The following is a 57,320-nucleotide window of genomic DNA, read 5'->3' as shown; positions in this document are numbered from 1 at the left end:
TTGTTTTCCTGGGTTGTCACCTTGTTACACAGACTGACCCAAAATAGCAGTAAAAACCTTACAGGAGTTCCGAAGTACTATATGCACCGTTATGCACTAATACACTGTTAACCACTTAAGCCCCGGAAGATTTTACCCCCTTCCTGACCAGGGGGTATTTTGCGATTCGGCACTGCGTGACTTTAACTGACAATTGCGCAGTCGTGCGACGTTGTACCCAAATTAAATTGACATCCTTTTGTTCCCCACAAACAGAGCTTTCTTTTGGTGGTATTTGATCACCTGTGTGATTTTTTGATCATGCGCTATAAACAAAAAAAGAGCGACAATTTTGCAAAAATAACAATATTTTTCACATATTTTTTATATGAAATTCCCCCCAAAAAAATGTAAAAATCTAAATTTTTTAACATTTTAGGTCAATTTGTTTTATGCTACATATTTTTGGTAAAAAAAAAAAAAAAAAAAAAAAAGAAAAATCGTAATAAGCGTTTTTTGATTGGTTTGCGCAAAAGTTATTGCGTTTACTAACTAAGGGAAAGATTTTTGTCATTTTTTTTTTTTTATGCGTAATGGCGGCGATCTGCGTTTTTTTTTTTTGCGGTACTGCGACATTGCGGCGGACAGATCGGACCCTTGACTGACATTTTTGACACTTTTGGGGGTACCAGTGACAGTACTGCAGTAATCAGTGCTATACATATGCACTGTTACTGTAAAATGACACTGGTAGTGAAGGGGTTAACTTTATTTGAGAGGGAGGGACTGTGTTTGTCCCTAGGGGGGGTGATTCTAACTGTGATTGGCTGTGGCTTGAGGTGTAGGAACATTGATCAACGGTCCTACATAGTAGAACCGTATGATCACTGTTCTTACACAGGGGAGAATGACAGGCGGCTTTGTTTACATCAGCCAACAAAGGGACTTCCAGCGCTAACTGTGATATCTCTCACTCTCAGGAATGAATAAAGTCAAATTACCGTGTGGTGCTGCTGCTAATTAATGCTGATTCAGCATAAGTCAGTGAATGGGGGGGGAGGGGCAGCAGCGCTATCCCACGGTACATAGTCTACAATGTAACTCAGGCAGGCTTGATGGAAAACCTTGAAAAGTTTATTTATAAAAATTATATATAGTGATGATGATTAAAACATAATAAAATGTATTCCAAACCAGATCTGTGGCGTTGCTGGGGGTCACAGGATGACCGAGCCGCTGGGTGAGCCGGAACTGTGTAGATGATCACAGCAGGGAACCAGGCATAAGGGAGAAGGATCTTATGTGCCAAAAGCAGACCGGACCAGCCGGTAAGGTGGCGTGGCTTCCTCCCACCCGATAGCGTGGCTGCTCGCACTGAAGCAGTGTAGACGTGCCGCGGAGCCGCCAACCAGAGGTATCCACAGCGGACTTTGGACTTTGACAAAGCACAGCAGTGCGAAACATGTCATCACGGCAACTCTGATGCTTTCCAGGCCAGGTCCCGACGCTTGCCGACGCCGCTTACGAGTAGCGGCCTCCGCTGTGGATACCTCTGGTTGGCGGCTCCGCGGCACGTCTACACTGCTTCAGTGCGAGCAGCCACGCTATCGGGTGGGAGGAAGCCACGCCACCTTACCGGCTGGTCCGGTCTGCTTTTGGCACATAAGATCCTTCTCCCTTATGCTTGGTTCCCTGCTGTGATCATCTACACAGATCCGGCTCACCCAGCGGCTCGGTCATCCTGTGACCCCCAGCAACGCCACAGATCTGGTTTGGAATACATTTTATTATGTTTTAATCATCATCACTATATATAATTTTTATAAATAAACTTTTCAAGGTTTTCCATCAAGCCTGCCTGAGTTACATTGTAGACTATGTACCGTGGGATAGCGCTGCTGCCCCTCCCCCCCATTCATTGTTTACATCAGCGGCCTGCCTTTCTCCCGCTGTCACGGACAATCACGAGTGCCATCGGGTCCGCCGGGCACACGCGCGCGCGGGGGGGGTCCGTGACCACGCCTCCGGCGGCGCACGCTAGCTCCCTAGACCCTCACAGGCTAGCGACGTATCCCTACGTCGCTCTGCCTGTGAGGGGCAGGCCGCCTACGTAAATAGTCGTGCGGCGGTCGGCAAGTGGTTAAAATATGAATTACCATGAAAGGTCCATGTCCAGGTACTTCCTGTAGGTGATGATGCTTTCTTCCTGTCTCTTGTTTTCCTGGGTTGTCACCTTGTTACACAGACTGACCCAAAATAGCAGTAAAAACCTTACAGGAGTTCCAAAGTACTATATGCACCGTTATGCACTAATACACTGTTAAGTATACGCACTGTTAGGCCCCTTTCACACAGGCGATCCGATCCGCCTGAAACCTGATCGGATGCTCCATGCATCCCTATGGGGCAGCGGCTGCAATTTGATTCCGATCCTGTCCGTGAAATCCGGACGGATGGAAACCCTATTTGAGGGTGGGGCTGCACATTCTTCCTTTACAACCACTTTCATTTTTTTTCACCACATAGGGGTGTTTTTTTTTTGATGAAAGGTTCTCTTTATTGAGACATCCAGGATCTAATCACACTTCATTACATTCTTTCCCAGCTTTGATGACCAGGGAAATCGCCAATGGGGACCTTAAAGTAACGAAGAAATCGCCAATGGGGACCTGAAAGTGACATGGAAATGGTCAATGGGGACCCGGAAGGGGCGTGGAAATTGTCAATGGGGACCCAGAAGTGACGTGGAAATTGCCAACGGGGACCCGGAAGGGACATGGAAATTGTCAATGGGGACCCAGAAGCGACGTGGAAATTGTCAATGGGGACCCAGAAGTGACGTCACACGTTACTTCCAGGTCAACAACAAGGAGAGGAGAGCAGACATGTGTCCGCTCTCCTACCTCTCCCCTCTTCCCAGCACCCACTCTGCTGGTCCAGAGCCCACAGATGCGGACCCGGAAGCGATGAGGAAATGGTCAATGGGGACCCGGTAGCGACGTGGAAATTTTCAATGGGGACCCGGAAGTGATGTGGAAATTGTCAATGGGGACCCGGAAGTGATGTGGAAATTGTCAATGGGGACCCGGAAGCGACATGCAAATTGTCAATGGGGACCCGGAAGCGACATGCAAATTGTCAATGGGGACCCGGAAGCGACATGCAAATTGTCAATGGGGACCCGGAAGCGACATGCAAATTGTCAATGGGGACCCGGAAGCGACATGCAAATTGTCAATGGGGACCTGGAAGCGACATGCAAATTGTCAATGGGGACCCGGAAGCGACATGCAAATTGTCAATGGGGACCCAGAAAGCGACATGGAAATTGTCAGTGGGGACCTGGAAGTGAGGTGGAAATTGTCAATGGGGACCTGGAAGTGACATGGAAATTGTCAATGGGGACCCAGGAAGCGACATGGAAATTGTCAGTGGGGACCTGGAAGTGAGGTGGAAATTGTCAATGGGGACCTGGAAGTGACATGGAAATTGTCAATGGGGACCCGAAAGGGACGTGGAAATGGTCAATGGGGACCCGGAAGTGACATGGAAATGGTCAATGGGGACCCGGAAGTGACATGGACATGGTCAATGGGGACCCGGAAGTGACATGGACATGGTCAATGGGGACCCGGAAGTGACATGGACATGGTCAATGGGGACCCGGAAGTGACATGAAAATGGTCAATGGGGACCCGGAAGTGACGTGGAAATGGTCAATGGGGAACTGGAAGCAACGTGGAAATGGTCAATGGGGACCCATAAGTGACGTGGCAATTGCCAATGGGGACCCGGAAGCGACGTGGAAATTGTCAATGGGGACCTGGAAGCGATGTGGAAATGGTCAACAGGGACCCGGAAGGGACGTGGAAATGGTCAATGGGGACCTGAAAGTGACGTGGAAATGGTCAATGGAGACCCGGAAGTGACATGGAAATGGTCACTGGGGAACCGGAAGGGACGTGGAAATGGTCAATGGGGACCTGAAAGTGACGTGGAAATGGTCAATGGGGAACTGAAAGCGACGTGGAAATGGTCAATGGAGACCCGGAAGGGAAGTGGCAATTGCCAATGGGGACCTGGAAGCGACGTGGAAATTGTCAATGGGAACCCGGAAGCGACGTGGAAATTGTCAATGGGGACCCGGAAGTGACGTCACACACGTCACTTCCAGGTAAGCAACAAGGAGAGGAGAGAAGACATGTGTCCGCTCTCCTACCTCCCCTCCTCTTCCCAGCACCCACTATTCTGGTCCAGAGCCCACAGATGGGCAAGTGAAGCCCAGGATACATAGCGGGGGCCTGCGTGGGGTGTGTGGAAGCATTCAGACGGCAGCCCAGGTCCTGGGGCGCAATTTCTTGTCAACGTGGCGACCTAGCACCTGGGATTTGTCGAACCCTGGTATACAGGTTAGGATAAAATATAAGGAAATCAGTAATAAATGATATCATTTTATAGGACTTTAGTCCCACTCATTAGCACAGTGAAAAGCCTGAGAGATCTGTCAGTAACTCCTGGAAACACAGCCATAGAAATCACACGAACCAACCGCCACTCACACATCGATCCTGTACAATAAACTCCTGCAGTTTATTGATTATTAAATAACGGACACAAACTTCTGTATTAAAAATATACAAGACAATAATAAACGGAAGTGAAAAAAAAAAAACAAACAAAAATGCTTACTAAAAAAATATATATTTTTTATATTATATTTTGGCAGAGTTTCAACAAAGACCTTAAAGGAAACCTCTAGATACAAATATGGGAGGTGACCCTGCGGACTTATTTTGGACAGTTCATTCCCTAAGCCTAAGGCCATCATGTGATGTAAGGTCAGTCTTGCTGGATCATGTGATGCAGGGTCAGTCTTGCTGTATCACGTGATGGAGGGTCAGTCTTGCTGGATCATGTGATGGAGGGTCAGTCTTGCTGGATCATGTGATGGAGGGTCAGTCTTGCTGGATCATGTGACGGAGGGTCAGTCTTGCTGGATCATGTGATGGAGGGTCAGTCTTGCTGTATCATGTGATGGAGGGTCAGTCTTGCTGTATCATGTGATGGAGGGTCAGTCTTGCTGTATCATGTGATGGAGGGTAAGTCTTGCTGTATCATGTGATGGAGGGTCAGTCTTGCTGTATCATGTGATGGAGGGTCAGTCTTGCTGGATCATGTGATGGAGGGTCAGTCTTGCTGGATCATGTGATGGAGGGTCAGTCTTGCTGTATCATGTGATGGAGGGTCAGTCTTGCTGTATCATGTGACGCAGGGTCAGTCTTGCTGTATCATGTGATGTAAGGTCAGTCTTGCTGTATCATGTGATGGAGGGTCAGTCTTGCTGTATCATGTGACGGAGGGTCAGTCTTGCTGTATCATGTGATGGAGGGTCAGTCTTGCTGTATCATGTGACGGAGGGTCAGTCTTGCTGTATCATGTGATGCAAGGTCAGTCTTGCTGGATCATGTGATGTAAGGTCAGTCTTGCTGGATCATGTGATGTAAGGTCAGTCTTGCTGGATCATGTGATGCAAGGTCAGTCTTGTTGGATCATGTGATGTAAGGTCAGTCTTGCTGGATCATGTGACGGAGGGTCAGTCTTGCTGGATCATGTGATGGAGGGTCAGTCTTGCTGTATCATGTGATGGAGGGTCAGTCTTGCTGGATCATGTGATGGAGGGTCAGTCTTGCTGTATCATGTGATGGAGGGTCAGTCTTGTTGGATCATGTGATGTAGGGTCAGTCTTGCTGTATCATGTGATGGAGGGTCAGTCTTGCTGGATCATGTGATGGAGGGTCAGTCTTGCTGGATCATGTGATGTAGGGTCAGTCTTGCTGGATCATGTGATGTAAAGTCTTGGACCGAAGTATGACCGCCCCCCCCCCCACAGGTGCCTACTCATAAAGGACACCTTTATAAAAGCACCATATCCTGCAGTCACTTAGGAGACAATATTCAATAAAAATGTTTAACTGAAAATTGATTGGTTGCTCCTAAGGCGTAAGAAAAGGCAAGTGAAGTGAATATCTGTCTGGCCGCCGTGTGCAATACCTCGGGTGTCTCTTCTTCTGGTACAAAGTGACGCCATAAAAGATGGATAGGAATTGTATCAAACAAGAGAGAGTTTTTTCATTGTCCTCCACCTGTCTTTGATCATAACACCAGTCCGGTTATGGAAAGGGTATTTTTTCAGTATTTTCGCCCAGTTGCCTTCCCCTAGTTCCTTCACTCCGAGTTTTATCCATTCCGTTTCCTCTACAGTCCATTTCTGAAAGATAACAAAAAGTTTAGAGTACACATGAAGGGTATATTGTAGCATTTTTTGCAATTTGTTTTCACACTATATGTCAGGGCTCGACAAACCCCAGGCACCAGGTCGCCATGGCGACAAGAAATTTCATCCTGGCGCCCGGATTGCCGCCAATGAAGGGCAAAATCCTCGGTCCACTATAAATATACCCCTTCATATGGCCACAGACTGGCACCAGGATCACCCACTGGGACCACAAATAGGAAAATTCCTGCCCATGTCAATAGAGAGGGGATGGGGCAGGGGTGTGAGCTGTTGGCAGACTGCTGGCCTCCCATAGGCCTTTAAAAGGTAAATAGAGGCAAAAGTTGTTTTTTTTTAAGTTTTGGATGGAGTAGAGATGGATTAGACCCCCTGTCAGTTTTTATTGTTGTCTGTGAGCCCATTAAGGAGATTCACTCTCTCTAATTGTCCTGTTTAATATTATCATTGAAAGTGAATGAAAAAAAAAATTTTGGGGTTATCCCCAGAAAAGTAACAGAGGAGAACATTTCTAATAGGGATATAGTTTTCATGACCTGGGGAACCTTTAGTTTGCAGGGATTTCCTCTCACTTCCTGTTTGGCTGTGGGACAGGAAGTGAAGGGAAATCTCTGCAATGGGACACAGATGGCGAAAAAAAAATCTGACTGGGGTTATAACCCTTCCTTAGTCTATCCAAAAAAAAAAAAGTTTTGCCTATAGTTTTAGCCGTTCTTTCTATAAGCCAAGCATGCTGGGCCACTGCTTGCCACTTGGGTGTTGCTTGAAACTTAGTTCAGCTTACCTGTTTTCTCATTCCATTGGTGGTTGTGTTGTTGGCTCTTGCCGCTTTCTGATCTGTAAAATAGGAAAGGAGTTGCAAAGGCAGAAAGTTTTTTTTTTATCTTAACCACTTTAGCCCCGGAATATTTGGCTGCTCAATGACCAGGCTACTTTTTTCAACTTGGCACTGCGTGACTTTAACTGACAATTGCGCGGTCATGCAACGCTGTACCCAAACAAAATTTACGTCCTTTTTTTCCCACAAACAGAGCTTTCTTTTGGTGGTATTTGATCACCTCTGCGATTTTTATTTTTTGCAATATTAATAAAAAAACAGCAAAAAGTTTGCGAAATATTGACATTTTCTACTTTGACAGTTAAAAAATATCCAATATATTACATTTTTGTCATATATTTAGGCCAAAATGTATTTAGCTACATGTCTTTGACAAAAAAATTCTCAATGAGAGTATTTTTAACCGCTTTAGGACCGGAAGGTTTTACCCCCTTCCTGACCAGGCCATATTTTGCGATTCGACACTGCGTTATTTTAATGGACAATTGCGCGGTTGTACGACGCTGTACCCAAACTAAATTTACGTCCTTTTTTTTCCCACAAACAGAGCTTTCTTTTGGTGGTATTTGATCACCTCTGCGCTTTTTATTTTTTGCGATATTAATTAAAAAAAACGCAAAAAGTTTGCAAAAAAATTGACATTTTCTTCACATTTTCTACTTTGACAGTTAAAAAATATCCAATATATTAAATTTTTGATATATATTTAGGCCAAAATGTATTTAGCTACATGTCTTTGACAAAAAAATTCTCAATGAGCGTATTTTTAACCGCTTTAAGACCGGAAGGTTTTACCCCCTTCTTGACCAGGCCATATTTTGCGATTTGACCATGCATTATTTTAATGGACAATTGCGCGGTTGTACGACGCTGTACCCAAACTAAATTTACGTCCTTTCTTCCCCACAAATAGAGCTTTCTTTTGGTGGTATTTGATCACCTGTGCGATTTTTAATTTTTGAAAAAAGAGCGACAATTTTGAAAAAAAAAAAAATATATATTTTTTTTCACATTCTGATATAGAACATTCAGAATATAGGTCTACGTCGCCGGACCCAGGGCTGCCACTGTGCCGCAGTAGCAGCACAGTGAGCAGTCCTAAAGTGATTAATGCATTCTATGCATTAGGATAAAAAGCTTTCTGTGTGCAACAGCCCCCCTAATACTTACCTGATCCCCCCCAAAGGTCAAAGGTCAGGAGGTGTGGGCTCAGAGGTCAAAGGTCATAGCTCCACCTACTGCTGGAAACAGGGAACGGCGTAGGCTGGTGCTTCGCATGCTCCGCCCTAGTGTTGGACACCAGAAGCGGTGTAGGCTGGCGCTTTGCGCCAGCGAGCCTAGTGTTGGACACCGGACGCCGCCGACGGAGGATGGAGACGACTTGGGTGAGCTCACCGCTGGACCGTGGGATAGGTGAGTGGCTGTTTTTTTAAAAGGCAGCAGCTACACTATTTGTAGCTGCTGACATTTTTTTTCTATAGGTGGCTGGAGCTCCTCTTTAACCACTTGCCGACCGCTCACATGGAGCGTACTGCGGCAAAGTGGCTCGTTCCCGTCCAGCGACGTAGACCTACGTCGCTGGACTCCTCCCCCTGTAGGCGGCGCTCGCATGCCGCCGGAGGCGCGCTCCCGCTGTTTTCATTCACAGCGGGAGTCGGTCCAGGGGAGGAGCGAGTGAGGAGATCCGCCCGCCTGTGTAAACAGAGCGGGCGGATCTTCATAGTGACAGGGACTGACAGATCGGAGTGTTCAGTATAGCTGAACATCCGATCTGTCCTTCTGTCACTCCCCCCACACACGTCAGTAAGCACCAGGCATACATTAACCCCTCCCTCTCCAATAAAATTAACCCCTTCCCTGCCAGTGTCATTTTTACAGTAACAGTGCATATTTATAGCACTGATTACTGCAGTAATGTCACTGGTACCCCCAAAAGTGTCAAAAATGTCAGTCAAGGGTCCGATCTGTCCACCGCAATGTCGCAGTCCCGCAAAAAAAAAAAAAATCGCAGATCACCGCCATTACGCGTTAAAAAAAAAAAAAACACCAAAAATGACAGAAATCTTTCCCTTTGTTAGTAAACGCAATAACTTTTGCGCAAACCAATCAAAATACGCTTATTGCGATTTTTTTTACCAAGCATAGGTAGCAGAAAACAAATTGGCCAAAAAATTAAAAAAAATTGATTTTTACATTTTTTTGGGGGGGAATTTCATATAAAAAAATGTTAAAAATATTGTTATTTTTTCAAAATAAACGCTCTTTTTTTGTTTATAGCGCAAAAAGTAAAAATCGCACAGGTGATCAAATACCACCAAAAGAAAGCTCTGTTTGTGGGAAAAAAAGGACGTAAATTTCGTTTGGTTATAGCGTTGCACGACCGCGCAATTGTCAGTTAAATTCGAACAGCGCCGAATCGCAAAAAGTGGCCTGGACGGAAGACAGCAAAATCCTCCGGTGGTCAAGTGGTTAAGTAGGTGGTTGGGAGGGGGTTTGACAGTAAAATCGCGGCTTATCTGCCTGTTTTTACCACTGCCCATGTAAATGAGACCAAAGTGAGGCTCACAATTCAGTATAGGTCAATTATATCCCAATGCTGGTTTGTCCGTTCAAGGAATCCTAAAACATTATTGGGATCTTGTTGTACAGGGACTGAAACGTTGCCCTCCTGCTGTAGACAGCACCAAACAAACTTACTTCTTGACCTGAACAGTTCATCCTCCTCACTCCACGTGTCTTGCTCTTCCTCCGAGTTGCATTTGCTTAAAGCATCACTGTAGAGACAACGGGTTTTACAGTTAGCAGTCAACAAGCACAAGGCAATTTCAGACAACTCAGCAGTGAAATGATAAGTCTTAGGGGTCCATTTAAAATGCAGCAGTATGGCCTCAGCAGATTTATAATGCCAAATGGTGACAACCCTTGCTCACTGTACCTATGGGAGGAGCAGCGTTGTCACCCCTAGGACAGTGTGTTAGGATTACAGAACACCTCTCCCACACCTCATCTCTGTAGCAAAAGTGAGATGTTCTGTAAATCAAACACACAAATTATTGTTTAACCTCTTGGCGCTGGTGGTATGCATATATGTGGCCTCTCGGCAGGTGGGCCTTAAAGTGGTAGTATACTCCGCTTTTTAACTTTTACCTACAGGTTAGCCTATAATGCATGCAGCCGCTGGCACCAACGGCGCAACACACGATGAGCTCCCAGCACAGAGACCGGGGTCTCACCGAGAGCCCCGGGCCCCTTATGAACGTTCAAGACCAGGATTTTCCAGATTGCGGGTCGCCTGATTGGCTAACAAAGTGATCAGTCACTGTGAAGCCCCCCCCCCCCCCCCGTGTTTTTCTCTCTCTGTGAATGGAGAGGAAAGATACAACGCATCTTGAAAAGCTTATCAGATCCTCAAAATGGGGGATTTTTAAGGCAATCCAAAAAAATATGTATAAAAATAGAAATTTTATTAATGAGATATATTTTAGAGAACAGACCGTAATCAGGGAATAAAAGCACACAATATATACTTAAGAGTTATTGACATGTGTAAAAATAATTGTAAATGAACTCAAGTGACAAAAATGAAAACAAGGGGAAAAATTTTTTTGGGGACTTTAATTTTACCTTGATTGTCTACTGTATTGCTGTGTGTTATTGCATATGGATGTTACCATCGATATATGTTTCATACCTTTTACTATTTAACCGCTTGCCGACTGCGCACAGTATATTTACTGCAGCAGTCAGCCCCGGCCAGGCAGAGTGACGTAGATCTACGTCGCTAGCCTGTGACCGGCTTTTGAGCCAATAGCGGGCGAGCGCGCGCCCGCTGAGGCACGCGCCCGCCCCGCCTCGTTCACAGAGGAGTCCGCGCGTGTGACCGGCGGACCCGATGTCCGCCGGTCACACTACGATTGTCGGTAGAGCGGGAGAAAGGCGGGCGGCTTATGTAAACAAGCCGTCTGTCATCCTCCCCTGTGTAAAAATGGAGATCAGACGCTTCTACTATGTAGAACCGTTGATCTCTGTTTTTACAATAGGAGACATGTCCCACTACAGTTAGAAACACGCCCCTAGGACACACTTAACCCCTCCCTCTCCAATACAGGTAACCCCTTCCCTGCCAGTGTCATTTTTACAGTAACAGTGCATATATATAGCACTGATTACTGCAGTAAAAACGCAGATCGCCGCCATTACTCGTTAAAAAAAAAAAAACACCAAAAATCTTTCCCTTTGTTAGTAAACGCGATAACTTTTGCGCAAACCAATCAAAATATGCTTTTTGCGATTTTTTTTACCAAACATATGTAGCAGAAAACAAATTGGCCGAAAATGTTAAAAAATTTTGATTTTTACATTTTTTTGGGGGGGAATTTCATATAAAATAAGTGAAAAATATTGTTATTTTTGCGAAATGTCCGCTCTTTTTTTGCACAGGGGATCAAATACCACCAAAAGAAAGCTCTGTTTGTGGGAAAAAAAGGACATGAAATTAGTTTAGGTACAGCGTCGCACGACCGCGCAATTGTCCGTTAAAGTCACGCAGTAAAAAAAAAAAAAAAAAAAAAAAAAAAAAAAAAAAAAAAAAATCGCAAAAAAACCCCCTGGTCAGGAAGGGGGTAAAATCTTCCGGGGCTTAAGTGGTTAATAAACATACGGTTTTAAACCATGACAAGTTTTTCAGATGCCATCTTGCCTCAATTAAAGTCCCAAAAAAAATGTTTTCCCCTTGTTTTCATATTGATCCAGGGATGGAGACTTCTCTACTATATGTCTCATATAAAGTCCCAAACTTTCCTCCAAGTGACAAAAATGGCATTTCTCGAGCTCAGTTGAAAAACAGCCGGGGCCCCTTACGAACGATCAAGACCAGGATTTCCCAGATTCCGGTTCACCCGATTGGCTAACAAAGTGATCAGTCACTGTGAAGCCCGCCCCTGTGTTTTTCTCTCTCTGTGAATGGAGAGGAGAGATTCAATGTATCTTTCTCTTTCCTTGCAGAGAGGAAAAAAAAAAAGTGTTTGTAAAAAATAATAATAAAAAAAATAAAAAATAACGAAAAAAAAAAGTAACTAGATCAAGGCTTGATCCAGCTCAGTGCCAGGGTTAGTTTGGGTCAAAGGTCATGATCAAAAGGTCAAGGTGGGTATGTTTTGGGTAGGATTTTTTTTTTAAATTAGTATCAGTGTGTTTTAGGTAGGACAAAAAAAAAAAAAAAAAAAAAAAAAAAAAAAAAAAACCTAAAAAACAAACAAAAAAACCCCCAAAATGGGCACTATTGTTTCTGGGCTGTACTACGGGTACAAACAACAACGGACATACACAAGTGTGGTATCGTTGCGATCGCCCGGAGCAGGAGAATTTATTTTAGGTTGTTCTTTGGTGGTAGGGTATGGGAGTAATATGAAATATACAGCTACATTGGAAAAAAATAAAAACATTTTTGTTTTTACTGTTTTATGCCAGTTTTCTTTCGATTAAAAAAAAAAAAATTAGGAGATATTTATTACCATTTACCAACTAACAGAAGACCAATTTGTCCTAAAAAAAAAAAAACCCAGTATTTTTCACCTGGATGCACAAAGCAGTGGTGATAATATGTACAGTTTTACTAACACGTGTCAAAGTTGCAAAATTGTGCTTGGTCGTTAAGATTTGTTTTACCCTAAAACTGGACACACACTATACAACTTTTGTTGTTAGATTTCCTTTAGCTTTAACTTCAATTATGTAGTGCAAGGGCCTGACTGATTGCCTACAAATTGAAAGTGTTTAGATTTGGCCTCATATTATTTGGTTTTGGTAAATCTAAAGGAAAAAATCTAAAGACAATTGTATAGTGTGTATGGTCCATTAGGTGCGAAGGGGTTAAAGTTACTTACTGCTTTCGCTTCTTGTTTGTTGGGGGTGAATTGAACAATTTTCGCACAGTTGAGTTGGCAGGCTGATTTTTTGGGGAAGGAGCTTTGCTTGGTGGTCTCTCCTCTTCGATCTCATTCTCTTGCTGACTGTCAGGCTCCATGACCAGCTGGTGAAGAGTCATTGCAGGACCAGGCTGTTCAGGCTCTTCTGAAGATGTCAGGTCCTCCCTAGGGGTGCAAGCAGGAGGCCTCTTACTGTTGAGTGTTTCAGCAGAGGGAGTTTGGGAGGGGGTGCCGTGTTTAGAAAAAGACGACTCGCAAAGTTCCCTGAATTTAGCATCTGGGTGCGGATCTTCATATAGTGATTTCCATGTGGATTTTACTTCAGAAAGGCTATAAACCGGGCCGCGGTCTATTTCTGACCTAAAGGCAGGAGAAATGGATGATTGTTGGGTTAGTACCCAGAAAAATAGACCAGTGCCTGCTTACAGGGCCGCTGTTAGAAATCATGGGGCCCCCATACAGCCTTCCTGACAGTCCCCACAGGTGATCAGTGCTAAAAAAAAATATACACTGTCACTGTACTAATGACACTGGCAGGGAAGGGGTTAAACATCAGGGGCAAGCAAAGGGTTAACTGCGTACCTAGCCAGTGTTTTACTACTGTAGGGAAGGTGCTTTTACTAGGAAAGAGATGGAAACACACATTGATAGGCAGACAGATTACCGGAGATGTTAACACCTTCCCAAGCCAGTGCCATTGGTACAGTTGGAGTGTATAGTATTTATCAATGATCACTTTATTAGTGACACTGACGATGTCAGTGTCAGTTCGTGCCAGATTGGCCACCGCAATATTACAGTCTGACTATTAATCGCTAATCACTGCCATTACCAGTTTAAAAAAATCAAACAAACATTCCAATATATATATCAATCAGTTCAGATATCGCTGTTTTACTAACCTGACAGCTTATTATTCTAAATAGGAAACCTTCATTTTGTTTGCAAATATTAAAGATTCCAACTACCAGCAGGAATAAGGCCTTACATTTAAAGCGGAGTTCCGGGCTCAAACAACTTTGGCCAATCCGCTTGCTGTGAATGCCCTGAAAAACAAATGGATACTCTCAAATTTTTTTCTCTTTACTTACCTTGTTTTTTAAGAAAATATACTCACCTTCCTTCTACTTCCTCACTCTTTGGCCGCGGCCCGCGCCGTCTCTTCCTGTTTGCGATGACTCCTCGGAGCTGAACGTCATCGCTCCCAGGAGTCAATGCGCCTGCACCGGCCCCGCTCGTCAGTTCCGGTGCAGGCGCATCATTCCCTGCTAAACAGCTTCTGGGCATGCCCAGAAGCTGTGCAGAGATGATGCGCATGCCCCGGAAGTGATGAGTGGGGCCGGTGCAGGGCATTCTGGGACGAAAAGGACACGGAAGAGGACGCAGAAAAGGACGCGCTGGCTTCAGCTGCCCACACCTGAGATGGCAGCGCTGGAGAAGAAATTTTAAAGGTAAGTATTTCTTCTAAAAGGTAAGTGCGACCTGGGACAGTTCAGAGGCTATCCATTATGGAATGTACTAGCCCTGACTGTCCCGGGGGGATTTTTATCAAAATTTCACCCCGAGGCCGGAACTCCGCTTTAAAGAGCACCTGTTATTTCAGGTCCATCATGGCAACGCCTGTTAGCGGGCATCCACTCACCTGCTACCGCCGGGTCCCTCACCTTGTTGTGTCAATGCCACATCACCAGCCATCCCATTAAAGTGAATGGAACTATTGGTGAGTCAACAGCGGGTCAGAAAAGGAGACAGATGACAGTTGCTCTTAAAAAATTATGATTTAAATCAAGCCTTTGTACTAGTGATCTAAAATAGACACAAAGAGTTGGTGCTCATGCCCCCCCCCTCCCCACTCTCTCCTCATTGGCTCACTGACTGTGATTGACAGAGGCTCTAGTACATATAGTTGGACTGAGATGGGCTTAGGTGAGTATTGGGGGTGGGGGGGGGGGGTGTGTGGGGAGTGCTGCATCCAGAAGAATTGAAAATCTTCAGCCTTTAGAACTACTTTAAAGTATTTTTATTTTTTTACATCTTTAACAAAGTCACTTGCTTGGCCCAATATACCCACCTTACTTCAGTTGGTGTCTTAAACTCTTTCTCCTGCTGGGGACTTGTAACATCCATATTGGATGAACTTGGAGCATTACTGGGACGCTCCTCCACCTCTTGCTGAGCTTCTGGATCTGGAACCCGGGGTTCACCAGGCGGTACATACTTAGAATTATCTTTCTGGGCAAGCTTGAAACAAAAATAAAACACATTATTAAACCATTCAAGAATAGAATGAATAATAATAATACCAGCATAGCAGTGTTCTCAGGAAACTCATTTAAGTATAAAACATTTTAAAAACATTTTTGGTCACACCAGGGATTGGTTAAAGCAGAGCTCCAGTTTCAAATATAATACCTCCCTGGACTAACACAGGCTGCAGGGACTCCCATGACCCACCTACTTTGCACAAGAGCTTCATGTTGTGTACTTGGTACTCCTCTAAAGCTGCCTTTCAGGTTTTAAATTGATTGTAAAGTCTCTTTTTAAAAAAAAAAAACGTTATACTTACCTCCTCTGTGCAGTTGGATTTTCAAAGAGCAGCCCAAATCCTCCTCTTCATTAGTCTGTGGACTCTCCCTCCTATCGAGTGCCCCAACAGCAAGCAGCTTGCTATGGTGGCACCCGAACTGACCTGCAGCTCCGTGTATCCATTCGGCCCGCCCCCTCTGTCTTCTTATTAGCTGACAGCCACGGGAGCCAGTAGGGCGGTGGCTGTCCCCCAGCCAATCAGGAGGGAGAGTCCCCAACGGCTGAGGGACTCGTGGACATCGCTGGACAGAAAAGGACCTCAGGTAAATATTAGTTGGTGCTGGGAAGACTGCTACAGACAGAAGGTGTTTTATCTTAATGCAAAGAATGCATCTTCTGCCTTTAACAACTTAAAGCGGAGTTCCGCCTCCCCCTCCCCCTCCAAAAATTAAGTCAGCAGCTACACACACACTATACACACACTATACACATATTGTAGATGCTAACTTTTAATATTAGGACTCTTACCTGTCCTAGAATCCAGCGATGTCGGCACCACAGGTGATGCTTCTATCGGCTGTTGGGTGCTGCCACCATTGCCGTTAAGGGAACCCGGCAGTGAAGCCTTGTGGCTTTACGGGCGGATCCCTACTGTGCATGAGCAAAGCACATTCGGATTGGCTCGGCGGCGGGGGAAGGAGGAGGGGGCCAAACTTCAGAGGGACGGCGCTGTATCCCGGGAGTGGGGGAAGGGTACCTGTCAGGTACCCGTTCCCCCCTCCCCCCTGAAAGGTGCCAAATGCGACACTGGAGGGGGGGGGGGAGCAAATGAGCGGAAGTTCCACTTTTGGCTGAAACTCTGCTTTAAGGAGCATGCCTATTTCTGATATTTGTTGTTTACAAGTTAAAATCTGTATTTTTTGCTAAAAAAAAATTACTTAGAACCCCCACAAATTATATATATTTTTTCCGCAAAGACCCTAGAGAATAAAATGGAGATAATTGTAATATTTTATGTCACACCGTATCTGCGCAGTGGACTTAACGAACGCAATGTTTTAAAAATAAACTTTTTTAAAATTAAAAAAACAAGAAAACTGTAAAGTTATCCCAATTTTTTGTATAATGTGAAAGATGATGTTACGCTCAGTAAATTGATACCTAACATGTCATGCTTCAAAATTGCGCACGCTCATGACAAACATTGGTACTTCAAAATTTCCATAGGCAACACTTCAAAATGTTTTCAGGTTACCAGTTTAGAGTTACAGAGGAGGTCTTTTGCTCTCACTCCAACGATCGCAGCGATACCTCACGTGTGTGGTTTGAACATTGTTTATATATGTGGGTATGACTTATGTATGAGTTCACTTCTGCGCGCGATCTTGGAGGAACGTGGCGCTTTACTTTTTTTTTTTTTTTCCTTATTTATTTTCTTTTAATTTTACACTGTCCCTTTAGAAAAAAAAATGTGATCACTTTTATTTATTACAAGGCATGTAAACATCCCTTGTAATAGAAATAAGCATTACAAGTGATGCTTAAATGTGAGATTTGGGGTCAAAAAGACCTCACGTCTCACATTTACACTTAAAAGCAAAGCAAAAAAAAAAAAAAAAAAAAAGTCAAATCTGCGTCTGTCTACCCTTAGTGTCCCAATAGACAAGAATGTGACTGTTTGCATGCAGACGCACAGAACACCTGTGCGGGAGAAGACGGTCTCCTTTGCTCAGGTGTATGGATAGGTACAGCGATATGAATGATAAATGGTCAGTTACCATGTCAACTGTCATTTTGTTAATAAAAAAAATGTCAGAATACAATACGGCCTGCAGAAAAGAAAATCACTTGATTCCCCTGTCAACACTAACTGCTGGCAGAACACAATTATCACTGCTGGTGACTATAACCACTGGCAGTATTCACATGCAAATCCAACAATCTGATTGTACTGAATGATCAATGGATCGACTTCAGTACAACCAGCCTGCCCATAGATAGATTAAATCTCGGTTGACCCCTGCTGAACCAGCAGAGATTTGCTCCATCTATAGCCGGCTTTAAAAACTTTGTCTAGCTTGTGATTGGACAGCACTGCTCAATGTAACAAACCCGACTGCCTTAACCCTTTGTCGCCCCGGCCTATGGCCTCTCATCCCTCCAGGTAGACGTCACGGGAAACAGCCGATGACTGATCACTATACCAGCCCGCTGCCCAGTGGTGTATTTAGGTTTTGTGCTGCCCTAGGCCTGACTAAACTTGGGCACCCCCTAATTTAAATATGATCCACCCCTTCCTGTAAAGGCCACACCGTTTCCTGTTAATGACCCACCCTGTCATCTGTAAACCACAACCAGACTATCAGTGCCCATCAGTGCAGCCTCATCAGTGCCCATTAGTGCAGCCTCATTACTGCCCATCAGTGCGGCCTCATCAGTGGCCATCAGTACAGCCCCATCAGTGCAGCCTATCAGTGCATTATATCAGTGCCCATCAGCGCAACTTATTAGTGCCGCCTCACCAGTGGCCATCAGTGCAGCCTCATTAGTGACCATCAGTGCAACATATCAGTGCCCATCAGGGCAGCATATCAGTGCAGCCCCATGAGTAAAGCTTATCAGTGCTGCCTCCTGCCCATCAGTGCAGCCTCATCAGTGCCCATCAGTGCAGCCTCATTAATGGCCATCAGTGCAGTTTATCAATACCCACCATTGCCGCCTCATCAGTGCCCATCAGTGCAGCATATCAGTGTCCATCAGTGCAGCATATCAGTGTTGCCTTATTAGTGCAGCTTATCAGTGCCACCTCATCAGTGGCCATCAGAGTAGCCTTATGTCACAGGATTAGTAAGATTACCGTACTCCTATCTTGTAAGATATTTGGACTTGTGTTTGCTGCCACTGATTGTGATCATCGGATTATTTCACTTATTTGTATAATGAATAGGAAGTCCGGAGTCATTATATAAATAAGTGAAATAATCAGTGGCAGCAAACACAAGTCCAAATATCTTATAGGATCGGAGTAATCTTACTAATCCAGTGACATATTGCGATCGCACATATGAGGTGAGCAGCTCCAAAATATTATTGCCATCATATAGAATAAAAGTCTTAATTCTATATGATGCAATTCAATATGCTCACTCAAAGACAAGGATGTTTAAAGAAATGAAATTATGTTGTTGACATGATGCCTGCCATACCTGGGGGCGGAGGAGGGTAGGCGGAGCATTAGGCTGCAGTGCCACACTTATTAGCTTTGGTGGCTGTCGGGCCAGTTGAATTAAGTGTGGTCGGCGGCCTGCGGTCTGTCTGAATGTCCTCACCGGTCGGTATGATTATAAACACAGATAGCAATGTGACCGCTTTATGGGGGTGCCAGACTGATTTGCCTCCTGGACCCTGCCCTCTGGCCCAATTCACCCCATAAGACTGGCACTATACTAAAAGTGTAGTGCAAGTCGGTGGAGACCTTTTTCGTGCAGGAGCTGGGAGAAGGCTGTTTTTTTTTTTTTTTTCTTTTGGGGTGCAGCTTTTTTGCTGCCCCCCTGCAAAGTGCTGCCCTAGGCCTGGGCCTTGTTGGCCTAGGCCAAGATACAGCACTGCCGCTGCCGATGCACTGGGACTGCTTTAACCAATTACATGACAGTTGTAAACAACGGATGGCTCCCCTTCAAGCCATCCATTGTGTACAATTGAGTTGCCAGCTGTGATTGGTCACAGTGATCACATAGTACAGACTGGGCCAATCACAGAATCACAGCCTTTAGTAAATCCACCCCTTTGTATTTATATTCTGACAGGCTCTATGGAAGTCAAAGTCTACAAACCGTCAGCAGGAAGCATGGAATCTGCTTAATCCGTTCTTCAAACATTTCATACGTCTTCTGTTTGATGGAGGTCAAGGAAAAGTTTGCTATCATGGGATGGTTACAGTTCTTCTTAGAGATGATATATTGTAGCTCCGCCCGCAGTTTCTGAAAAGGTCAGCAATTAATAATCTGAAGCTTATTTATAACGGTTATTAACAAAAATGACAGTTTGTGTATATGCAGGAAGATCTCTACACACCTCTTCTGTGCTGCAGGCCCCCCCCCTCAACGCCTTCCCCCCCTTATATTTACCTGAGCCCGATCCAGCAATCTGCACGAGGAGCAACGGGTTTCTGAATTTATTCTCTCTTGAGAAGAGGAGATTAAGGGGAATATGATCTCCATGTATAAATACATAAGGGGGAATATGATCTCCATGTATAAATACATAAGGGGGGATATGATCTCCATGTATAAATACATAAGGGGGAATATGATCTCCATGTATAAATACATAAGGGGGGGATATGATCACCATGTATAAATACATAAGGGGGGATATGATCTCCATGTATAAATACATAAGGGGGGATATGATCTCCATGTATAAATACATAAGGGGGGATATGATCTCCATGTATAAATACATAAGGGGGGATATGATCTCCATGTATAAATACATAAGGGGGGATATGATCTCCATGTATAAATACATAAGGGGGGGATATGATCTCCATGTATAAATACATAAGGGGGGATAAGATCTCCATGTATAAATACATAAGAGGGGGATATGATCTCCATGTATAAATACATAAGGGGGGATAAGATCTCCATGTATAAATACATAAGAGGGGGATATGATCTCCATGTATAAATACATAAGAGGGGGATATGATCTCCATGTATAAATACATAAGGGGGGATATGATCACCGTGTATAAATACATAAGGGGGGATATGATCTCCATGTATAAATACATAAGGGGGGATATGATCTCCATGTATAAATACATAAGAGGGGGATATGATCTCCATGTATAAATACATAAGGGGGGGATATGATCACCGTGTATAAATACATAAGGGGGGATATGATCTCCATGTATAAATACATAAGGGGGGATATGATCTCCGGGTATAAATACATAAGGGGGGATATGATCACCATGTATAAATACATAAGGGGGGATATGATCACCATGTATAAATACATAAGGGGGGATATGATCACCATGTATAAATACATAAGGGGGGATATGATCACCATGTATAAATACATAAGGGGGGATATGATCACCATGTATAAATACATAAGGGGGGATATGATCACCATGTATAAATACATAAGGGGGGATATGATCACCATGTATAAATACATAAGGGGGGGGATATGATCACCATGTATAAATACATAAGGGGGGATATGATCACCATGTATAATACATCAGGGGGGGATATGATCACCATGTATAAATACATAAGGGGGGATATGATCACCATGTATAATACATAAGGGGGGATATGATCACCATGTATAAATACATAAGGGGGGATATGATCTCCATGTATAAATACATAAGGGGGGATATGATCACCATATATAAATACATAGGGGGGATATGATCACCATGTATAAATACATAAGGGGGGATATGATCACCATGTATAAATACATAAGGGGGGATATGATCACCATGTATAATACATAAGGGGGGATATGATCACCATGTATAAATACATAAGGGGGGATATGATCTCCATGTATAAATACATAAGGGGGGATATGATCACCATATATAAATACATAGGGGGGATATGATCACCATGTATAAATACATAAGGGGGGATATGATCTCCATGTATAAATACATAAGGGGGGATATGATCACCATATATAAATACATAGGGGGATATGATCACCATGTATAAATACATAAGGGGGGGATATGATCACCATGTATAAATACATAAGGGGGGGATATGATCACCATGTATAAATACATAAGGGGGGGATATGATCACCATGTATAAATACATAAGGGGGGGATATGATCTCCATGTATAAATACATAAGGGGGGATATGATCTCCATGTATAAATACATAAGGGGGGATATGATCACCATGTATAAATACATAAGGAGGGGATATGATCACCATGTATAAATACATAAGGGGGGGATATGATCACCATGTATAAATACATAAGGGGGGGATATGATCACCATGTATAAATACATAAGGGGGGGATATGATCTCCATGTATAAATACATAAGGTGGAATATAATCTCCATGTATAAATACATAGTGAACTTGGTGTTGATTTATTCACTTTAAAGCGGAGTTCCAGCCATTTGACTCACCTGTCCAACGGTCCAGCGATGCGGCCGCCCGAAGCCTCGATCCTCTCCCTCGGCGCCGGCATCACTGCTGTGGGCACCCGGCTGTGACAGTTTGCGGCTTCACAGCCGGGTACCCACTGCGCATGCGTGAGTTGCGCTGCGCGTCTTGATTGGCCGGCAATCTTCTGGGACCTCTGACATGTCCCAGAAGATTGCAGGGAGGGAGTGGGAGAGGAGAACTTCCGCTCAGGGCGCCGCGGCGCTCCGAGCGGAAGTGGGAGCGGGTAACTGTCAAAACTAGGTACCCGATCCCCCCCCCCCCCCCCCCCCCCAAAAAAAATGACATGCCAAATGTGGCATGTCAGGGGGTTAGAATACCTAAAGCGGAAGTTCCACTTTTGGGTGGAACTCCGCTTTAAGTGGGCATTCTTTAGGTCTAGAGGAAAACAGATTTAGTCTCCAAATACGGAAAGGTTTCTTCACAGTAAGAGCTGTGATAATGTGGAATAGACTCCCTCCAGAGGTGGTTCTGGCTAGCTCAGTAGATTGCTTTAAAAAAGGCCTGGATTCTTTCCTGGGTGTACATAAGATAGCTGGATACTAACATTTATAGGTAAAGTTGATCCAGGGAATATCCGATTGCCTCTCGGGGGATCAGGAAGGAATTTTTCCCCTGCTGTAGTAAATTGGATCATGCTTTGCTGGGGTTTTTTCGCCTTCCTCTGGATCAACTGCGGGTATAGGATTGTGTATATGGGATTGTATGGTTGTGGTGGGTATAGGATTGTGTATATGGGATTGTATGGTTGTGGTGGGTATAGGATTGTGTATATGGGATTGTATGGTTGGGGTGGGTATAGGATTGTGTATATGGGATTGTATGGTTGTGGTGGGTATAGGATTGTGTATATGGGATTGTATGGTTGGGGTGGGTATAGGATTGTGTATATGGGATTGTATGGTTGTGGTGGGTATAGGATTGTGTATATGGGATTGTATGGTTGGGGTGGGTATAGGATTGTGTATATGGGATTGTATGGTTGGGGTGGGTATAGGATTGTGTATATGGGATTGTATGGTTGGGGTGGGTATAGTATTGTGTATATGGGATTGTATGGTTGGGTTTTCTTTACTGTTTTTTATTTTTTATTGGTTAAGCCAGATGGACTTGTGTCTTTTTTCAACCTAACTATGTAGCTCCTGCTACTGTCTATCAAATCCCATGATGAGGGAGAGGGAGGCAGGGAAAAGCATTGCTGTCTGTGTCAGGGACAGCCTGTCTGAGCTCAGGAGCAAACCTGCCGGAGTACCCCCTTAGCACGCAACTTGGACTTGGAAGGGGGGAGGAGTGCAGGTGGGACACCCCAGTAGAGGAGGATTGGGGCTGCTCTGTGCAAAATCATTACACAAAGCAGGAAAGTATAATATGTTCTAAAACAAACAAACACCAATATCACTACGATATTAATATCACTTCATTCACTTAACGATTCCCCCTTCTTTTTCTTCCTCTTTTCCCTTTATGAATGCAGGAGTTTTCTCAGGCTTTATAGCATGTGTTCTGTTCTTGCTGACATCATGAATAATGATTTTACCCCCACCCAGTGGGTGTCCTGACTGCACGGCAGCAGTGATTTAAAGTGATTGCAGCAGTGAGTGGCGCACTACTGCAGCAGTAGTCCACTGACTCCAATCCACTGTCTAGCTTTTTTCTAGCAGCTTTGCACGCCCCTTGGAGGCAGGTGAAACGTGTCAGACTTCCAGCAAACGGCTACCACTAGACGTCACTTCCTGGATTCCGTGGAACGCACGCCAGCTGCGTTCCCGGTAGGAGCCGTGATCCCTTTTTAGTGGATATTGTATCTTTTACATGCCCAATATCTTTTACTGCTTGTGAGTACTTTTAACCATTTGTAATAATAAACCTTTTGCGGGCTTCACTATGTCAGTTTATTCCTTTTTTGAGTGACACCGGAGAGAGTTTCCTGGTTGGAGAACTACAGGTCCATACAATTCTTAGGCTCATTTGACCCACTGGCTCTGGTGAGTGGATTCTCTTAGGGGGACTCGAGGCATCTTCCACTGTGTGGAGCACCATAGCACCTTTGGCATCAGCACCATTGCACTTAATTAAGGGACTACTAATTTGAGCAATTCTTTGAATTGTTACATTGTGGACATTGATACCGTTATTATTTGCACTTGTATTGAGCACCTTATTTTGGCTCATTACCATTGTATTTAAAGAGGAGTTCCACCCTGGGAAAGTTTTTTTTAATAAAAATACCCCCGGGACAGTCAGGACTAGTGCATTCCACAATGGATAGCCTCTGATCTGTCCCAGGTTGCACTTACCTTTTAGAAGAAATACTTTACTTTAAAATGTATTGTCCAGCGCTGCCATCTCAGGTGTGGGCAGCTTGAAGCCAGCGCGATCCTCTTCTGTGTCCTCTTCCGTCTTCTTCGGTCCCACGATGCACTGCACCGGCCCAGCCGTCACTTCCGGGGCTTCAGCGTCATCCCTGCACAGCTTCTGGGCATGCCCAGAAGCTGTTTAGCAAAGTATGACGCGCCTGAATCGGAACTGACGTCGGAGGCGGTGCAGGCGCATTGATTCCTGGGAGCGATGACGTTCAGCTCCCAGGAATCAACGCAAACCGGAAGTGACGAATCGCCGTGGCCGCCGAGGGGAGGAAGAGGAAGTAAGGCGAGTATATTTTCTTCTAAACCAGGTAAGTAAAAAAAAAAAAAATGCTATTATCCATTTGTTTTTCAGGTGACCCGGAGCGAGAAGATGGAGTATAATTTTAGGGTGGAACTCCGCTTTAATATTGTTTGGATTTAGCACAATTGCACTTTATGCACCTACTTATGATCTAATTCAGTACTATTGCACTTTATTGTTTATGTATTTATGATATTTACACCTAAGTATTTATATTTCACTACTTATATTGTTGCAAGCGCTGCTTTTTGGCATATTCACTAATACTATACTACTACACTTTCAATACTCCCAGTAAAGTAGAACAATTCCGATATATTGGGGAAAGTGCATATCGGCACTCAATATATTGGCCTTGCCGATAATCAGTCGATCTCTAATGTATAGCTGATGCAAAGCTGCTCAGCATAACGCGGCTCATTGGAGGAGCCGCACAAAAAATAAAAAAAGAAGAAGGACAGACATACTACTTACCTTGGTTTCATTGCTATTTGAAATGTATTTCTTCAGGATATTGCTGGCTTTACTGAACTGTTTCTTTTTTATACACGCCACCACAGCCTGCAGAGGACAGACACAAGAATGTTAACCACTTCTGGACCAGAAGGTTTTACCCCCTTAACCACTTACAGACCACCCACTGTGTATTTACGTTGGTAGTTTGATGTTAAATACCGGGGTTATGGGAGCAGATGAGACAAACAAAGATAAAAATTGGGCTAACTTTACTGTTTTGCTATTTTATTTTAAAAAAATTATATTTTCCAAAAAAATTGCGTTTGCAAGACCGCTGCGCAAATACGGTGCAATAAAAAATATCGCAACAATCTCCATTTTATTCTGTAGGGTCTCTGCTAAAAAAAAATATATATACATTTATTTATTTATATATAGCGATTTACAAATACCTCAACAGTGATCTCAGCATAGAAAAAAACTATTCAGTCGCAATTAATGCATGAGGACATGAGGCCATACAATGCGATTAGAGGAGAAGCATTTTAACCTCAGGCTACGCAGGGGGTTCTTTACTGTTAGGGCTACAAGATTGTGGAATTCTCTGCCACAAATGATGGTAACTGCGGGAAGTATGGTGGCTTTTAAAAGACTCTTAGGGCTCTTTCACACGGGCAGTCCGATCAGATCCGCCTGTCAGTTTTTTAGGCGGATCTGATCGGATCCTCCATGCAGCTCTATGGGGCAGCGGAGACACCTCCGCTGACACCCGCTGCCATCCGCATCCGATCCTGTGCTGAAATCTGGACGGATGGAAACCCTATTTTTCCATCCGTTTAGTAATCGGAGCGGAGCGGATCTGATGAGAGCGGACAGGCGGTCCGCTCTCATCAGATCCCCCATAGAGAGCAGCGGGTGCTGAGACACCTCCCTCTCCGCTCTGCAAGCGGAGACGGAGCTGTCATCCGCCGGCTCAGCGGGGATCGCGGATCAATCCCCGCTGAGCAACACGGATCTGCCTACGGAGGCGGACCGTGTGAAAGAGCCCTTAGACGTACATCTCAAGGATCAGAACATTCAGGGGTATGAGAGATGATTCACACCTACACAGGTTGAACTGGATGGACTATTGTCTTTATTCAACCTCACCTACTATGTTTTTTTTTAATAATATTTTTTTACTTTTGATCTGCCTGAGTCCCGGTTCACATTTGTGCGATGCGGGAACGCTGCGAACATGCAGCACGATCCCGCATCGCATCCGCACCCCTGGAAGTTCACACTGCCATATGTGATACGCAGGGGGTGTCAATTAAAAGTTAACGACACCCCCAGGTGCAACCGCATATCGCAGTGCGATCTGCAATTTTGCACAGAACCGGATCGCACTAGTATGAACCACTATGCGATCCGATTCTGCTACGGATAAAAAAAGGGTCATGTGCGCGTTTAGTGCGATTGCGGTGCGAATTCAGCCATACAAACTGTATGGCTGAAATTTGCACTGCACAGAGATCGCATGTAATTTAGGAGCAGTGCGCTTCGAATATACATGCGATCTCTGTGATTGCACAAATGTGAAACCGGCACTGAAGTTTAACTTTAGCTTTGCTGGTACATTATGGCAATGTATTTTATGTACTTTGCCAATGTCATAAGCAGCCCAGAATAATTTAAATAGCAATGTATGTGTAGTAAATATAACAATACTCACTGCCTCTTTTACCATTTGCAGATTGCTTTTCATTGCATCTTTATCCAGCGTCATCTCATTGTCCACCAGATTAAGAACCTCAACAGCCGATTCCAGGGGTGTCTCATTACTGTCCTGATCGAAGATGCAGTCTGATGGTACAGGAAGGAAAAACCACAAAAGTCATTCTGAATACAGGAAACTACACAAACCTCCGAGATGTGAAGATACCCTACCGAGGAAGTCAATGCTTAACGCGCTGACGTAACGCGCATAGGGGGTGGAGCCTGCATGTCGGACGTCACATCCCTTCCTAAACACAACGGAATTGTGTTGTATACATGCACTGTTGAGTGCCATCTCTTGTAAGTGTATCTCTGTAAATAAATCTCTTATAAACCATCAAGCGGAGAGCATTAGATCTGTTCGATTTACTTTATATGTGCCCTTCATCGAATGGGACTGGAGCCTGGAGTTTTACTGCACTTCCTTTGGGGACCATCATCCTTTTACCCCAGTGTGGGGACAGCTGTATGAGACCCGGTGTGACTCTAATGGCGCTTTTCCACTCCATGGAACCGAACGGTTCGGCTCGCTTTTGTGCTTTTCCACTGTTGGTACCGCTTGGTACGGTGTTGGAACGGTTCGGTACGGCGGCGCTTTTCCACTACATGGAACCGAACGGTACGGCTCTCTAAAACAGTACCACCTCGATTGTGGTTCCAAGAGGGCCGTTCCGGTACCATATCCCACAATCCTTTGCATGCAGCTGACTGTTTGTCACTACTAGCCACTGATTGGTCAGAGAATCGTTGTTATCCCACCCACTTACTTTAGTACTACTTTTAGTGGAAAAGCAAACCATACCAAACTGTACCGAACCGTTCCAACACCGTACCATGCGGTAACCATAGAGTGGAAAACCAAACCGGGCCAAGTAGAGCCGAGCCGGTACTTGCAGTGGAAAAGTGCCATAAGTAAAAGAGGTGAGAGGCCACTTTAGCTGGTGGTGGGTGTGTCCACACGTTCACGGAGGTGCAAATCACAAGCTTTTCCCATGGGAGTTTTATGATGGACTTTTCTGTCACATTCTATTTGCACATTATATTTTTCACTTTACAAGGACTTTCCTTATGGTGATATCAGCACTGCTATTGGAGGATTCCTTATACGGTGATATGAAGTCCCCAATCTCTGTGTTTTATACTGCATCCGCCAAGGGGATGGAGGTGTATGCTTCTCAGCTGGTCCTTTTCAGTTTGTACCATCGCTACAACATCGCTATTAGAGTTTTGAGATACTAGACCAGTCATGGATGCAGGCCCTTTGCTACAAGGCAGGCAAACAAAGCAATTGCTTGGGGCCCCGAGCTGGCCTGGGGCCCCAAGACAACGACTGGTTAAGAATAAATGCAACGACACTGTGTAAGGCTGTGAGAACCCTTTTGATCAATAGTAAAAGTGCAATGACACTGTTATCGGGATCTCCCTCAAGGGGGCCCCTCTCTGCCTCAACAGGTTTGTAAAAAGTCTGATAAGATCTGCAGACACAAGAGATCCCTGGACTACCAGCTAGACTTTATGCAGAGTATGGAACAACCCATGGACAGTGCAGACTGACAGCTCCTACTGTATACAGATAACAGGGCTCTAAATGCAATTAAAATTCCTGCAGCCGGTGTGAATGAGTGTGGAGCAGATAGCATCAGGGTGAGTAGCTGCTAGGACCCTCTGCTTCTACATCTGCCGAGTGCCGACAGGTCTGAAAACGTCTTTTTTTTTTTCTATCTCCCTTCTAATCTTAGTCTTCCTATGTCTCTTTTTGTTTATCTGTCTCCCCTCCTCTCTCTCTCTTCTTTCTTTCTTTATTATATATATATATATATATATATATATATATATATATATATATATAGAGATAGATAGATACTTAAACTGTATGGGTATGTTGTGGTTCCTGTAGGCTTTGCGTGTGTGCGGGGGTCGGGGGGGCCTCCATGTCCATTTTGCTTGGGGCCCCCAAATTCCTTCAAACGGCCCTGCATGGATGGGGGTGGGTTGGGGAGTTTTGGGCTGCTCCCTCCCACCTGCCTCCCATCCATCCATTAGCAGCCATGTGCTCCCATTGTGGAGACACTCAAATTAGAAAGTGTTAGGACTGCAGGTAAAACAGGGTGCCGTGTAGAGGCCCGGCAGCTTGCAAATGCGTGTCAACTAAACCCCTGTTCTTTATTTATATCATGAGACAGGTCTACTTGGTTGGTGGCAGACTGGAGGGTGAGTACATCACACTGGGGGCTGGCTGGCTTCCATGCACCTCTTTTAATCCTTTTCAACCTTCGTTTTTTTCTGATACATGGATGGAGACGCTGGGCATTACCTGCTGGTGTCTCACTTAAAGTCCCTCATAGCCCTCATTGTTTATCCTTATACGGTGATATATGCACTGTCAATTATAGTATTTTGGTGATATATACACTTTTTTCTGCCACAGCACTGTTTGATTATATTAAGATATAGTACGAGTCTGAGATTAACAGAAACTGCCGCTATTGAATCCGCAGAGAGCTTCCATCTCTCAGAACACAGCCAGTAACTGGTACACAGCTAATAGATGAAGGAACCTGTAGAGTATCCCCCCCCCCCAACACCATATAGATTTTAATTTGAGATCAAGGTACTCTGAATTTTTCCACTTTGATTTACAGCAGATGAAAAAAGGTCTCGCTGCTTGTAATAGCAATTCAGTGGCTAGTTGGCCGCTAGGATTGCTTTTACAAGAGTGCTGACTGCAGGCTCCAAAAAACAGTACTTGGATGATGCCTGCAATGGCATCATCCTAGTATAACTACTTGAAGTCCACTGATGTACCAGATACGTGACTGCTTGGCAAGGGGCTAAGCTGGCCATAGAGGTGTAAAAAGCGAGAGAAAATTTGAACAAAAAACTAACATTTTTTAGATCTAACATTCGATGGGCCAACCATTGTATTGGAAATTTTCCATCGAAGTTCATTTTTCCGATCATTTTCAACATTAAGCATTTTTTTTTTCCAATCAATACCTACTATTACCCCTACTACTCATGCGCATTTCACTTTTCCGTTTTTCGAACAATTAACCTACAAACGATTAGAAAATGTAAATTTTTTTTCATTTTCAGTCTTGAAAAGGGAACCGACTTTTGCATTAAAATTATTGTAAAGTCTCGTTTTTGAAAAAAAGAAATATAACAAACGCGTTATACTCTCTGGGAAATTAATATACGCTCGATGCACAAATAACTCCGTTCTGCTAATAAGTGCACTTTTGGATATTAATATACGCCAAGCGCAATCAATCCCGTTGTGATAAAAAGCACAGTTCTCTCAGTTTTTGAGAGACAGCATTGCGTATTACGATTTATTGCACCGCGATTGGGGTGCCATTAACCACTTACCGCAAACTGACGTATTTATATGTCGGGTAACTTTGCGGGGTTATACCGGGATGATGCCTCTAGCTAGAGGCACCATCCCGGTATCGTGGTTTAGTGCCAACGGTCGGCTTTCTGTCGGTAACGACCGATGCGGCTCAGGAGCCGCTCGATCGTTACATGGGTGAGTGGGAGGGGACGTCCCCCCCCCTCCCGCCGCCTTTCGTGACTTTGCCCGGGCCTCCCGTCCCACCGGGAGCCCCGAGCACCCAGCCGGCACGTCCGCCGGCTGGATGGAGTCCCGATCTAAGCCGGAAACGGCTTTGATCGGGTCTCCGATGACGTAACCCGGAGGCGGCGTCCATGACGTCACTTCCGGGTTACTGGGTTGCAAAAGGCGGCAAATTTAAAAAACGGCTGTATGCAAAAACGCAGTTTTTGGCGTTTTGCATACAGGGAAGTGTAGTGGAGGGGTTTGGGGTCTTTTAGACCCTCGATCCCTCCATAAAGAGTACCTGTCACTGCATATTGGTGTCACAAGGGATGTTTACATTGCTTGTGACAGCAATAAAAGTGATCAGATTTTTATTTATTTTTTTTTTAAAACTGTAATGAAGTTAAAAAAAAAAAATAAAATAAATAGGAAAAAAATAGGAAAAAAAAAAAAAAAATAAAAAATTTTAGCCGCCCCCGTCACCGTTAGCTCGCGCACAAAAAAAAAAACGTATACGGAAGTCGAGCCGTGAATAAAATCGCTGTTCAAACCACACATGTGAGGTTTTGCCGCGATCGCCAGAGCGTGAGCAATAATTAAAAAAAGAGCTACACTCTAACCCTAAACTAGTAACAGTTAAAAAAATTTAAAGCGTCGCCGAGATTTCTATTGACCGTAGTTTGTCGCCATCCCGCGGGTGCGCGCAATTTTAAACCGTAACATGTTGGGTATCTATTTACTCGGCGTGATATGTTCTTTCACAATATACAAAAAAATGGGCTAACTTTACTGTTTAGTATTTTTTAAATGCAGTGAAATGTGATTTTTCAAAATGTTTCCAAAAAAATGGCGTTTTAAAGACCGCTGCGCAAATACCACGTTACAAAAAATTTTGCAATGACCGCCATTTGATTCTCCAGAGTCTTTGCTAAAATAATATATATAATGTTTGGGGGTTCTAAGTAGTTTTCTAGCACAAAATACTGATTTTAACTTGTAAACAAAAAGTGTCCGAAATAGGGCTGGGGCTTAAGTGGTTAAGAAGTCATGGCATGGCACTTGCATCCCCCGATTTCAAATCGCAGGCAGAATCACGGCGATTCGGATTGCTCAGGTGTGAACAGAGCGTTAGTGATAAGTAAAGATTGCAGACGAGGATCAGCCCAGCTACTCACCTGGATCGGCCCCTTCTTCAATGCGGGAAAAGCACTGCATAATGCGTAGGACCTGCGAGTTCTTCTCCATTGATTTAAAGGGACGTTGGATTAAAACTATGAATAAAACAGAGAATAATCACTTTATAAAAAGTAATTTATTGAAGTATTTGATATTTATAAAATATATTTTTATAGACACTCCAGAGATCACAGGCACCAATAAAGTCAGTTTCTTTAAAGCAATTGTGTGTATATATATATATATATATATACACACACACACACATACACATACACATATACAGTATCTCACAAAAGTAAGTACACCCCTCACATTTGCATTTGTGTAAATATTTTATTCTATCTTTTCATGTGACAACACTGAAGAAATGACACTTTGCTACAATGTAAAGTAGTGAGTGTACAGCTTGTATAACAGTGTAAATTTGCTGTCCCCTCAAAATAACTCAACACACAGCCATTAATGTCTAAACAGCTGGCAACAAAAGTCAGTACACCCCTAAGTGACAATGTCCAAATTGGGCCCAATTAGCCATTTTCCCTCCCCGGTGTCATGTGACTCGTTAGTGTTACAAGGTCTCAGGTGTGAATGGGGAGCAGGTGTGTTAAATTTGGTGTTATCACTCTCACTCTCTCATACTGGTCACTGGAAGTTCAACATGGCACCTCATGGCAAAGAACTCTCTGAGGATCTGACAAAAAAGAATTGTTGCTCTACATAAAGATGGCCTAGGCTATAAAAAGATTGCCAAGACCCTAAAACTGAGCTGCAGCACGGTGGCCAAGACCATACAGCGGTATAACAGGACAGGTTCCACTCAGAACAGGCCTCTCTATGGTTGACAAAAGAAGTTGAGTGCACGGCTCAGTGTCATATTCAGAGGTTGTGTTTGGGAAATAGACGTATGAGTGCTGCCAGCATTGCTGCAGAGGTTGAAGGGGGGGGGGGGGTCAGCCTGTCAGTGCTCAGACCAGGATTTTTTTTCTTTACTATCAATGCTTATTACAGTGATGATCACTGTAATAAGCAATCATTTTTGTGAATGGCACCGATTCATGTGCCTTTGTGATAGCTGTGACTGGCCCCTGTACCGTGATCACTGTGACCAATCACAGAGATCACACCAGTACACAGTGAATGGCTATGAATGAAAGCCATTGTGTACTATTGACATGTGATCCCTGTGATTGGGCTCCAAGTCATGTGAGTACTGTGATTGGCCCCTGCATCATGTGATTACTGTGACCAATCAGGGATCACAAAAGTACACAATGAATGGCTATTAATGAAGGTCATTGTGTACTATCGACATGTGATCCCTGTGATTGGCCCCCATTTCATGTGATTGCTGTGACTGTCTCCTGCATCATGTGAGCACTGTGACCAATCACAGAGATCACAATAGTACACAATGAATAGCTATGAATGAAAGCCATTGTGTATCATCGTCATGTGATCGCTGTGACCAATCACAGAGATCACAGCACTACACAATGAATAGCAATGAATGAAAAGCATTGAGTACTATAGACATGTGACCACTGTGATTGGCCCCTGTATTATGGGAGCACTGTGACCAATCACAGAGATCATAATAGAGCACAATGAATGGCTATGAATAAAAGCCATTATGGATCATCGACATGTGATCACTGTGATTGGCCCCCCGCATCATATGATCGCTGTGATTGCTGACAGTGATTACATGATGTGGGGGCCAATCACAGATATCAAAATGAATGGCTAAGAGTAAAAATCATTGTGTATCATCGTCATGTGATTGCTGTGATTGGCCCCCGCATCATGTGATCACTGTGAGCAATCACATAGATCACAATGGATGGCTATGAATGAAAGCCATTGTTTACCACCGTCATGTGATCGCTGTGACCAATCACAGAGATCGTAACACTACACAATGGCTATGAATAAAAAGCATTCTGTACTATTGACATGTGACCACTGTGACCAATCACAGAGATCATAATAGTAAACAATGAAAGGCCGTAAATGAAAGCCGTTGCATATTCTCGTCAAGTGATCGCTGTGATTGGCCCCTGCATCATGTGATTACTGTGACTAATCACAGGGATCACAACAGTACACAATGAACAGCTATGAATGAAAGCCATTGTGTACTATTGACATGTGATCCCTGTGATTGTGCCCTAAGTCATGTGATTACTGTGATTGACCCCTGCATCATGTGATCACTGTGACCAATCACAGAGATCATAATAGTACACAATGAATGGCTGTAAATGAAAGCCCATTGTGTATCCTCGTCAAGTGATTGCTGTGATTGGCCCCTGTATCACTGTAACCAATCACAGAGATCATAGCAGTACACAATAAATGGCTATGAATGAAAGTCATTGTGTATTATTGTCACGTGATCGAGGTGATTGGCCGCAATGATCACATAGTACCGAGCCCAGTACAACGATCGCACCACTGCACGCAAGGACGTCAGATGACTTCTTCCTACGATAATAGTGCTCTCGTTCGGCCGCCATTTTATAATAGGACGAGAAGCGGTTAAAAAAGAACCAATCACAAAAAAAAAAAAAAAAAAAACGCATCACATTGAAATCTTTCTGCGAAAACGGCTCTGTGAGCAAAATAAATAAACCGCCCGCCAGCGCTCAAATGCACCACAAAGCCTCCACGTCTTTCAGCGCACCGCGTCGGGGCTAAATGGCGCTCTTTGTTTTCGTCTGGCATCGGTTGCCTAGCAATGCAACGCATGTTAACGCGCATTCCTTAACGCTTGTGAGAGCGCCCCGGAGCTGCACAGGTATCACAGGAAAGGTGTGACAAGTTCTCTTTAGAGCTTCCAACTACCAGTCTGCACACAGCCCCGCCCCCTTCTCCTGCAGGTCACCTGACACAACATCCCGGAGTTCCGTGAAGTCGTCATGGCGACCGCTCCTGAAGGCCAGCACGGCCAGGTGGAAGAAGTAGTCCAGCACCCACTGGTTCACCAAAGGCTCCAGAGCCCGCACATCGCCCTCCGCAAACCCCGCCATCCTCCTCCTCCAGCGTGCACAGTGTTTTGGGTGCCCGTACTACTTCCGGTCACATGACGTCGCCTAAACGTCACCACCATTCTACTCCGCGCGTGTAGTCAGCGGCATCGCTGCCTGCCCCACTTCCGGTCACATGACTTCTTTCTTTTAGTTCTCGCCACCTGATTCGTGGCTCTAACCTACTTTTCCGGTCACATGACGTTCCCGCATCGCCGCCATGATGGATGGGGCGGAAAGTGATATTGAGGCGGCAAAGTTGACAGACAGGGTTGATTGTATTTTTTTTTTTTATTATTTTTTTTTGTTTTTTTGCAAAATGTCATTAACCACTTCTGGACCGCAAAAAAATTTCCCCGTGAATGACCAGGCCATTTTTCTGCGATACGGCAATGGGTTTTTTTACTAATAATTGCGTGGTCATGTGACGCTGTACCCAAATAAAATTGATGTCCTTTTTTCCCCACAAATAGAGCTTTCTTTTGGTGGTATTTGATCCCCTCTGCAATTTTTGTTTTTTTTGCGCTTTAAACTAGCGATCGACCGATATTGTTTTTTTAATACCGATATTTTGGTCATCGGATGTCGGTATCGGCCGATATTTGCCGATATTTTCGGACATTAAAAAATGTTTTTTTTTTGTTTATTTATTTATTTTTTTAGGTACCCCTTGTGGAGGGATCTGGGAGTTTTAAAGACCCCAAACCCCTCCTCGGCACTGAAAAGCATTCAAAACGCCAAGTTTGGCTGTTTTGAATGCTGTCAGTTTTTTTAATTCGGCGCCGAGTTCCTGGAAGTGATGTGATGACATCACTTCCGGGTTTTTACATGGAGACCTGATCAGAGCCGAATGCAGCTTTGATCCGTTCTTCTCTTCGGCGGCAGCGGTGGAGGTAGGATGCCGGTAGGATGCCGGTGGGATGGGAGATAAATAACATCCTTACTGCCCAGCTAATATAATTGAAATTCCGTTTGGCCCGGCAAACTCTATTTTACATAGACCAACCGGATCAATCGGATACCGTGGACATGCTATTAACCCAACAGTCCCACACCTTATTACACTTCGTAGGTGTTCCCCTGTTCATGTACGTAGCTTTATACAGAAAAAGTGCCCCCTGAACTCTGCACGTTACTTAATTCTGACCCCTGAACTCTGCACGTTACTTAATCCTGACCCCTGAACTCTGCACGTTACTTAATCCTGACCCCTGAACTCTGCACGTTACTTAATCCTGACCCTGGACATTGTGTATTGTTTAATCCTGACCCCCTGAACTCTGTGCATTACTTTATCCTGACCCCTTAATCTCTGCACGTTACTTAATCCTGACACCTGAACTCTGCGCATTGCTTAATCCTGACCCCGAAACTCTGTGAGTTATCTAATCCTAACCCCTGAACTCTGTGTGTTTCCTTATCCTGACCCCTAAACACTGTGCATTTCCTTATCCTGACCTCTGAACTTTGTGTGTTACTTAATCCTGACCCCTGAACTCTGTGAGTTATCTAATCCTGACTCCTGAACACTGTGCGTTTCCTTTTCCTGACCCCTGATTTCTGGACGTTACTTAATCCTGACCCCTGAACTCTGCATGTTACTTAATCCTGACCCGAAACTCTGTGCTTTACCTTATCCTGATCCATGAACTCTGCACGTTACTTAATCCTGACCCCGAAAACTCTGTGCTTTACCTTATCCTGACCCCGAAACTCTGTGCTTTACCTTATCCTGACCCCGAAACTCTGTGCTTTACCTTATCCTGACCCCGAAACTCTGTGCTTTACCTTATCCTGACTGCTGAACACTGTGCGTTACCTTATCATGACCCCTGAACTCTGTGCATTACCTTATCCAGGCCCCTGAACACTGTGCGTTACCTTATCCTGACCCCTGAACTCTGTGAGTTACCTTATCCTGACCCCTGAACTCTGTGCGTTACCTTATCCTGACCCCTGAACTCTGTGAGTTACCTTATCCTGATCCCTGAACTCTGTGTGTTACCTTATCCTGACCCCTGAATACTGTGCGTTGCCTTATCCTGACCCCTGAACTCTGTGCGTTACCTTATCCTGACCCCCGAATACTGTGCGTTGCCTTATCCTGACCCCTGAACTCTGTGCGTTACCCTATCCTGACCCCTGAACTCTGTGCGTTACCTTATCCTTACCCCTGAACTCTGTGAGTTACCTTATCCTGACCCCTGAACACTGAGTTACCTTATCTTGACCCCTGAACTCTATGTGTTACCCTATCCTGACCCCTGAACTCTGTGCGTTACCCTATCCTGACCCCTGAACTCTGTGCGTTACCTTATCCTGACCCCTGAACTCTGTGCGTTACCCTATCCTGACCCCTGAACTCTGTGCGTTACCTTATCCTGACCTCTGAACTCTGTGCGTTACCTTATCCTGACCTCTGAACTCTGTGTGTTACCTTATCCTGACCCCTGAACTCTGTGCGTTACCTTATCCTGACCCCTGAGCACTGTGTGTTACCTTATCCTGACCCCTGAACTCTGTGCGTTACCTTATCCTGACCCCTGAACTCTGTGCGTTACCCTATCCTGACCCCTGAACTCTGTGCGTTACCTTATCCTGACCTCTGAACTCTGTGCGTTACCTTATCCTGACCCCTGAACTCTGTGTGTTACCTTATCCTGACCCCTGAACTTTGTGAGTTACCTTATCCTGACCCCTGAACTTTTGTAATCTGACAATGCCACCACTGATTTTGAAATTCGACCAACCAAGCCCCTCATTTCACCTCATGTTGCTATGAAATGTAGTGGCCGGGAATATTCTTTTCTTTTCAGGTCACATCTCATGCGCACTTCTTTTTTTGGATTATATTTCTTGCATGATTCTCCCTTCAGTGATTAGAAATTAATTTATTTCTCTAACAATTTCCAACATACCCGATCACTCAAATTCAATGGCCACCACGAAAGTCAGCTGTTGCTGCAGCAGCACTAATGGTGCAAAATTTGAACGAAAATTCATAATAACTTTGTTTGAAAGAACATTTGTTTGGAATTCGACCTAACTGCCATTTTTGAACTGATGGTTGCGTTGTGTGGTGAGTTGGACCCTTTGTATCCTCCTCCTATCCCTTCCGTATTGAGATGTATTGTAATTGTACTGTTCCCCTTTATATTGTAAAGTGCTGCATAAACTGTTGGCGGTGTATAATAATAATAATATTAACTGGTTGCAGCAGGCTGCCACTCCCAGGCAAATCGTCGTAGCTGTACGTCGCTCTTATACACGCGGCTAGGGGGCGAGCGTGTGCCGCCGGTGGTGCGCTCCTGCCCCCACTCATTAGCGGAGAAGCCGATGCACGAGGCAAGAGGCTCTGATTGCCGCCTGACACCCACGATCGCTCCCCGCTGAGAGAGAAGAACGGTCGGATGTTGTAATCACATCTGACCGTTCTTCTCCCTGGAATGATGACAGAGCTCCTGTGATCCTTCTATATAGGATCACAGGTCTCTATGGTCATTTCAGAAGCCACGCCCCCCCTCCACAGTTAGAATCACTCCCCTAGGCTCACATTTAACCCCTTGATCACCCATCACGTTAACCCCTTCCCTGCCAGTGCCATTTTTTAAATATTTTTAGCACTGATTACTGTAGTAATGTCACTGGTCCCCCCAAAAGAGTCAAAAATGTCAGTTAGGGGTCCGATCTGTCCGCCGCAATGTCATAGTTGCCAACATTTAAAAAATGTTTCCAGGGACACTTTGCAGCACAGCTATCAATTACCACACCCACATCCATGAAGCTCCGTCCACTCTGCATAATTAATCTCTCCTTTTTATCAGATTATAGGGTCTACTCAATAAAGAGAGAATTACAGGAAATTAAAAAGGGAATTTCAAATTTAAGGCCACAGTAGCAGAGTTGGAATAATTCTCCCATTCAGCTGCACTACTTCTGCGTAGTGCAGCTATGGGCAGCCCGATTAACAGGCGCTTCCAGGGACAATATAAATTACCTGGGACAGGCTCCGTTTTGCAGGGACTGTCCCAGGAAAAAAGGGACAGTTGGCAAGTATGCAATGTCGCAGTCCCGCAAAAAATTGCAGATCGCCGCCGTTACTAGTAAAAAATAAAAATTACATAAACCTCTTTGTAGACGCGATAACGTTTGCGCAAACCAATCAAAATACTCTTATTGCGATTTTTGTTTACCAAAGATATGTAGCAGAAAACAAATTGGCCTAAAATGTTAAAACATTTTGATTCTTAACTTTTTTTGCGAATGTCATATAGGAAGAATGTGAGAAAATTGTTTTTTTTTTTTTTTCAGAAATGTCGCTCTTTTTTTGTTTATAGCGCAAAAAATAAAAATCGCACAGGTGATCAAATACCACCAAAAGAAAGCTCTGTTTGTGGGGGATAAAGGGACATCAATTTTATTTGGGTACAGCATCGCACGACCGCGCAATTATCCGTTAAAGTAACGCAGTGCCAAATCGCAAAATATGGCCTGGTCAGGAAGGGGGTAAAATCTTCCGGTCTTAAAGTGGTTAAAAATACGCTCATTGAGAATTTTTTTTGTCAAAGACATGTAGCTAAATACATTTTGGCCTAAATATATGACAAAAATTGAATATATTGAATATTTTTTAACTGTCAAAGTAGAAAATGTTAATTTTTTCGCAAAATTTTCACAGTTTTTTTATTAATATCGCAAAAAAATGAAAATCGCATAGGTGATCAAATACCACCAAAAGAAAGCTCTGTTTGTGGGAAAAAAAGGACGTAAATTTGGTTTGGGTAAAGCGTTGCATGACCGCGCAATTGTCTGTTAAAGTCGCGCAGTGTCAAGTTGCAAAAAGTGGCCTGGACATAAAGCAGGAAAATCCTCCAGGGCTGTAGTGGTAATAATTATGTACTGTTTTTATATATATATATATATATATATATATATATATATATATATATATATATATTACATATATTATATATATATATATATATATACAGTATATATATATATTTTTTTCATTGTATTTTCTTTCTCATTTAACTGTTACCTTGTACTCCTGTAATTTTTATAATTTTCTTCATTTTCCTAACTGTTGTTACATGTACCAAGCAATGAGTCAGAAGTAACAAATATTTGTAAATGTTATTGTTGAAATTGTAAAATTCCAATAAAAATTTTAAAGTTAAAAAAAAAAAAAAAATGATGTACTGCTGAGTTTACAGTTCCTGGCTCCTGGGATATAGGACTGATAATTTTACTATACAGTTATAATAATTTAGGGGGAGAAAATGTACTCTGGATGATAAACTTGTATTTTTAGTACTATAAATAAATAAATATGTCAGCGCAGCACCCAAATCTGACTCATACTTGATAAGTCAAATCCGCAGCTGCCCACCTCCAACATGGCCGCTCCGTAAACCAAGACGTTCTTACGTCTATCCGTCTATCCGTCAGTGGCCTGAAAGCACGGCTCCCTCCTATTGGCTAACACCCCACCACGCGGTCCTCGCTCGCGGCCGGGGATTGGCTGTCACCTTGGAGACCTCACCAGTGTCTGTGAGCCGAGAGTGAGGCGTCCACTCGGACGGAAGCCGGCGGCGGTCACGTTTGGCTTCGTGTTACGTAACGCTTTCACTGTCACACCGGCAATGGCGAACGAGGACGGCGGACAGGACCCGGAGGTGACTTACTACACCCTGGAGGAGGTGCAGAAGAGGAACTCCAGCAAGGAGCTGTGGTTGGTCATCCATGGCCGGGTCTATGATATCACCAGCTTTGTGGAGGAGGTGAGGGGGCTGACAGGACATGGGGGGGGATGGGTGGAAGGACCAATGTTTTGGCAGGTCCAATGTTTTGGCTAATTGAAGAATCGGTCGCCAACGCTTCGCCGTTTGGTGGCAGTTTGCGTCCTGTTTGACTGCGTTTGCCAATAAAGTTGGTTGAAAATGGCGGCGCGTGCGCCCTGCCCCCTTCCCTGAAAAATGGGGCTCAGCGCTCGTCTTATACAAACTGCGACTGAAGCCGAACGTCCCTGTTTATACCAATGCTAAACCGCCGCCGCGTTATTTACACGTAAACCATGTTTTATTTATTTTTTTCGTGCTTCTTTAACCGCTCGCCGTCCAGCGTACAACACGTATATAAAATCCCGGGCGGAATATCCTAATCCTAATATAATTTTTTTTCTATATTAGTGACCACTTTTTTCTTTGTGGCGCCCTTTAAGAGATTTCAGATGCCGGAAGGCGGGCTTTTGGGTCATATGACTGCTGTGATTGGTGGTCACATGATCAAATAAAAGCTCCCGATTGCAAGTATGCATCTGCGCCGACTACCGTGCTGGGAGTGCGCTCTCCTGGCGGTAAGCGGGTTTACACATGCCGCCGCTCAGCGTTCAGTCCCGCCCCCTCCAGGAGGCCGCATATATGCGCGCTGTCAGCCCCATGGAGTTATAGCGCTCAGTAGGCGCCACCCACCCATCATCAGTCCACCAGGGAGCTCAGGACTCCGGCAGGCAGCGTTCATTTCGTAGACTAAAATATTTTTATAGATGAGATGAACACTATATTAGTCGACTAAAATGGGACTAAAACTATTTTGATGACTGAGATGGGACTAAAACAATCGGTGGGGGGGGGGGGGATATTACATGAAGCACACAGTAGGGCACATCACAAAAGTAAGGGGGGGGGGGGTAGGGTATATTAAGCTGAGCGGACCGCAGGGCACATTACATGGGGGGAGGGGGAGAAGGGCATATTAAGTTGAGCAGACAGCAGGGCATATTACATGGGGCACACAGTAGGGCACATTGCATTGGGGGGGGGGGGGGGGGGGGTAGGGTATATTAAGCTGAGCGGACAGTAGGGCACATTATATGGGGTACACTACACAATAGGGCACATTACATGGGGGGAGGGGGAGAAGGGCATATCACATGGGGCAGGGCACATTACATGGGGGGAGGGGGAGAAGGGCATATTACATGGGGGGAGGGGGAGAAGGGCATATCACATGGGGCAGGGCACATTACATTGGGGGGAGGGGGAGAAGGGCATATCACATGGGGCAGGGCATATCACATGGGGGGGAGGGGGAGAAGGGCATATTACATGGGGGGGGAGGGGGAGAAGGGCATATTACATGGGGCAGGGCACATTACATTGGGGGGAGAAGGGCATATTAAGTTGAGCAGACAGTATGGCATATTGCATGGGGCACATTACGTGGGGGGGAGGGGGAGAAGGGCACACGTTGAGCAGACAGCAGGGCATATTACATGGGGAGGGGGAGAAGGGCATATTACATGGGGCAGGGCACATTACAATGGGGGGGGGGAGGGGGAGAAGGGCATATTAAGTTGAGCAGACAGCAGGGCATATTTCATGGGGCACACAGTAGGGCACATTGCATTGGGGGGGGGGGGGGTAGGGTATATTAAGCTGAGCAGACAGTAGGGCACATTACATGGAGCACACAGGGGGGGAGGGGGAGAAGGGCACATTAAGTTGAGCAGACAGCAGGGCATATTACATGGGGCACACAGTAGGGCACATTGCATTGGGGGGGGGGGGGTAGGGTATATTAAGCTGAGCAGACAGTAGGGCACATTGGGGGGAGGGGGAGAAGGGCACATTAAGTTGAGCACACAGTAGGGCATATTAGGTTGAGCAGACAGTAGGCCACATTACACTAGCAGTGGTTTCCTTCATAGACAGAGCAACTCAAGGAAGCGGCTGTGATGAGTCCTCTTGAGGTGCTCTTTTCCCCGCTGGCCCCTCCTCCTCTCCATCCTAGGTGATGTCGCTCACAAGCACCTAGGATAAACAGGGATGGGGGGGGGGGGGGAGGTGTCAGTGGGGAACAGAGCGCCTCAGCTAGCTCCATGACAGCCGCTTCCCTTGCTAGCTCCATGACAGCCGCTTCCCTTGCTAGCTCCATCCCAGCCGCTTCCCTTGCTAGCTCCATGACAGCCGCTTCCCTTGCTAGCTCTGCATGTGTTGGCAGAGGGGATGCGATCCGCTCATCAGCTGCCTGCGGCTGAGAAACGATGAAGGAATATATATTATGGGAATGTGAAAAGGCGACATTCCCAGCCATGTGTGTTATACAGAAGATGTAAGAATAACCGTTTTCCTGCCTGCTCTGGAACACACAGTACAGAAAAGTGCAGGAGAGGATTAACAGACCTTGTGTAACTTTGTTGTGAAGCCTTATGTAAGCATTGGAGGCAAAGGACGCCCTGACAGTCACTGCCCTCTCTATGGGATGACACCCTGACACAGTCACTGCCCTCTCTATGGGATGACACCCTGACACAGTCACTGCCCTCTCTATGGGATTACAGGACAGGAAGGAGTCGGTGTTCCAAAATATTTCTCCTGCTGCTCCACTTTTTTGTTTTATGTGTTCTGTTCTCATTATTGTCTAATATTATGAAACTTTTAACCATGGCGATGTTGTATTTTTTTGTTTATGGATATATTTTGTAGCAGAAAGTAAAAAAAAAATGTTGCTTTTTTTTTTTTTTCAAAATTGTCGGCCTTTTTTTGCTTATAGCGAAAAAAAAAAAAATGCAGAGGTGATCAAATACCAAAAGAAAGCTCTATTTATTGGGGGGGGGGGAATGACTTTTTTTTATTTTTTTGGGTACAATGTCGCAGGACCACGCAGTTGTCAGTTAAAGTAACGCCGTGCTGTATTGCAAAAAAATGGCCTGGTCAGGAAGGGGGGGGGGGGGGTAAATCTTCCAGAGGTGAAGTGGTTACTCATTTTGTGAAGGTTATGAAATGTGTAGTGACCCTTGAAATCTGTCAGTTATGTTGGTGACGGGTTGTTCCTTCCTTGTATCCGCAGCACCCAGGCGGGGAAGAGGTCCTGTTTGAGCAGGCTGGAGCGGATGCCACAGAGAGCTTTGAGGATGTCGGCCATTCTGTTGATGCCAGGGAAATGCTGAAGCAGTATTACATTGGGGACCTGCACCCGGTAAGATAAAGGGAATCATGGCTGCTGCAGTACATGTGGGTCCAACGTGAGATTAAAAGCGTACAGGGGGGCAGCAGGGTGTGGTATGGGAGGTGGTCAGGAGGGCACATTACTAGGGGGTTGTCGGGAGGGGCGCATTACTAGGGGGTTGTCGGGAGGGGCGCATTACTAGGGGGTTGTCGGGAGGGGCGCATTACTAGGGGGTTGTCGGGAGGGGCGCATTACTAGGGGGTTGTCGGGAGGGGCGCATTACTAGGGGGTTGTCGGGAGGGGCGCATTACTAGGGGGCTGTCGGGAGGGGCGCATTACTAGGGGGCTGTCGGGAAGGGAGCATTACTAGGGGGCTGTCGGGAGGGGAGCATTACTAGGGGGCTGTCGGGAGGGGAGCATTACTAGGGGGCTGTCGGGAGGGGAGCATTACTAGGGGGCTGTCGGGAGGGGCACATTACTAGGGGGTTGTAGGGAGGGGCACATTACTAGGGGGTTGTCGGGAGGGGAGCATTACTAGGGGGTTGTCGGGAGGGGAGCATTACTAGGGGGTTGTTGGGAGGGGAGCATTACTAGGGGGTTGTCGGGAGGGGCGCAATACTAGGGGGTTGTCGGGAGGGGCGCATTACTAGGGGGTTGTCGGGAGGGGAGCATTACTAGGGGGTTGTCGGGAGGGGAGCATTACTAGGGGGTTGTCGGGAGGGGAGCATTACTAGGGGGTTGTCGGGAGGGGCGCATTACTAGGGGGTTGTCGGGAGGGGCGCATTACTAGGGGGTTGTCGGGAGGGGCGCAATTACTAGGGGGTTGTCGGGAGGGGCGCAATACTAGAGGGTTGTCTGGAGGGGCGCAATACTAGGGGGTTGTCGGGAGGGGCGCATTACTAGGGGGTTGTCGGGAGGGGCGCATTTCGTGAGGGGTGAGTACAGGGCACATTACACTAGCAGTGGTTTCCTTATATATGCAGAGCAACTGAGGGAAGCGGCTGTGATGAGTCCTCTGGAGGTGCTCTGTTCCCCGCTGGCCTCCTCCTTCTCCTCTCCATCCTAGGTGGTGTCTCATACAACATTCATTTACAGCTATATTGCACTTGAAGACATAAGCAAAAAACAGTCATGTCAGTAGCTCTGAATGCAGGAATAGCTCCAGTTACCAGATTCAAAGATGGCTGCAATGGGGGCCACGCATGTGTAGTACCTTGTGCGTCAAACGTCTTAGCTCCTCCCTACGCGTTTCATCATAAATTACGTCATCAAGGCCAATAATTTTACTTCGTTTTATTTATTTTTTTAAACTTGCCTTGACATACATATTAAGAGTCCTTACAAACAGATCCTGAGGCCTGCATTTGGGATATTTCTCACTTCTGTCTCCCAGCAAGGCCGTGCTAAACAGGAGCAGTGAGACGGATCAGAGTTCCGCTGCATTGATACTTTAAATGCAATGCAATTTTGAAATGCAACAAATTTGAAAATGAAATTGAAATGCAACAAATTAAAACCTGCCCCCCACCACTTCCTTATTGTGTGTTGGATTTGGTGTGGAAATTTGTCACATTCCGGTACAAATTCTGTTTGTTTGCTGCCATGGGTTTCAGGCATTGGGGTCCTAAATTTGCATAAAAAATACAGAATAGACTTTGCTAAAGAGGCTGCCTGATTTTCATCAAATTGTGTTTCCAATTTACTTTATAAATGTCACCCAGAATGAAGTGCCTGATGGGGAGTTACCCGGGTTTTTAAAGCGGTATTAAAACTAAAAAATGTCACACCGATCAGCCATAACATTATGACCACCCACCCAATACTGAGTATGGACCCCTTTTGCTAAAACAGTCCTGACCCATTGAGGAATGGACACCAAAGTAACATCCACATGAATGGGAGGAGCCAAGCTTTCCCAGCAGAACATTGCCCAAAGCATCGCACTGCCTCTGCCGACTTCCCTTCTTATACCGCATCCAGGTGCCATCTCTGCCCCGGGTAAGTGACGCCCCCGGCCATCCACATTCATCAGACCAGGCCATCTTCTTCCATTGCTCTGTAGTCCAGTTCTGATATTCATGTGACCATTGTAGAAGATTTTGGGTGTGGACACGGGTCACCTTCGGCTTCACAGCCCCATACACAACAAACTGCCATACCCATTTTTTTTTTTTTTTCCTGCTTTCACCACATCAACTTCCTGGACAACATGTTCACATGCTGCTTGTATTGAGATATTCCCTTTACCTGTCAGTGGTCATAATGTTATGGTTGATTGGTGTATATTGCAGCTTAAAGTGGTTCTAAAGGCTTTAAGGTAAGCTGGGAAAGGGGGGGGGGGGGGGGCTGCACTGAATGTATTAAGGTAAAAAGCATTCTACCTCTACAACCACTGAAAAATGACAGCTGTGTGTGTGTTGTATATATTTCACGTTGGAGCTGTTTTTTCTTTGTCATTAGAATTTTATTTATTTTTTGTATTTATTTTTTTACAGGATGATTTAAAAAACCACAGTAAAAAGGTGAGCACATTTCATATACTGTACATTATTACTGATACTTCCATGAGATGTAATGTTCTTTGGCAATTCTCTAAAGCGGACCTTTAGTCCCCGGTTCACACTTGTGCGATGTGGGAAGGCTGCGAATTCGCAGCCTGTTCCCGCATCGCAAACGCACCCCTGGCAGTTCACACTGCCATATGCGATACGCTGGGGGTGTCAATGAAATGTTAACGACACCCCCAGTTTGATCGAATATCGCAGTGCGATCTGACAGTTCGCACAGGATCGGATCGCACAAGTGTGAACCACTGTGCGATCCGATCCTGATGCGGCTGGAAAAAAGGGTCATGTGCATGTTTGGTGCACCTCCGATTGCATGTAATGAAGGAGCAGTGCGCTCCCAATTACATGCGATCGGCGCACTCGCAGAAGTGTGAACCGGCACTTAGTCATTTTTGTTCATCTTTCCATTTATTAAATCTTCTGCCCTTTTGTTGTTTTAACTTTGGATAAAAAAACATTATTTTTCTGCCAGTAAATACCTTATACAGCCCACTTCCTCTTTCTTGTCTGGTAATAAGCCTGGGGCTAGGCTAATGACATCATGCACAGCTCTCTCTCTCTGACTCTTGTGAGAGTTTGCTAGCAAGGGAGGAGGGATGAGTCAGAGGAGAGCCAATGAGAGCTGCAGAGCTGGAGGGGGCTGGATGAGGGTGGAGATTACAAGAGACTACATTGATCCATGAGTATTCATCAAGAGAGGAGAAATGTGCAGGCAAATAGTGGTATGTATGTATGTTTGTATGTATATGTGTGTATGTGTGTGTATATATATATATATATATATATATATATATATATATATATAATATAATGTGTGTGTATATGTATGTATGTATGTATGTATGTGTGTGTGTGTGTGTGTGTGTGTGATATGTATGTATGTATGTATGTGTATATATATATATATATATATATATATATATATATATATGTGTGTGTGTGTGTATATGTATATGTGTGTCTGTATCTACACTGCTGAAAAAAATTAAATGAACACTTTGAAAACACATCAGATCTCAATGGGGAAAAATCTCATGCTGGATATCTGTTTACCCGGCCATTAGCGGCCAGGAAATCTGTGTTGATCGGCTGCATTCGAGGCCAGAGGAGAGATTTGGGGTTTAATAGACCTCAGATCTCTCCATAAAGAGGACCTGTCATGGCCAATGCTGTCACAAGAGATGTTGTTCATCCCTTGTGATAGCAATAAAGTTAATAAAAAAAAATAAAGATAGTGTTTAAAAAAAAATAAAAAAAAAAGTTTTCAATGAAATAAAATTTTAAAGTGTCCCCATCCGACCCATGCTTATGCGCAAATGCGAATGCATAAGTTACTCCCCTATATGTAGACAGTGATCGCACCACACATGAGATATCGCCACAAACGGTGGAAGGCTCTACAATCCTCCTTCCCGCTACTCCCTAATACTGAGGAGGTTCTGTATGAGGACTTGGCACACTCGGATAAAGGTTTTGTACTTCCTGGTTTGTGCAGCCATACCTGATTAAAAAAAAATCTTCAGCAAAAAATGTGGTGAATCCTGCTGTCTTACCTCAACAAGACCTTGACTGTTCTGCTTAGACAATGATCCCATGGTTCCAGACCCTGCAGATAACAAGTTTGAATCCGTGTCTAAGGTGTCTTTTTCCATGGTAGGGACAGCCTGTGATTGCTACTGGGGGGTTCAAGCCTTACTGGTCTATGCTAAGCACATGACCGGTGTCCTCTATGCTGGTTCTTCTGCACCACTGCACTTGATCTCTGTCTAGAGGTGCTTCTGTGTGGAGAGGTTAGGAAAATCTCTCTGGCTGTTGTCCCGTCACGCTGGGGAGGAGTCCTGGACTTCCTCTCAGTTCCGGGGAAGTAGTCGTTGGAGGAAGCTGCCTATTATTCTTCCACAGCTCAGGGCAATTCGGCTTTCCCTTCAGCACTGGACCTCCCTGCGTGGGGGGGGTCTCCAGGTCAGGGTTCATCCATCAATCATCAAGGCGACACCAGAAGTTGGGCCACCCTCAGCGCAGCTCTTTGTGAATTGTGTAGAACGCCATGTTTCGGCCCTGTCAGTGGTGCATTATCCATGCATTGGAAGTTGTTGGCAAACTGACTTTTTAAGCCAATGTCTGGATCTTGAAGAATGGTCTCCCCACTGGAGAGGCTTTGGGCTCTAGGTCTTTAGTTGGATATACCTGATGTGGATCAATAATGTCCAGGTTCAATCCCAAGCTGGACAGATTTGTGGCCAGGACTAGGGATCCTTGGGCCATTGTGGTGGATGCCCTCATGACTCTGGGATCAGTTTAGTCTAATTTATGTAGCCCAACTCAAGTTCCTGCCTGCCGGCACTGGAGGATAGAGAAGGAAGACATCCCAGTGATCCTCATGCCACTGAATGGTCCCAAGCGGACATAGTTCTACAGACAGACTCTTAATGGGCCTTACCAGAGACTCCAGGCTTCATATCTCAATAACCTGTGCTCCATACCGCTTCATGGTTGCTGGCTTTAATGGCTTGGCTGTTGGAAGCCCAGGTCCTGAAAGACTGGTGACTTTAAGACTCTGTGGTCCCCACAACTGCATTGCCCATCCCTCTCCTCCCCTCCTTTTGCCCATTCATAGAAGCCTTTGTACTATGTGAACTCATTCATGAAATACAAAGGCTTCTGTGACTGGGAAGGGGGTGGGCATAGCTGCTGTGTGTGCTTCTCTCCTCTCACAGCTGGAGTTAGTCCTTTAGGAGTGTAATGAACCTGTCGCATATAAGTAATAGAGAAGTCCCGGAGGTGACATGCACCTAATTGGACTTAAAGCTGAGTTCCGCCCCCCCCCCCCCCCCAAAGTAAATAAATATATATATATATATATTTTTTTTTTTTAACACTCTGTCTACACCTATACAGCAACATTTAGATAATGTCATGTGTGGTCTTTGTAGTTTATGGTAAAATAGTGAAATACTATGCCAGATCTCGAAAGCAGGGAGGTTCCGTGCCAGCTGTGGGCATCTGAAGCCCTCTTCTCCCCATTTCCGGAATCGGTTCAGCTTGCTACCCAGCATGCACCTCCTGATCTCGCGCCTGCCCAGTAATGCCACTGTGTGGCGCTCTCTCCTTTCCTCTTTCCGGTCTGGAAATAATGGAAGATTTCATCATTAGGCAATTCAAATGGATTACTGGGATACATGACGCCGATATCCCAGCAGTCCTTGCGAATAGCCTAGTGTGAAATTTCGTCTAGGCGGCCGCAGCTCGAGGCCCTGCTAAAAAGAAAAAAAAAAAAAAAGGTATTTACTTTAAAAAAAAAATAAATAAAATTGCTATTTGTAAGGGCATTCTCTTTGTCCAGGAGATAATATTGCACATGTAGAAAATGGGTGGAGCTGCGCTTTAATTCATGGGGGTTGATTTGCTAGAACTGGAGATTGCAAAATCTAGTGCAGCTGTGCATAGAAACCAATTAGCTTCCAGGTTTTTTTGGTTAGCGCTTCATTGAACACGCTGAAGTTAGAAGCTGATTGGCTACCATGCACAGCTGCACCTGATTTTGCACACTCTAGTTTTAGTAAATTAACTCCATGGTGTGCCTGCACTTTCGCAAAGTTTTGGGAATTCAGGTTTTTGTTATTACTGAAACTTTCTCTTTAGTTGTAGCATTGTGAAATGTAAAGGGTTTAGCTCTCACTTTCTGTTTATTACCATTTTATATTAGATTTCTTAGTACCCATCAGATCTTTGACATGTTACAGCTGAACTTATACCATTTATTTTTAACTTCTTTTTTTTTTTTTAGGATATTTTGATCACAACATCTTCCAATTCCTCAAGGTAATGGTGGAAGTTTCATTATAAGTAATCAGTGGTTCTGAATCAACTCTTATCCTTTTATATATTGCAGAGATTATTTCAGTCTTAGGGCTCTTTCACACGGGCGGTCCGATCAGATCCGCCTGTCAGTTTTTTAGGCGGATCTGATCGGATGCCCCATTCAGCCCTATGGAGCAGCGGATGTCAGCGGTGACATGTCCGCTGACACCCGCTGCCATCTGCATCCGATCCTGTCCGTGAAATCCGGACGGATGAAAACCCTATTTTCCATCCGTCCTGGGGATCGGATCGGATGAGAGCGGACAGGTGGTCCGCTCTCATCCGATTCCCCATAGAGAGCAGCGGGGGCTGTGACACCTCCCTCTCCGCACTGCAAGCGGAGACGGAGCTGTCATCCACCGGCTCAGCGGGGATCGGTGGATTGATCCCCGATGAGAATTCCTAGGCGGATTGATCCCCTAGGGAGGCGGACCGTGTGAAAGAGCCCTTATTGAGGAGCTTCCACGGATATCTTTGACCCTTTAGCCCCGGTTCACATTTGTGCGATCGCATGTATATTCGTAGCGCACTGCTCCTAAATTGCATGCGATCTCATGTGCGGTGCAAATTTCAGCCATACACTTTGTATGGCTGAATTCGCACCGCATCCGCACTAAACTCGCACATGACGCTTTTTTTTATCCGCAGCAGAATGGGATCGCATAGTGGTTCACACTTGTGCGATCCGATGCTGTGCGAACTTGCAGATCGCACTGCGATATGCGATCGCAACTGGGGGTGTCGTTAACTTTTAATTGACACCCCCTGCGTATCGCATATGGCAGTGTGGACTGCCAGAGGTGCGGATGCGATGCGGGATCACACTGCATATTCGCAGCATTCCCGCATCGCACAAATGTGAACCGGCACTTAGAGTTTTTAGTATAATCCTTCACTCCCACTGCGCTTTTTCATGTTTGAAAAAACATAACTGCCACATTTTTGGCCACACACAAGAACGCACGTGTAATCCTCATTCGTTGAATGGACTGGTGCGCTGTTTACTGCACTGTCATGTGTTGGTAGGTCCATTAGCAAGGCATGAGATGCCCCTCCTCCCAATCACATTTACCACGGGTTACCAACATGCATGAAAATGCACATGCATAGATGTAAATCCAGCTTAAAAGTGGCACTTAAAGGATAGTTCACCTTTTGGAGCATTTTACACGCTACAGCCATATATTTAGGGATGTGGGGGACAGGTGCTCCAACACCTGTCCCCACATCCCCCGATTTCCCCAGTGACAGCGGGCAGGGATTCCTCTTCCCCCACACCCGCTATCAGGGTGTTGCGCCTTCCCTCCTCTCAAGCTTCTGCCAAGACGTCTACGCAGGATTGAGGCAGAAGGTATTCTGGTCATCTTAGTAGCTCTGGACTGGCCTCACCGGGCTTGGTATGCCAATCTGGTGCGGCTGGTCGCCGACGTTCCTTGGAAGCTTCCTCTAAGGGAGGATCTGCTGTCCCAAGGACCAATTTTCCATCTTGCTGAACGCCAGGTGCTGATGGATAGAGGTTTATCTGAGTCGGTGATTCCAAAGCTGTTAAAAGCTAGGAAATCTTCTTCTAGAAAGATCTACCATCGTACTTGGTCGGGGCTCCTTTTGCATGAATTACTGCATCAATGCGGCGTGGCATGGAGGCTATCAGCCTGTGGCAATGCTGAGGTGTTATGGAAGCCCAGGTTGGTTTTATAGCGGCCTTCAGCTCCTCTGCATTGTTGGGTCTGGTGTCTCTCATCTTCCTATTGACAATACTCCACAGATTCTCTATGGCAGTGGTCCTCAACCCTGGCCCTCAGGGCCCACTAACAGGCCAGGTTTGCAAGATAGCTGAAATGCATCCCAGGTGATATCATTTGCTGCTCAGTGATTGCAGTATTCTAGTCTGCATCACCCCAAGGTAATACTTAAAATCTGGCCTGTTAGTGGGCCCTGAGGACCGGAGTTGAGGACCACTGCTCTATGGGGTTTAGGTCAGGCGAGTTCCAATCAAGCACAGTGATCCCATGACCATGTGACCAGGTATTGGTAGGTTTGGCAGTGTGGGCGGTGCCAAGTCCTGCTGGAAAATGAAATCAGCATCTCCATAAAGCTGGTCAGCAGAGGGAAGCATGGAGAGCTCTAGAATTTCCTGCTAGAGGGCTGCGCTGACTTTGGACTTGATAAAACACAGTGGACCAACACCAGCAGATGACACGGCTCCCCAAATCATCACTGACTGTGGAAACTTCACACTGGACCTCATGCAACTTGGATTCTGAGCCTCTCCACTCCTCCTCCAGACTCTGGGACCTTCATTTCCAAATGAAATGCTAAATCTTCCACAGTCAGTGATGATTTGGGGAGCCATGTCCTCTGCTGGTGTTGGTCCACTGTGTTTTATCAAGTCCAAAGTAAGCGCAGCTCTCTAGCATTAAATTCCTCTGCTGACCAGCTTTATGGAGATGCGGATTTCATTTTCCAGCAATACCTTGCACCGCCCACACTGCCAAAACTACCAATACCTGGTCACATGATCATGGGATCACTGTGCTTGATTGGAAGTGGAAAGTCCAAAGTCAGCGCAAGCCACTCCTGAACCAGAGACAACGTCAGAAGTGTCTTACCTGGGCTAAGGAGAAAAAGGACTGGACTGTTGCTCAGTGGTCCAAATTCCTCTTTTCAGATTGAACAAAATTTTGCATTTCATTTGGAAATCATGGTCCCAGAGTCTGGAGGAGGAGTTGGGAGGCGCAGAATCCATGTCAGCAGCAAAACTCCCTCCCTTCACAGGACAAAAAGGTTCACGGTAATTTATTTATTTTTATTTTTTTTTTATTCTTCTCTCTCTGCAGTTCTTGGTCCAATTGGTTGATCCCCGCGGTGGCTGTCCTGATCCTGGGTTTCATGTACCGTTTCTACACTGCCGACAGCCGTTCCTGAGTACTGGCCACGCCGGGCCGGCGTTCCTCACGCACAAAGGAAATGAGCAGGATCTGGACCACAAGAGCGCTATCTGTCGTCTGTACCTCTGCCACGGGTCCAAATTGACATTGTTCGGAACCTCCTCATTCCAATTTGCTGACAAGACCTTTTATTCCATGCTGTGAGCCTGCGTTTTGTCTTTTTATCCCTGTCTAAACCTTGGATGTTTTTCTGGGACTCGGTAACGGAATCTGGCTGTCGGATTGTGTCACAGAGCATGCCTGTAGTTCTCCTCCTATCTCCATGTCAGGAGCCTTCCCTCTTTCTGATTTGTTCACCGTCTGCCTGTATTATTACTGTCTTACAGTAACGCCTTCTTTGGTGTGGTGAAGCCGTGAGTGCGTGTCGTCCATTGACCACCTCCACCCAGGTGCAGCTTTCTGCTGCGTCCAGCTTGGGTTGGATCAGTTTCTGATCTTGGGCAAGAATTTTATTATTATTATTAGTGTTGGACAGCGCTAAAAATTAATAAATAAAAATGAAATAAAATTGAAAAAAACTGTGTGAATAATCACTATGGGGTAGATGTACTAAAACTGGAGAGTGCAAAATCTGGTGCAGCAGTGTATGGCAGCCAATCAGCTTCCAACTTCAGCTTCTTCAATTAGGCTTTGACAATAAAACCTGGAAGCTGATTGGTTTCTATGCAGAGCTGCATCAGATTTTGCACGCTCCAGTTTTAGTAAATCAACCCCTGTGTGCCCTAATGTGCAAATTTAGGCCCCTTTCAAACGGCGATCCAATCCGGTCCCTGACAGTTTTTCAGGCGGACCTGATCGGATGCTCCATGCATCCCTATGGGGCAGCGAGTTTCAGTGGTGACATCTCCGCTGCTATCCGATTCCGATCCTGTCCGTGAAATCCAGACCGATGGAAACCCTATTTTCCATCCGTCTGGAGGATCGGATCGGATGAGAACGGACAGGCGGTCCACTTTCATCTGATCTCCCCATAGAGGAGAGCGGGGATCTGACGGCTCCGTCTCTGCACACAGAACGGAGACAGAGCTGTCATTCGCCTGCTCAGCGGATCAATCCCCCGCTGAGCAGAACGGACTCCGAAAGGGGCCTAACTCTGTGAATAATCATTATGGGGGAGATGTACTAAAAGCGGAGAGTGCAAAATCTGGTGCAGCTGTGTACTGCAGCCAATCAGCTTCTAACTTCAGCTTCTTCAATTAAGCTTTGACAATAAAACCTGGAAGCTGATTGGTTTCTATGCAGAGCTGCATCAGATTTTGCACTCTCCAGTTTTAGTAAATCAACCCCTGTGTGTCCCAATGTGCATATTTAGATTACCTTAAATCTACATAATCCCAAAATATCATATCGGCACCAAAAATTTATATATAAAAAAAATCATCAACCTGCAAACTGATTAACAAACAAAAGTGACGTCATCGCGCACGCCGCTATCTGAGCTCGCAGCCTGTTATTTGTGTCTGGAGCTGGTTACGTGTTAAACTACTACAATTCCCATGAGGCATTGTAAATCTTTGACATTCAGAGACATATCTAGGCATGATGGGAATTGTAGTTCCTGAACAGCTGGAGGGCCATGGTTTGGACACAGCTGAGTTAAAGTGATATTACAAGCCGTTCCCTAGTGTTGGGTTGACACTATGGGGTTGATTTACTAAAACTGGAGCACTCCGAATTTGATGCAGCTGTGCATGGTAGCCAATCGGCTTCTAACTTCAACTTGTTCAGTGAAGCTTTGACAATAAAACCTGGAAGCTGATTGGTTACAGTGCACAGCTGCACCAGATTCTGTGTGCACCAGTTTTAGTAAATCAACCCCTATGAGTTCTTTGAATTATAATATATTAGAGCAGGGGTGTCAAACTCCATTTAATTGAGGGCCGCACCATCAATATGATTGCCCTCAAAAGGGCCGGTTGTATCTGTAAGGGCTCTTTCACACGGTCCGCTCCGTAGGCGGATCCGTGTTGCTCAGTGGGGATTGATCCGCGATCCCCGCTGAGCCGGGCGGATGACAGCTCCGTCTCCGCTTGCAGTGCGGAGAGGGAGGTGTCTCAGCCCCCGCTGCCCTCTATGGGGGATTGGATGAGAGCGGACTGCCTGTCCACTCTCATCAGATCCGATCCGATTACTGAACGGATGGAAAAAAAGGGTTTCCATCCGTCCAGATTTCACGGACAGGATCGGATACGGATGGCAGCGGGTGTCAGTGGAGATGTCTCCGCTGACACCCGCTGCCCCATAGAGCTGCATGGAGGATCCGATCAGATCCGCCTAAAAAACTGACAGGTGGATCTGATCGGATCGCCCGTGTGAAAGAGCCCTAAGACTAAATGTCCAGAGCATCCCCTACCCTTACATAAGATTCCAGGAGCCGCCCCACCATCAGAAGTTGAGTCCCCCACCTTCCCTTAAATTACAGTGCACCCCCCCTTACCTTGAGCTGCTGCTGGGAAGAAGCTGGAGGCAGTGCTGGAAAACAGAAAGCACAGGGTCTGGAGGAGGGCTGGAGCTCTCCTGCAGCTGAAGGAAAGGTGCAAGGGCCACATGAAATGGGCCGGATTCGGCCCGCGGGCCTTGTGTTTGACACGTTTGTATTAGAGTATAGGAATTACCATAAATCTACACAATCCCAAAATATATATCCGCGCAAAAAAATGTATCAAAATTAAACAGCCTGCAAATTGATGAATTACAAATTGAATGTGTTTAATATAAAATGCATAAATATCAAAGTTCATACATATTAAAGAGCCCCAAAAAAGTGCGTTAATAATGGTGCGCTAGAAAAAAAAAAAAGACTGTTTTTAGTGATTCCACTAACAACTCGCCAGAGATTATTCCTCATCAGCCATATAAAATGCCGGGGATCAACTCTGCTCCAAAAAACTTCAACTTTTGGGCTCCATTCACACTTGTGCGACTCCAAAATTGTGCGATTTCCAATGCGACTTGGGCTGTGGACTTTAGCTGTTCAACTGTCCCATTGATAACATTAAGATGTGAGAGTTTACATTGCAGTCTATGGCACTCAAGTAGTGCAGGAACCTTTCTAAAGTCGCTGCAACTTTACATGGTCTGCAATTTGTCATGCAACGTGTCCAAAGTCACATGACAAGTCGCTCAAGTGTGAATGGAGCCTTCCCACTAATCCCATCCTTTTCATCAATATCCCAGTTATCATAGAGAGCTTCTATCGTGTAAAAACCTTTTATTAACCCCTTTGAGCTGACGCCTCCCAGACCTTTAAGGGATTTGGGATGCCAAGAGGTGGGGAGGGGTTTATGATCACGTGATCGGCTGTTATGGCGGTCACAAGACTGAAAGTAGCGATCAGGAGCTTTCTGTTAGCTGCCAGTAACTGCCCCGAACTACCAGGGCGTGCCTTCTCGGCACAGCTATAGTAACACTAATGCACGCAAATATGCAGCTGCTTGGCGCCAGGGGGTTAATATAAAAGCATAAAAAGAATTGCACTTAAAGATTCATAGTGCCAACCCAACGCTAGGGAAATAAGGCTTGTAACATCACTTTAATGCGCATCTGCAAATAGCAGGCTCTGCCCTCAGCTAACGGCCTACGTGATGACGTCACTTTTATCAGAACGTCATTTTTTATTTATTACCAGCTTAAGGACCGCGCCTATTTCTGACATTTGTGGTTTACAAGTTTAAAATCTGTATTTTTTGCTAGAAAATTACTTAGAACCCCTCCAAACATATTCTCTCTCTCTCTCTCTCTCTATATATATATATATATATATATATATATATATATATATAAAATACATTTTTAGCAAAAACTTCTTAAGAATAAAATGGCGGTTGTTGCAATATTTTTTTGTCACACGGTATTTGTGCAGCAGTTTATTAAGCGCAAATTTTTTTTGGGAAAAAAAATACATTTTTACTGAATTTGAAAAAAAATAGTAAATTTAGCCCAATTGTTTGGTATATTGTGAAAGATGATGTCATGCCAAATAAATAGATAGCTAACATGTTACGGTTTTAAATTGCGCACGCCTGTGGAATGACGACACTCTACAGTACCTAAAAAATCTCCATAGACGACACTTTAAAATTTTTTAACGGTTACCAGTTTAGAGTTACAGAGGAAGTGTTTTGCTAAAATTATTGCTCACGCTCGAACGGTTGTGGCGATACCTCACATGTGTGATTTGAACACTGTTTACAATTAAATTAAATAAAAACATGGGAACAATGGATTGATATAGGTTATTGTTGCTGATATAATTTGGGATTGTTTAGATTTATGGTAATACCTTTATAAATATGCACATTGGGACACACAGTGATTAATCACAGTTACACATTTTTTTAAATTAAATATATATTATAATATAGATAACAAATATAATAGAGGTAGATCTCTATTTATTATAAGATAGAGATATATATATATATATATATATATATATATATATATATATATATATAATGTGTGTGTGTGTATATGTATATGTATATGTGTGTGTATATATATATATGTATGTATGTATGTGTATAGGATAGTGATAGATTTTTATTTTTATATATAATCTTCT

At 44.9% G+C, this 57,320-nt stretch overlaps 2 protein-coding genes across 2 annotated transcripts; one reads left to right on the top strand and one right to left on the bottom strand.

Annotated features, from left to right (window-relative positions):
- Positions 1–6,088: 6,088 nt before the first annotated feature.
- Positions 6,089–34,479, bottom strand: TERF2 (telomeric repeat binding factor 2; the record flags this gene model as incomplete). The annotated part of the gene is made up of 10 exons (XM_082270675.1): positions 34,287–34,479; positions 31,399–31,494; positions 26,618–26,748; positions 24,922–25,008; positions 19,396–19,542; positions 15,108–15,277; positions 12,995–13,396; positions 9,807–9,883; positions 7,056–7,108; positions 6,089–6,247 (listed from the first exon to the last, which is right to left on the bottom strand). Exons 1-10 carry the CDS (start codon positions 34,429–34,431, stop codon positions 6,089–6,091), a joined length of 1,467 nt encoding a protein of 488 aa, XP_082126801.1. The 5' UTR covers positions 34,432–34,479.
- Positions 34,480–39,991: 5,512 nt separating this feature from the next.
- CYB5B (cytochrome b5 type B) lies at positions 39,992–53,253 on the top strand. Its single transcript, XM_082270557.1, has 5 exons — positions 39,992–40,211; positions 43,282–43,410; positions 45,876–45,902; positions 49,735–49,769; positions 52,646–53,253. The coding sequence occupies exons 1-5, from the start codon at positions 40,074–40,076 to the stop codon at positions 52,731–52,733; spliced, it is 417 nt and encodes a 138-aa protein (XP_082126683.1). The 5' UTR covers positions 39,992–40,073; the 3' UTR covers positions 52,734–53,253.
- The last annotated feature ends 4,067 nt before the right edge of the window (positions 53,254–57,320 follow it).

Source organism: Pelophylax lessonae, assembly GCF_965119305.1.
Source record: "Pelophylax lessonae genome assembly, chromosome: 10".
Classification (NCBI taxonomy): domain Eukaryota; kingdom Metazoa; phylum Chordata; class Amphibia; order Anura; family Ranidae; genus Pelophylax; species Pelophylax lessonae.
This window is presented reverse-complemented; position numbering and strand designations above follow the sequence as displayed.

Bases quoted from the DNA above. Each gene is read 5' to 3' on its own strand.
- CYB5B (XM_082270557.1), top strand. From the start codon at position 40,074: ATGGCGAACGAGGACGGCGGACAGGACCCGGAGGTGACTTACTACACC. The intron at 40,212-43,281 runs GTGAGGGGGCTG...TTGTATCCGCAG, and splicing joins TCACCAGCTTTGTGGAGGAG to CACCCAGGCGGGGAAGAGGT. The intron at 45,903-49,734 runs GTGAGCACATTT...TTTTTTTTTTAG, and splicing joins TAAAAAACCACAGTAAAAAG to GATATTTTGATCACAACATC.